Below are 72,089 nucleotides of genomic sequence, written 5' to 3' on the forward strand. Positions count from 1 at the left end.
GGAACTGAAAAGGCAAAGGGCTAAAGCCAAAACCAACAGATTGTCAACAAGAGTCATGCAAAATCAAACAGTTACTGCAAGAGTAGAACAGACTCCATGTCTCACCAGAGGGATTATTACAAAGGTAAACAGCAAAAAGGACACAAATTGTGGTACCAAGTCAGTACAGAACACTAATTTACAAGTATTTACACACTGAAATGATCCATTAAGGAACAGAAAGAGTGTTGAACTGTCACGACTTCCGCCAAAGTCGGTCCCTCTCTTTGTTCGGGTGGCTTTCGGCAGTCGATGTCACCGGCCTTCTAGCCATCACCGATCCACTTTTCATTTTCCATTTGTTTTGTCTTTGTTTTACAAACCTGGTTTCAATTCCCCAATTACATGTTCATTATTTAACCCTCTGTTTCCCCCATGGTTTTTGTGTGTGATTGTTTTATGTATGTTCGGTCCGTTATTGTGGGCTCGGTATTAAGACATATTATTGGGATATTTGAGTAAAGTTACTTGTGTTACTCATCTCTGCTGTCCTGCGCCTGACTCCTCTGCACCAGCTACACCCAGACCACTACATGAACTTAGCACACAAACACTTTAATTGGCCACGCATGCAACATGCCATTGAACACTTAATCACTAAATTGTGTATGTGTATCAAATAAAATAAACCCAGTGTAATAACTAGGGATCCAATGCAACATGCAAGGGCTTGAGATGATTTTAATTGACTATGTGAATTCGAAGAAAAGCAGAGGGGGCTACGAGTCCATTTAATTATTTTAGATAACCTTTCAAAGTTTGCGCAAGCCGACCCACCAAAAATTTATCAGGGAGAACTGCAGCAAAAAAAGCTTTTTGAAGACTTTTTCCCAAAATGTGGCTTTGTGTCAAAAATCCATTACGATCAGGGAAGAGAGTTTGAAAATCAGTTATTCAGAGCCTTGCAGAACTGAACGGGAATAGCCAATTCCAGAGTCTCTCCATATCCTCCACAGGGGAATCCAGGGGAGAGATTTAACCGTACACTATTGTCAGTGTTGTGCACACTAAATTAAGAGAAAAATGCAAACTGGGGTGATTATCTAAACAAGGTTATTCATGCATGTAATTATATCACCGGTGATGCTACTGGGTTCTCACCATATTTCCTGCTATTTGGAAGGGCTCCACTGCTACCTGTTGACCTTGTATTTGGGTTAAAGATAAAGTAACAGGAGAAATCATACCAGGATTATGCTAAGAACACATGGCAGAAGCCTACGACATCGCCATAAGAAACATGGAGAAATTAACAGCAAAGTGAAAATCCTCAGAAGAAAATGAGTTGGGTTCTGGTCTCAGGGGATCGTGTACTGGTGGGGAACATGTCAGAACATGGGGGGACGGGAAAGCTAAGATCACACTGGGAGGATCAAGTACACGTGGCCGTAAACAGGAAAGGTGATGACAGCCCTGTCTATGAGGTCAAACCCGAGAGGGGTACAGGCAGGGGCTGGGTTCTGCATCGCAATATGCTCATGTCATGTAATTCCCTACCATTTGAGGAGCCAGTTCTGGTCTGTGGAGAAAGGAACTACTCTAGCATAGAGGTCTGGGAGGCGCTGAGGGCTCAGAGACTCAATCATCCCATGATGAAGTGGACACTGATTCATTGGGGTCAACCATGACCTTGCCCCCACCGTTCAGCCCGACAGAGGAGGCCCAGAGACATCCAAACATTTTACACTTTTTTAATTAATTTTTTTATTTAACCTTTATTTAACTAAGCAAGTCAGTTAGGAAAAAATCTTATTTACAATGACCCCGGCCAAACACAATCACAGCCAGTTGTGATACAGCCTGGATTTGAACAAGGGTGTCTAGAGTGACACCTCTAGCACTGAGATGCAGTGCCTTAGAACACTGCACCACTCGGGAGCCACTTTAGGGCTGCCAAGCGCTTATCAGGATATGAATTAGAGATGTTCAAATTGATTCATTTAAATAAAATAAAAATTGACTTTACTAATCACAGTGAGATAATGTTTAGTAGGAGTTGCGTCTTTGCCCATATAGGTAGACTGGGCATTTTTTAAATATTTTTTTTATTTCACCTTTATTTAACCAGGTAGGCTAGTTGAGAACAAGTTCTCATTTGCAACTGCGACCTGGCCAAGATAAAGCATAGCAGTGTGAGCAGACAACACAGAGTTACACATGGAGTAAACAATTAACAAGTCAATAACACAGTAGGAAAAAAAAAAAGGGGGGGGGAGTCTATATACATTTACATTACATTTAAGTCATTTAGCAGACGCTCTTATCCAGAGCGACTTACATTGTGTGCAAAAGGCATGAGGTAGGCGAATAATTACAATTTTGCAGTTTAACACTGGAGTGATAAATGATCAGATGGTCATGTACAGGGGCCTGTTGCACAAAACTAGGATAAGGGATTAAGCCAGGATATCTTGGTGATCCTGGCTCAATTGATCCGTAATCCGGTTGCACTAAAGATGGATAGGGGGCAGGAGGATATGTTATGGTATAAATTACCATGGAGATTTATTCTGTGGAGCTAGCCTGCTCCAGACCAGGCTAAATTCCAGGATCTATTTAATCTCATCCCTAATGTCAGTCAGCAGTCACCACAAATGGAAACCAATAGTTATTTCACTGCTCACTATACATTGTTATCACATGTAACTAGACCCACTGTTATTATTTAAACGTTTGTGATCATTAATTTCAATGATTTTGGATAAAAAATGATTTTTAGATGATGTTGCTATCATTAGATAATTTACAGTTTCCCATAGACTATAAGGCTATATATAAAATGATAGAATATTAGGGCCACAGAGGGAAAAAAACACAAGTCATAATATTGTAACCAGTTGTTTTAAAGGAGGACAGTTGTTAAAATGACAGATGTGGGGCATTTCGTGAAATTGTACTTCAGTATGGTTTCATAAACAAAGACATGCTGATGTGCCAGAATATTAAGTATCACATTGTCATAAGTATCAAAACTGTAAAAACAATTATGTAGCTTTTCTGCAGAAAGAACCAGCCTCATAAATTTATGACTTTATCCTTTTTCTTCAGTGTGGCCCTAGTACTCTGTCATATAAACAAATACACATTCCATATGAATATAAAAACACAATGTGTAACATTATGTTCCTTTATTGAATAAGGACAAAACAAAGCAGGTAAACCATCAGCTCCTTTCGAAACTGAAGTCACAGTGACTCTACAAGATGGAAAGCACAGAATCCAAGCATATTATACAAAATGATACATACACATTCAAAGGTCTGTATATAACACACCCTGCATGTCTGCACACTAAAATAAATGCAGGACAAATCCATACACATCAACTGAACAGACAAATGAATGGATGCAGTAGCCTCCCTGCAGCCTTGTATTACACACAGTATACCGCACAAACATCATAAGAGGCCAAATTCGTCAAAAACGAACCCAAAAAAAAAAAAAACAAATTCCTCTGCCACCGCAGGACATATTTAACCAAAATTGAAAGCACACATACTAACTAAAATAATTCAACACATATTGGTCCCTCAGCAGCCGACCACTGTCGTCATCAGGGAAGATTGCCGGATTGTCCCAGTCCATGGCTGGTGGCACTCTGGGGGCCCTCTCCTTCCTCAGGCAGGCCACATTGTGGAGGACAGCACAAGCCACAGTAATATCACATGCCCTAACAGGGCTGACCCTTAATTTGTGAAGGCAGTGAAAGCGTGCCTTCAGGAGGCCAAAGGTCATTTCAACTCTGGTCCTGGCATGGGCATGGTTGTAGGCCTGCTGTGCTTCCTGGGGGTCTGTGAAAGGTGTCAGGAGAAAAGGCTGGCAGCCATACCCCCTGTCTCCCAGCAACACACCAGAGAATTCACCTGTCAACACAAAATCTCATCATTACTACCTCATAAACACAGTGATATTCTTGACACAGCCATGATGGTTATAAATAGGGGTTGTGTGGCTTACCTTGTGATAGGCACTGATAGATTTCAGAGGCCCGAAAGATTCTGGAGTCATGGACTGAGCCAGGCCATTTTGCCACAACATTGCTGATCACACAGTCAGCATTGCAGACCATCTGAAATCATAAGATGAGGAATATTACACCAATCAATGCACATCACTGGCAATGCAGAGTGTTCGTCAATGGACAATATCAAACATTTTATCATAGCTTTATACAGTGTGATGGAGTTACTTTACACAATTTCACTCATATCTGCAGTGCATTTCAATTAAAAATTTAACCGTTTCATAATTACAGTACAACTGCATTTTTGGAGATGTGAATTAAATATTTGAATTGTAATTGTGATGTTTCAGCGGAGCGGTGAGTGTGTAATTGTGCACTACTTACGCATTCAGGCGGTCTGCAATACTTTGCCACGCTTTTTCTCTTTGCTTTATCACTGTGGCGGTGTTGCCTTTCTTCTTAATTATATCTTTTACCTCCTCGTATGCCTCCATGAGGATTTGTGCTTCCGACGGGGAAAAGTACGCGGCTCTAGTTGCCATGGTAAATCAGTTAATCTGTGATCTGTGGCGGGGTCTATTTGAGTGAGCCGTGAGCGCGCACCTATCCAGGATTGGTTTCACCTGGCTTAATGAATCCATGTCTGCTCATCCTGGCTTGGTCTTTGTGCAACCAATTAAGCCTGGACGCACATGTTTTGGCTTCATTGAGCTCAGCTGAGTCATTTATCCCGGATGTCTTAATTCTACTTTTGTGCAACAGGCCCCAGGTAGAGATATTGGTGTGCAAAAGAGCAGAAAAGTAAATAAATAAAAACAGTATGGGGATGAGGTAGGTAAAAATGGGTGGGCAATTTGCCGATAGTCTATGTACAGCTGCAGCGATCGGTTAGCTGCTCAGACAGCAGATGTTTGAAGTTGGTGAGGGAGATAAAAGTCTCCAATTTCAGCGATTTTTGCAATTCGTTCCAGTCACAGGCAGCAGAGAACTGGACCGAAAGGCGGCCAAATGAGGTGTTGGCTTTAGGGATGATCAGTGAGATACACCTGCTGGAGCGCGTGCTACGGATGGGTGTTGCCATCGTGACCAGTGAACTGAGATAAGGCGGAGCTTTACCTAGCATGGACGTGTAGATGACCTGGAGCCAGTGGGTCTGGCGACGAATATGTAGCGAGGGCCAGCCGACTAGAGCGTACAAGTCGCAGTGGTGGGTGGTATAAGGTGCTTTAGTGACAAAACGGATGGCACTGTGATAAACTGCATCCAGTTTGCTGAGTAGAGTGTTGGAAGCAATTTTGTAGATGACATCGTCGAGGATCGGTAGGATAGTCAGTTTTACTAGGGTAAGTTTGGCGGCGTGAGTGAAGGAGGCTTTGTTCCGGAATAGAAAGCCGACTCTTGATTTGATTTTCGATTGGAGATGTTTGATATGAGTCTGGAAGGAGAGTTTACAGTCTAGCCAGACACCTAGGTACTTATAGATGTCCACATATTCAAGGTTGGAACCATCCAGGGTGGTGATGCTGGTCAGGCTTGCGGGTGCAAGCAGCGAACGGTTGAAAAGCATGCATTTGGTTTTACTAGCGTTTAAGAGCAGTTGGTAGCCACGGAAGGAGTGTTGTATGGCATTGAAGCTCGTTTGGAGGTTAGATAGCACAGTGTCCAAGGACGGGCCGGAAGTATATAGAATGGTGTCGTCTGCGTAGAGGTGGATCAGGGAATCGCCCGCAGCAAGAGCAACATCATTGATATATACAGAAAAAAGAGTCGGCCCGAGGATTGAACCCTGTGGCACCCCTATAGAGACTTCCAGAGGACCGGACAGCATGCCCTCCGATTTGACACACTGAACTCTGTCTGCAAAGTAATTGGTGAACCAGGCAAGGCAGTCATCCGAAAAACCGAGGCTACTGAGTCAGCCGATAAGAATATGGTGATTGACCGAGTCGAAAGCCTTGGCAAGGTCGATGAAGACGGCTGCACAGTACTGTCTTTTATCGATGGCGGTTATGATATCGTTTAGTACCTTGAGCGTGGCTGAGGTGCACCCGTGACCGGCTCGGAAACCAGATTGCACAGTGGAGAAGGTACGGTGGGATTCGAGATGGTCAGTGACCTGTTTGTTGACTTGGCTTTCGAAGACCTTAGATAGGCAGGGCAGGATGGATATAGGTCTGTAACAGTTTGGGTCCAGGGTGTCTCTCCCTTTGAAGAGGGGGATGACTGCGGCAGCTTTCCAGTCCTTGGGGATCTCAGACGATATGAAAGAGAGGTTGAACAGGCTGGTAATAGGGGTTGCGACAATGGCGGCGGATAGTTTCAGAAATAGAGGGTCCAGATTGTCAAGTCCAGTTGATTTGTACGGATCCAGGTTTTGCAGCTCTTTCAGAACATCTGCTATCTGGATTTGGGTAAAGGAGAACCTGGAGAGGCTTGGGCGAGTAGCTGCGGGGGGGCGGAGCTGTTGGCCGAGGTTGGAGTAGCCAGGCGGAAGGCATGGCCAGCCATTGAGAAATGCTTGTTGAAGTTTTCGATAATCATGGATTTATCGGTGGTGACCGTGTTACCTAGCCTCAGTGCAGTGGGCAGCTGGGAGGAGGTGCTCTTGTTCTCCATGGACTTCACAGTGTCCCAAAACTTTTTGGAGTTGGAGCTACAGGATGCAAACTTCTGCCTGAAGAAGCTGGCCTTAGCTTTCCTGACTGACTGCGTGTATTGGTTCCTGACTTCCCTGAACAGTTGCATATCGCGGGGACTGTTCGATGCTATTGCAGTCCTCCACAGGATGTTTTTGTGCTGGTCGAGGGCAGTCAGGTCTGGAGTGAACCAAGGGCTATATCTGTTCTTAGTTCTGCATTTTTTGAACGGAGCATGCTTATCTAAAATGGTGAGGAAGTTACTTTTAAAGAATGACCAGGCATCCTCAACTGACGGGATGAGGTCAATGTCCTTCCAGGATACCCGGGCCAGGTCGATTAGAAATACCTGCTCACAGAAGTATTTTAGGGAGCGTTTGACAGTGATGAGGGGTGGTCGTTTGACTGCGGCTCCGTAGCGGATACAGGCAATGAGGCAGTGATCGCTGAGATCCTGGTTGAAGACAGTGGAGGTGTATTTGGAGGGCCAGTTGGTCAGGATGACGTCTATGAGGGTGCCCTTGTTTACAGATTTAAGGGTTGTACCTGGTGGGTTCCTTGATGATTTGTGTGAGATTGAGGGCATCTAGCTTAGATTGTAGGACTGCCGGGGTGTTAAGCATATCCCAGTTTAGGTCACCTAACAGAACAAACTCTGAAGCTAGATGGGGGGCAATCAATTCACAAATGGTGTCCAGGGCACAGCTGGGTGCTGAGGAGGGTCGGTAGCAGGCGGCAACAGTGAGAGACTTATTTCTGGAGAGAGTAATTTTCAAGATTAGTAGTTCGAACTGTTTGGGTATGGACCTGGAAAGTATGACATTACTTTGCAGGCTATCTCTGCAGTAGACTGCAACTCCTCCCCCTTTGGCAGTTCTATCTTGACGGAAGATGTTATAGTTGGGTATGGAAATCTCAGAATTTTTGGTGGCCTTCCTGAGCCAGGATTCAGACACGGCAAGGACATCAGGGTTAGCAGAGTGTGCTAAAACAGTGAGTAAAACAAACTTAGGGAGGAGGCTTCTGATGTTGACATGCATGAAACCAAGGCTTTTTCGATCACAGAAGTCAACAAATGAGGGTGCCTGGGGACATGCAGGGCCTGGGTTTACCTCCACATCACCCGCGGAACAGAGGAGGAGTAGTATGAGGGTGCGGCTAAAGGCTATCAAAACTGGTCGCCTAGAGCGTTGGGGACAGAGAATGAAAGGAGCAGATTTCTGGGCATGGTAGAATATATTCAGGGCATAATGCGCAGACAGGGGTATGGTGGGGTGCGGGTACAGCGGAGGTAAGCCCAGGCACTGGGTGATGATGAGAGAGGTTGTATCTCTGGACATGCTGGTTGTAATGGGTGAGGTCACCACATGTGTGGGAGGTGGGACAAAGGAGGTATCAGGGGTATGAAGAGGGGCGGCAGGGTAGCCTAGTGGTTAGAGCGTTGGACTAGTAACCGGAAGGTTGTGAGTTCAAACCCCCGAGCTGACAAGGTACAAATCTGTCGTTCTGCCCCTGAACAGGCAGTTAACCCACTGTTCCCAGGCCGTCATTGAAAATAAGAATGTGTTCTTACCTGACTTGCCTGGTTAAATAAAGGTTAAAACATTTTTTTTTAAAGAGTGGAACTAGGGGCTCCATTGTAAACTAAAACAATGATAACTAACCTGAACAACAGTATACAAGGCATATTGACATTTGAGAGAGACATACAGTAATCACAGGTGTTGAATTGGGAGAGCTAGCTAAAACAGTAGCTAAAACAGTAGGTGAGACAACAACAGCTAATCAGCTAGCACAACAACAGCAGGTAAAATGGCGTTGGCTAGGCAGGGAGGGTCGGATTAACTACACACAGAGCCTGAGTGCGGCTGGGGCCGACAGATAAAACATAAACAAGTAGAATGGAGTACCGTGATTAATGGACAGTCTAGCATGCATCAGCTATGTAGCCAAGTGATCAGTGTCCAGGGGGGCAGCGGTGGATGGGGCAGGGAAGCTGGACTGGCGAGTGTTATCCAGGTTAAAAAACAGTTAGCAGTGGCTAACAATGACTAAATAGCTTGTAGCTAGTTAGCTGGTTAGCTTCTGGAGGTTCTTGAGTGTGTTCTAAAAATTAAAAATAATGGCGATTCCGTATCACATTGGGTGAGGCAGGTTACCGGAAGGTATAAACAAATTAAAAATCGAAAAGAGATAGAAAGTAAATATGGGTCCAGTGAGTGTTTGGGACGCGGCGATTCAGACGGTTAGCAGGCCTGTGCTAACAAGCTAACAGTTAGTAGGCCAGGGCTAAACAAGGTAGCAGTTAGCGGACCGGGGCTAAACAAGCTAGCAGTTAGCAGGCCGAATTAGCAAGCAAGGAGATAGCAAGGGCTAGAAAGTTAGCCTTTGGGGGACGTCGCGATGGGGTGAGTCTGTTTATTCCTCTTCATGCGGTGACATCGATAGACCGGTCGTGGGTCCGGATATTGTAGCCCAGGAGTATGCTTCGGTGGTAGCACAGGAGCTCTGGCCGGGCTAGCTTCAAGCTAAGTGGGTGGAAACGCTAGCCAGGAGTAATCATCCGGGGTTGCGGTTAGCTAGATAGCTAGTTGTGAAGAATCCAGCTGAAAATGTTCAGTTTGCGGTGGGAATCCGGGGATAAAAAAATAATAGGTCCGTTATGCTCTGGTTAGAGTCGCGTTGTTCGAACTGGCGAGAGCTTTCCGAGCTAAAGGTTAGCTGGTGACCGGTTAGCTGAAGACCGCTAGCAATGGTTTGCTGACTGATAGCTGGTAGCTAGCTGGTAGCTAGCTGGCTAGCTTCAGTTGAGGGGTTCCGGATCCAAAGTAGATATAAATACTTTTAGAAGAAAATAGCTACATTGGGTGAGGCGGGTTGCAGGAGAGTATTTAGAAGCTAAGGTTTAACAAAATGTTTTAAAAGATATGTGAAGAAAAATATGTTAAAAAATATTTTTAAAACGATATATACAAGGGACACGACACGACAAGATGTTCGACTGCTACGCCATCTTGGAAAACTTGTCTATATAGTTATTGTCATGACTTCCGCCGAAGTCGGCTCCCCTCCTTGTTCGGGCGGCATTCGGCAGTCGACGTCACCGACCTTCTAGCCATCGCCGATCCATTTTTTTATTATTACATTTGTTTTGTCTTGTTCCCCGCACACATGTTTTACATTCCCTAATCAACTGCATATATATATATTCCTCTGTTCCCCCCATGTCTTTGTGTGGGATTGTTTTGTTACGTGTTTTGTATTGACACGCCTAGCTGGTTTTTCCCCCGGGTACTATGTTGTTAGGAATTTTATGAATAATGACTAAACAATATCTACATTTAAATAGAACTATAATTAATTGAACTCTACCCTGTTTTACAATATCTGATTAATAATGTTAATTCATAAGGAAGGGATTGTGTAGCATGAAACAGGGGGTAATTAAACATAATAAACACCATTCCTGCTAGGTTAGAGAGGAATGGGTTGTGGGTTTTTAAGTAAGCAAAAAGGATCGTTAACCTATGGTTGAACCGACTCAACTTAGCTCTGGGATGTTTAGATAAGGCAGCGAGTGTCTCCCTAGGTTTTCCATTATATGGAGCTGTCTTCTAAATAGTGATGGATGAAGTTAATCTTGATATAGTGTGTGCGCTAGGAGGTTGTTATAAACTTTTGAACCTGCTTTGTCCTAGTCGATAGGAGGAAGGACATTTTATAACCTATGACGTCATATTTTGTATATAAACTGTTGTTCATGGTTCCATGGCCGTGACCTCCGAGAATAAATACTATTATCTAATTTTGAGAAGACTGGTCTCTGTTTATTTTATGCATATAAGAATCTTACAAATTCTTATAAATAGACTGAGTGATTTAATTAATGTGCACATATAGGAATTATGAAATTCCGATGACATATGTTGAAACCCGGAGTGTGTTTAATTGTTCAACATGTTTTGATTATTTGTGACTTTGTCGCGCTTTGCACTTTTGCCTTTGGCTGGAGGTTTGTTGCATCTGTCTGTTATTGCTTCTGCCAAATAAAGTGTGCGCCTGATCACAACTCTCTGCTCTCCTGCACCGGACTTCAACACCAGTAGCGCATATGCTGACAGAATCCCACACCACACCATGGAGTCAGCAGGAGCCGGTACCCCGGTCAGACGAGTCGAGGAACACGTCCGAGAAGACTTGACGATGCTGCAACATCTCGGCGCCACAATGGATTGCGTTGTCCAGACCATGGACCACTGGGAGAGACAGGGAGTCTCTCCAGCGCCTCGACCAGCACAACCAGGGCTACCTCTACCCGTCCCCCCTGTATCCGGTCCCAGTGGGATGTGTCTCTCCCTTCCCAGGGAGTATGATGGGACGGCAGCACAGTGCCAGGGGTTCCTATTACAGCTGGACCTATACCTGGCCACCGTTCACCCAGCTCCCTTGGGAAGAGAGAGGGTGTCTGCCCTCGTCTCATGCTTCTCTGGGATAGCTCTGGAGTGGGCAAACACCATGTGGGGAGAAGGAGATGTGGCGTTGGACCACTTCGAAGAGTTTACCCACGGGGGAGCGACTTTTCCACCTGAGGCAGGGGACGAGGAGCACCCAGGAGTTCACTCTAGAATTCTAGACCTTGGCAGCCGGAGCAGGATGGAACGACAGGGCCCTTATCGACCACTACCGATGCAGCCTGCGCGAGGGCGTCTGGCGGGAGTTGGCCTGCAGGGATGCCACCATCACCTTTGACCAGCTGCTGGATCTGTCCATCCGGTTGGATAACCTGCGGTCACCCGCGGACGTCCAGAGAGGGCTCTGTCGGTTCCGTCTTCCAGCACCCCCGCTACAGTGCCCATGAGCTGCGCTTAGGGAGGCTGGAGGAGGGGCCTTCATGTGCACCATCTGTGGCCGCAGAGGGCGCACTGCCGGACGGTGCCTGGCTGGTCCCTCTGGGGGTCAAAGGCAGCAGGCAGGGCTCTCTGGCGTCACCCCAGGTGAGTCTGCACCACTCTCATCCAGAGCCCTCTGTTGACCACCTGTTTGTGCATGTTTGTTTTCCTGAGTTTTCCCCGCATTCCCAGCATAAGGCGCTGGGAATTTTATCGACAGAGCATTCACCCTTAGTTTAGGGATTCCCATTGTTCCTGTGGTTAGACCTTTCCCTGTACACGCTCTGGATAGTCGACCATTAGGGTCCGGGTTAATTGGGGAAGCCACCATCTCCCTGGCCATGGTGACACAGGGGAGTCACGAGGAGAGAATCAGTCTCTTCCTCATGGACTCTCCTGTGTTTCTCATGGTACTAGGCCTTCCCTGGTTGGCTAGTCATGACCCCACCATTTCATGGCAACAGAGGGCTCTAACGGGGTGGTCGTGAGAGTGCTCGGGGAGGTGTGTAGGGGTTTCCGTTGGTGCAACAACAGTGAAAACTCCGGACCAGGTCTCCACCGTGCGCATCCCCCCAGAATATGCCGATTTGGCTCTCGCCTTCTCCAAAAGGCTACTCAATTACCACCCCATTGACGGGGAGATGCTGCTCTTCCCAGGAGTCACGTGTATCCCCTGTCGCAAGCGGAGACGGCGGCTATGGAGACATATGTCTCTGAATCCCTGCATCAGGGGTACATTCGGCCTTCCATTTCACCCGCCTCCTCAAGTTTATTTTTTGTGAAGAAGAAGGAGGGAGGTCTGCGCCCATGCATTGATTATCTAGGTCTCAATCAAATCACGGTGAGGTACAGTTACCCGCTACCTCTCAGCGCCACGGCGATTGAGTCAATATGTATGGGGCACGCTTCTTCACTAAACTGGGTCTCAGGAGCGCTTACAACCTGGTGCGTATCTGGGAGGGGGACGAGTGGAAGACTGCGTTCAGTACCACCTCAGGGCATTATGAGTACCTCGTCATGCCGTACGGGTTGATGAATGCTCCCTCAGTCTTCCAATCCTTTGTAGACAAGATTTTCAGGGACCTGCAGGGGCAGGGTGTAGTGGTGTATATTGATGACATTCTGATATACTCCGCTACATGCGCCAAGCATGTGTCTTTGGTGAGGAGGGTAGTTGGACGACTGTTGGAGCATGACCTGTACGTCAAGGCTGAGAAATGCCTGTTCTTCCAGCAGGCTGTCTCCTTCCGAGGGTATCACATTTCCCCATCAGAGGTGGAGATGGAGAGTGACCGCATTTCAGCCGTGCGTAATTGGCCGACTCCCACCACGGTAAAGGAGATGCAGCGGTTTTTAGGGTTTTCAAAATACTACCGGAGATTTATCTGGGGTTTTGGCCAGGTGGCTGCTCCAATTACCTCACTGCTGAAGGGGGGTCCTGTACATTTGCAGTTTGTCGGCTGAGGCGGACAGGGCTTTTGGGCACCTAAGGGCTCGATTTACCTCGGCCATCCCATACCTCGGCTCCCGTGCTGGCATTCATAGTGGAGGTGGACGCGTCCGAGGCTGGGATCTGAGGCTCCCATACTCCTGGCCTCCTGCCTGGTAGCGCTGGTCGTGTGGGAGCTGGACGTGAACATTGAGCAGGCATTGCGTACAGAGTCCGCTCCCCTCCAGTGTCCCGTCGGGCGTCTGTACCTTCCGTCTACTGTCTGTGACCAGTTGATCTATTGGGCCCACACGTCACCCTCCTCTGGTCATCCGGGGATCGGCCGGGCGGTGCGCTGTCTAAGTGGGACGTACGGGTGGCCTACCTTGGCAGAGGACATGAGGGTTTACGTTTCCTCCTGCTCGGAGTGCACCCAGTGTAAAGCTCCTAGACACCTGCTCCTAGAAACCCGCTACATCCCTTACCCGTTCCACAACGGCCTTGGTCACACCTGTCGGTGGATTTTCTAACCGATTTTCCTCCCTCACAAGGATACACCACGATCCTGGTTGTTGTGAATCGTTTCTCTAAGTCTTGCCGTCTCCTCCCTCTGCCCGGTCTCCCTACGGGCCTACAGACTGCGGAGGCCTTGTTTACACACGTCTTCCGGCACTACGGGGTGTCTGAGGATATAGTGTCTGATCGAGGTCCCCAGTTCACTTCGAGAGTCTGGAGAGCGTTCATGGAACGTCTGGGGGTCTCGATCAGCCTCACCTCAGGTTTTTACCCCGAGAGTAATGGGCAGGTGGACTGAGTGAACCAGCATGTGGGCAGGTTTCTGCGGTCTTATTGCCAGGACCGGCCGGGAGTGGGCGGCGTTCGTGCCCTGGGCCGAGATGGCGCAGAACTCTCTCCGCCACTCCTCCACTAACCTCTCCCCCTTTCAGTGCATATTGGGGTACCAGCCGGTTCTGGCGCCATGGCATCAGAGTCAGACCGAGGCTCCTGTGGTGGACGACTGGTTCCGGCCTTCCGGAGGAGACATGGGAAGCCGCCTATGTTCACCTCCAGCAGGCCACACTGCGCCAAAAAACCACCGGCCTTCTTGCCATCGCCGCTCCATTTTTGATTGTTTAATTTGTTTTGTCTTGTTCCCCGCACACCTGGTTTATATTCCCTAATCAACTGCATATACAGTGCCTTGCGAAAGTATTCAGCCCCCTTGAACTTTGCGACCTTTTGCCACATTTCAGGCTTCAAACATAAAGATATAAAACTGTATTTTTTTGTGAAGAATCAACAACAAGTGGGACACAATCATGAAGTGGAACGACATTTATTGGATATTTCAAACTTTTTTAACAAATCAAAAACTGAAAAATTGGGCGTGCAAAATTATTCAGCCCCTTTACTTTCAGTGCAGCAAACTCTCTCCAGAAGTTCAGTGAGGATCTGTGAATGATCCAATGTTGACCTAAATGACTAATGATGATAAATACAATCCACCTGTGTGTAATAAAGTCTCCGTATAAATGCACCTGCACTGTGATAGTCTCAGAGGTCCGTTAAAAGCACAGAGAGCATCATGAAGAACAAGGAACACACCAGGCAGGTCCGAGATACTGTTGTGAAGAAGTTTAAAGCCGGATTTGGATACAAAAAGATTTCCCAAGCTTTAAACATCCCAAGGAGCACTGTGCAAGCGATAATATTGAAATGGAAGGAGTATCAGACCACTGCAAATCTACCAAGACCTGGCCGTCCCTCTAAACTTTCAGCTCATACAAGGAGAAGACTGATCAGAGATGCAGCCAAGAGGCCCATGATCACTCTGGATGAACTGCAGAGATCTACAGCTGAGGTGGGAGACTCTGTCCATAGGACAACAATCAGTCGTATATTGCACAAATCTGGCCTTTATGGAAGAGTGGCAAGAAGAAAGCCATTTCTTAAAGATATCCATAAAAAGTGTAGTTTAAAGTTTGCCACAAGCCACCTGGGAGACACACCAAACATGTGGAAGAAGGTGCTCTGGTCAGATGAAACCAAAATTGAACTTTTTGGCAACAATGCAAAACGTTATGTTTGGCGTAAAAGCAACACAGCTCATCACCCTGAACACACCATCCCCACTGTCAAACATGGTGGTGGCAGCATCATGGTTTGGGCCTGCTTTTCTTCAGCAGGGACAGGGAAGATGGTTAAAATTGATGGGAAGATGGATGGAGCCAAATACAGGACCATTCTGGAAGAAAACCTGATGAAGTCTGCAAAAGACCTGAGACTGGGACGGAGATTTGTCTTCCAACTAGACAATGATCCAAAACATAAAGCAAAATCTACAATGGAATGGTTAAAAAATAAACATATCCAGGTGTTAGAATGGCCAAGTCAAAGTCCGGACCTGAATCCAATCGAGAATCTGTGGAAAGAACTGAAAACTGCTGTTCACAAATGCTCTCCATCCAACCTCACTGAGCTCGAGCTCTTTTGCAAGGAGGAATGTGAAAAAATGTCAGTCTCTCGATGTGCAAAACTGATAGAGACATACCCCAAGCGACTTACAGCTGTAATCGCAGCAAAAGGTGGCGCTACAAAGTATTAACTTAAGGGGGCTGAATAATTTTGCACGCCCAATTTTTCAGTTTTTGATTTGTTAAAAAAGTTTGAAATATCCAATAAATGTCGTTCCACTTCATGATTGTGTCCCACTTGTTGTTGATTCTTCACAAAAAAATACAGTTTTATATCTTTATGTTTGAAGCCTGAAATGTGGCAAAAGGTCGCAAAGTTCAAGGGGGACGAATACTTTCGCAAGGCACTGTATATACAGTGGGGCAAAAAAGTAATTAGTCAGCCACCAATTGTGCAAGTTCTCCCACTTAAAACGATGAGAGAGGCCTGCAATTTTTATCATAGGTACACTTCAACTATGACAGACAAAATGAGAAAACAATATCCAGAAAATCACATTGTAGGATTTTTAATGAATTTATTTGCAAATTATGGTGGCCAATAAGTATTTGGTCACCTACAAACAAGCAAGATTTCTGCCTCTCACAGACCTGTAACTTCTTTAAGAGGCTCCTCTGTCCTCCACTCGTTACCTGTATTAATGGCACCTGTTTGAACTTGTTATCAGCATAAAAAAACACCTGTCCACAACCTCAAACAGTCACACTCCAAACTCCACTATGGCCAAGACCAAAGAGCTGTCAAAGGACACCAGAAACAAAATTGTAGACCTGCACCAGGCTGGGAAGACTGAATCTGCAATAGGTAAGCAGCTTGGTTTGAAGAAATCAACTGTGGGAGCAATTATTAGGAAATGGAAAACATACAAGACCACTGATAATCTCCCTCGATCTGGGGCTCCACGCAAGATCTCACCCCGTGGGGTCAAAATGATCACAAGAACGGTGAGCAAAAATCCCAGAACCACACCGGGGGACCTAGTGAATGACCTGCAGAGAGCTGGGACCAAAGTAACAAAGCCTACCATAAGTAACACACTACGCCGCCAGGGACTCAAATCCTGCAGTGCCAGACGTGTCCCCCTGCTTAAGCCAGTACATGTCCAGGCCCGTCTGAAGTTTGCTAGAGAGCATTTGGATGATCCAGAAGAAGATTGGGAGAATGTCATATGGTCAGATGAATCCAAAATATAACTTTTTGGTAAAAACTCAACTGGTCGTGTTTGGAGGAGCATGCTAAGTTGCATCCAAAGAACACCATACCTACTGTGAGGCATGGAGGTGGAAACATCATGCTTTGGGGCTGTTTTTCTGCAAAGGGACCAGAATGACTGATTCGTGTAAAGGAAAGAATGAATGGGCCATGTATCGTGGGATTTTGAGTGAAAACCTCCTTCCATCAGCAAGGGCATTGAAGATGAAATGTGGCTGGGTCTTTCAGCATGACAATGATCCCAAACACACCGCCCGGGCAACGAAGGATGGCTTCATAAGAAGCATTTCAAGGTCCTGCATTTCAAGGTCCTACTTTTGTTATTGACCAAATACTTATTTTCCACCATAATTTGCAAATAAATAAATTTAAAATCCTACAATGTTATTTTCTGGATTTTATCCCCTCATTTTGTCTGTCATAGTTGAAGTGTACCTATGATGAAAATTACAGGCCTCTCTCATCTTTTTAAGTGGGAGAACTTGCACAATTGGTGGCTGACTAAATACTTTTTTGCCCCACCCCATATATTCCTCTGTTCCCCCCATGTCTTTGTGTGGGATAGTTTTGTTAGGTGTTTTGTATTGATGTGCCTAGCTGGTTTTTCCCTCGGGTACTATGTTGCAACCCGGAGTATGTTTTATTGTTAAACATTTTTGCTTATTTGTGACTTTGTCGCGCTTTGCACTTTTGCCTTTGGCTGGAGGTTTGTTGGACAGTGTTGCATCCATCTGTTGTTTGCTTCTGTCGAATAAAGTGTCCGCCTGATCACAACTCTCTGCTCTCCTGAACCTGACTCCAACACCAGTAGCGTATATGCTGACAGTTATATGGGTGTTAGTTCAGTTTTCTCAGGTATTCTCTTGACCAGTACTTACGTCCTCTGTTTTGAGGCCAGTGAAATGTTTGGGATAACATTGCATTTTTGCAGGGTAGTGTTGTAAGGGGCTTAATACAGTTGTATTCCAGCCACTACTTGGGTGAATCCCATAGGAAATGAAGAAGAAAACTTTAAGTGGACTGGGGAGAGGAAGAAAAACAAACAAAAAATGCTGTATACTGCTGTTACATCATGCTGACATGATTAAAATTGATGGGGCTGCAATGAAGAGAGTCAAAAGCTTCAAGTTCCTCAGCGTGCAAATCATAGAGGACCTGACATGGACCCAACACATCATCACCGTGGTGAAGAAAGCGCGACAGCCCCTCTTCAACCTCAGGCAACTAAATACATTTCGCATGGCCCCTCAGATCCTCAAGAACTTCTATATATGCACCATCGAGAGTACCTTGTCTGGCTGCATCACCGCCTGGTATAACAACTGCGACCACAAGGCTCTACAGAGGGTGGTGGGAACTGGGAACGGCCCAAAACAACACTGGGAGCAAGCTCCCCGCCCTCCAGGACATTTACACCAGACGGTTTCTGAGGAAGGCCTGTAAGATCGTCAAGGACTCCGTCACCAGAGCCACGGACTATTCACTCCGTTCCATCTGGCAAATGGTAATGGAGCATCAGGTCTACCACCAGGCAATCAGACTGTTGAACAGCTAACCCTAGCTGTCTACCTTCCCAGACCTGAACCTTATTTGGGTAAGACTTTCTATGAAACCCATATGCATAATGCATTATACAGCATTATACATATACCCATAATGCACTATGATATAGTAATAATTAAGTATAAGTTTAGTTATAGACACATAAAGACTCATATAAACTCATAAACTCAACTCGCCCCTGAGTGGCGCAGCGGTCTAAAGCACTGCATCTCAGTGCTAGAGGCTTCACTCAGTGCTAGAGGCTTCACTGGTTTCAATTCCAGGCTGTATCACAGGCCGTGATTGGGAGTCTCATAGGGCAGTGCACAATTGTCCCACCGTCGTCCAAGTTAGGGTTTGGCGGGTGTAGGCCATCATTGTAAACAAGAATTGATTCTTAACTGACATGCCTAGTTAAATAAAGGTTCAATTATATAAATAAATACAATTCTGCTGATGCATTATAGTCATAATCACTTATAATGTACAGCAACATATGTAGCGCTTCATAATTGCTGGTCACTTTTTCCTCAAGGATCATACAGCATTATAATGACCGTCAATGTGATGCATTTCTAACCTTTTTGTCAATGAGCAGCACATCATTATTACTGCATCCTAATCTTTGTTTTGGTGTGTTATAGCATACTTATAAGCCACAATAAAGTAATATTCTTTGATTGCTTTAGGTAAGGTGATGAAAGGCAGACAGCTATTTGTTGACATTGAGGTATATGCTGATGTTGAGGCTAAGTCGCTCACCCACCATTGCACCTTGTATCAAATGGTGAGCTGGACCTTGCTTTACATGCACAGACAGTTACATTGTTATGTGTTCATCTACAAAGTCCTTCTGAGTAAACAACCTCTCTTCCTCTGTAGCCTGCTCTTGTTCACCAGTAGCAGTTACCAGACACGGTCTACTAGGTTGTTGGTAAAGCCTCAGGGCAGTTACGGAGAAAGGCAAGACTGCCTTTTCCTATTGTGCACAAGAGGCATGGAACAGTCTGCAAAATGTGGCATGGAACTTCACCTAGATGTACTAGTGCCCCTTAGTGAGTTTAAAACTCTGGCCTAAAACTATGTTCAGGAGGAGTGTAACTGTTTCCTGTAGGCCAGATCAGCTCTTGATAACGTGTTGTATGTTTTTTCCCCTGGTTAAATAAGCTGTTACTACAATTCTAAAGTTGTCATTGTATGTTTTCGTGAAATGTCATGACTTTTTGGAGGGTAAAAATGTTTGACCATTAAAAATGCTATTTTCCCAAACCCCTAACCCTAACCTTAACATTTATCCTAAATTTAACCCTAACCCTAACCTTAACCCCAAAAACCCTAACCTTAACCCTAACCTTAACCCTAGCCATAACATTAACCTTAACACCAAAACCTTAAACTTAAAATAGCATTTGAACAAATTCAGGACTTGAAAAAAGTCTTAAATGTTAGAACTTTTGGGGTCCGGATAATGTAGGAAAACACACGCACACACACACAGTCAAAACTGCTGTTATATTTATATTCTATTTTATTCAACTGCAACACCAAGACATTATCCACTTCATATTTGTAAATACAGTCATACTTGACATATCACATTCATAATGCTTTAACTAGCTATATATCAAATTGTGACCACATCAGTTTTACTACTATACATACTACTTTCTTCTACTATTTGTTTTTTTATACAAAAGGTATTTAAATCTATTTGAAATGCCTGAAATTGGTCTCTAGCTAAACACCATAATATAATATTACTAATAGAAAATAGTAGACAGCGAGGGCAAGGCTGGAGGGGTTTGAGGCTCGCGACCAGATGCGCGTTCTCGATTATAAACCTCTGACGCCTTCATCCGGGAATCTGGTACGAACTCGCTCTCCAACATGGCGGCGCCAGGTGAGGTTTATGTGGGTGAACGAGCTAGGTCGGTTGGGAGATTTCAGACGGTATTAGCTCGACACAATTTAGCAAATATCGTTTGACGAGTGTCTACACCTTGTCGTGTCAATCTGTGTCGGTGTCCTATGTGTATATTTTCATCAAATTACTGTTTCTCAGGGATAAAGACGCCGCTGCCGGCGAAGGGATCTAGCTAGCTAACGTCGTTAGCTTCGCGAGGCAGCTATTTGCTCAGAATTTAATAATTTCTTCCCGGTGTTTTTCTTTGAGTGATATGTTACGGATATTTCGTTTACTGTAGGCTGTGCCTTTGGATTGTATCAGACATTTTAGTAGGTTGTAGTGTTATTCATAAGCAACTGACACATTGTGTCTAGGTAGTCGACGATTTACTGTGGCGCTAAGACAAGCAAGCGCATTTCTTGTAGGAGGGTCTGGTTCAGTGGCATGGGGTTCTCAAGGAATTTCCCACGTGCGGAATTTGGTAACCGATGGGTGAAGCAGGACAGTTGCTGGACGCGTCCTATCGCTGGCCTCCCCTCAAATGTTAGCAGGCTGGCGTATTTAATGATGTCAGCCACATGCCACTAGCATAGGCCTTAAAGTATTCCTGGTAAGCAGTCCTTTGCTGACGAAGCCAGTGGATGTAATGACAATGGCTAGCTAAGCAACTAGCTAGCTCGTTAGCTTACTAACATACCAGTGGTAGCTAAAGCTGTTTTGGCCGCTAACGTTAGTTAGCTTGGAACCATCCAGTTATTTCGAAATTATTTGGTTAATGTTAGCTAGTTTTGGCAATATGGCTACATTTGCTATTTCCCCAGTTTGGTTTCACGTAATTCCTAATGATTCACCACGTGGAAGGCACTACTTTGCACCTAGGCCTAACTTACACGCTGTTTGCTAGGATAATTAAATATTGTAGCTTGTTCTACAGTGTGTATTATTGGTATTGTTGTCACTCACTGCACGAGTACCATCACCATTCATTGTAAAACTGTGTGACCCACTGACAAGATACCAATTGTAAACAGGCTGTGTGTGTGATGCTCTGTAGTGTGAAAAGAATGCCCTGACAGCTGGGATTTTCACAATGAAGCCGCCAGCCCTCTTTGTTTTCCCCCAGTCCGCTTCAAACCAAAACAAACCGACCAAACCTGCTCCATCAGAAGAGCTGGGTCTCATTGAAACCAGTAGTCAACCAATTTAGTCACAACAACTAATTTAATGTCTGTCACACACACCTAGTGTTGTTGCCCTTGAAGAAACAACCAACATCTCTGTTGCTGAAAATAAGAAACTGAAAGCACTTATCAGTGATGCCCAATTTTGTTTTAGAGCATTTCAATATAGTGGCAGTTAATATGCGGTGAGAGAGACCACTCCCTGTTATAGCAGGTTGGCATTCATGGGGATGACTCAAGTACTGGAGGCAGCTCTGCAGGGTAATCACTAGCTGGCCTTAACCACACCTACATTTACATTTAAGTAATTTAGCAGACGCTCTTATCCAGAGCGACTTACAAATTGGTGCATTCACCTTATGACATCCAGTGGAACAGTAGTGCATCTAAATATTTTAGGGGGGGGGGTGAGAGGGATTACTTTATCCTATCCTAGGTATTCCTTAAAGAGGTGGGGTTTCACCTCTAACCTTATGCCTTAACTTTAAATTAAGACCAAAAAGCACATTTTTGTTTTCATTAATTTTTTTACAATATGTAGCCAGCTTTCACTTTGCAGCTGGCCAATCTAGTGGAAGTCTCTCAGCTCTGCCTCCAGTGCAAGATTAATCTCAATAAATGTCATCCTGCAGTTTAGAATGGGTCAGTGGGGCCAATGCTCATCTTGCTGGCTTTGGCCCCACACACACTATGAAGACCTATTAGACAGACACACTGTTTCATTATCATGATCTGCACGTCACTATTAGACAGGCATTTCCACTAGCTGGACAGGAGCACTCCACAACAGTGAGAAATTGCTATTTGTTCGCAAGCAGCTGTTGGCATAAAGGGCGGATTGAGGCCTTTTCTAAACCAATGCGCTTGTTTTGCCTTCGTCAGAGAATGTCAATGGCAGTTTGTGAAAATGATGCATCATAGTTTCAGGCATTTCCACTAGCTCGGTATAGACACTTTCATTGGTTTCCAACGCAATGCAGGACTGCCTGGAGGTAGAGAGAGGGCTGCACTCCTGCGGAATGCCAACAGGACCTGCTGGTCCCAATAGAGATCATAACAGCCAATCAGCGTTTTTCATGCTGCAGTTAGGAGTGGGCAGTCTGTCTGACTATTTTGGGATGAAAATATTTGTCTCGCAGATGATTTGAAAACAGCTGTCTTTCTGCTTTGCATGCATTAGCCTGCCTACTGTATTAAGAACACCTATTTATTTCATTATTCACATAGTCAGATTTTGCTGCTTTAAGTTCAGTAACCTGCCTCCTAATTAGGTGTGCAAGATCAAGTGCGTCTGTATATGTGGTCTCAATTAGAGTAGGCTGCCTACGCATTGGCGGAGAATCACGTGGCAGTTATCTTTCCAAGGAATTTTTATTAAATATTGACTAGACAATAGTTTACTACAGTGTCTGTAAATGAATAATAATGGTAATAAGTGGAGGGCGCTCAGCATACTTGAGTCGAGGTGCAATCAAACAAATAGATTATTGAAAAGACACAATGTACGCTTAGGCTAAAAATGGTGAGCGAGTATTGCCTGTTCATTTTCTATATATATTGTTTGCCCATTTATTTGTCTCTGCCTGCAAATCGTCCTTCTAAAAGGTGGGCTATATCCTATATGCTAAAGAGAGTGTTTACTGTCCTCTCAACATTCTTGCTACTTCAAGTTCAGTATTCATATGTGAAGATCTGGTGTATGTGTGGTCTCAATTCAAGACTAGGCTTGGGTGATACTGTTTATATCTTAAACTGGGGACAGACAGTGTGATTTTCAATACTGTTAAAAAATAAAAACTGCTTATAAACTAAGGATAATTATAAGAAATCTAAGATGTCAAATTATACCAAGCTCAGAGCTCCAGCTATGCATTTGGTTTGCTACCTAAGTGGCTAGATATCAAGCTTCTTGGTTACAGCAGAGACATTCTATCCCCTCCTGGATCAAGATCCCTGTTGCCTAAATTGTTTTGTACGTCCAAACATTTTATTTTATCCCCCACTATACTATGGTAGAGATGTTATGAAAATCTGCATACCGCCCAACCCTAGTAGGCTTAGTCTATGCATGGGCGGCAAAGCACAGGGCCATTATCTTTACAAGGAAATTTACGTCCTAAATATGATTAGGCTATAGTTTACTACATTGCCTAGAAATAAATATTTATCTCCCATATTCGTCTCTGTCTGAAAATAGTCTCACTCCTACAACATATCTCAAGAGAAAGTGCACGTCTCTTCAAACTACGTCTAGCCTGTTTGATTATCGGCTAGTAATACCGAAAGCCTAATAATGGGACACGTGACAATCTCTGGCAATTTAACCTATTTCTTGGGTTATTTTTGTGGATTTTGATATTGCTTGTAGGGCGCTAAATTGCTTGGACCATACCTTGCAAGTGAGCTGTGTCACATACGCCTAAAATAACATTGAAGGACTGGTTAGGTTTGGACCTGTTGCGCGTGGGAGTAGAACAGAAATCCAGCGGAGTGCGGTAATAAAAATTGCGGGCGGAATGAATAAATCCATCTCTCGCAAACCACTACCTCGAGTCTAGTAGTTACAAATCAAGTTAAATGGACCGCTTGTAGTGGGATATGACTTCGTAATTACATCAGTAAAAATGTCTTCCAAATGTACCCTCTATCTCTTACGTAAGAGACTGGCAACCATGCTAATCCAGACCCCTTAGATTGGAAACTAGGGACTAGTGGTCATTTTTGGACAGTTCATCTCTGTATATTACATTTTCCTTCAATGTTTCATGCAGCCCACTGATCTCCCTCTCTTCCTCTCCAGCTAAGAAGAAGGGGAATAAGAAGGGGAAGACCCTGACCCTCACTGACTTCCTGGCAGAGGACAATGGGAGTGGAGGCAATGCTCCACCACCGCAACCAAGCTACGCCAAGTCCACCAGCTGGGCCGACGAGACGGATGACGTGGAGGGAGATGGTGAGAGACGCTTGATGAGATCTCATATGGGGCTCATCCAAAGATGCAAACTTACCAGGGTTTCACATTTACTAGGGTGCAATGCTAACTATGTAGATAAGTGAAATGTAGCATTGGGAATCATGTCTTGTTCCACAGTACATTTCTATCTGTTTTTGGTAACATTGCACCTGTCCATGGAAAAACATCCCTCTTCCTTACTCCTCCCACTCTTTCTCTCAGTGTCTACCTCCTGGCACTCAGGGGAGGACAGTTACCGGGCCCCGGCCATAGATCGCAACATCCTGCCCACGGCGCCACGGTCAGCCCGCGAGCCCAACGTGGACCGGTCGCGCCTCCCCCGCAGCCCCCCCTACACCGCCTTCCTGGGCAACCTGCCCTACGACGTCTCTGAGGAATCTATCATGGACTTCTTCCGGGGCCTAGCGGTACGTACTAGATCCTGTCAGAACGGCATCTGTGTTAACAAAATCTGTGTTTTCAGTAGATACAAAGTAGTGAAAAAATGCTTTGCTCTCCTACCTGGACATGTCTACGTTGTGCCGACTCAACATGACTCTGGTGTGGGAAGGATACCACACACTTTGACTTGTGTATTATTATTTATATATATCTTATTTATTTAACTAGGCAAGTCAGTTATGAACATTCTTATTTACTATGACGGCCTACCCTAGCCAAATCTGGACGATGCTGGGCCAATTGTGCGCTGCCATATGGGACTCTCAGTCAAGGCCGGATGTGATACAGCCCGGATTCGAACCAGGAACTGTAACGATGCCTCTTGCATTGAGTTTGGGGCAGGGCTGTATAACATATTTTATGATATACTGGTATTGATGCAGAGACCAGTTTGGGTTTTTACTTTACCTTCTATACAGGCATTTTAATGTTTGGTTTTGTTGAATGTGATACGCCATGTGTAATGTCACTTTTTTATAGTTCACTTTACTACTTCAGTCATCTCTCTCTGCTCTTTCTCTCCATGTCACTTTCCACAATCTATCCAAGCCCCCTGTCACTCAACGAGCGCAATTTGTTCCTCAACCACGCCACTTGCATTCAGTCTGCATGGTCAATGCAGCACATGCAACAATGTTGACAACAATGTTTTCACTTTGTTTCTTAATATAAATCCACTAGTGTTCTATAATGACACTATTAGTTTGTGTTTCTTACATCAGCAAACAGCTAGTTTGTAGTCTTTGCAAGTTGCCCTAAATCTTGAGACACTAAATGTTAGCTGCTAATAGCTATCTAGCTAGCTAATAAATGCACTGAGTAAGAGCTGTACTTTCTACTCCATACATTTTTCCTGACATCTAAAGTACTTTTTGAATGCTTAGCAGACAGGAAAGTTGTCCAATTCACGCTTGTTAAGAGAACATCCCTGGTCATCTACTGCCTCTGATCTGAAGGACTCGCTAAACACACATGCTTTGTTTGTAAATTAGGTCTTGTAAATTAGGTCTTGGAGTGTGCCCCTGGCTATCCGTTAAAAAATAAATATGGTGCCATCTGATTTGCTTAATATAAGGAATTTGAAATGATTTATGCTTTCACTTTTGTTACTCAAGTACACTTTATCAATTACATTTACTTTTGACACTTAAGGATATTAAAACCAAATACTTTTAGACTTTTACCCAAGTAGTATTTTAGTGGGATGACTTTTACTTGAGTAATTTTCTGTTAGCGTATCTTTTACTTTAACTGAAGTAAGACAATTTTGTACTTTTTCCACCACTGCAATTGAGTGCCGGAAATGCAGAAATTATAGATGTGCCGAAATTTGTTTTGTTTCAATTGAACAGTATAAAACAATCAGAATGAAAGACTCCTTGAAATCACTTAGAATGTGTGTGTTGCCACCCTAGGATCACTCACTACTCATAAAACAAATATGGAACTTCTATTATTCAAACAGTCAAATACCATCCAATTTTTTTTTAAATACCATGATATAATATTTTGACCACATCGCCCAGCCCTAATTGAGGTGCAATGCCTTAGACCGCTGTTCCACTCGGGAGCCCAAAAATGTAGATCTTTGTAGACCGATCTACATTTTCAACACAGTGTAGATCTGTACTGATTGACAGTTACTATCAGTATATAGGAAAGGGGAACTGTAAAACATTTACTATTATAGGGGTTTCCATCAAAAACAAATCTGTTAGACTCTTTACCGAACTTAGTTTTTGCTGACCAGCCTCGTTATCTTCAGAATTATACACCTATTGAACCTGCCAACAGTGAGCCTCTTGGCACCAATCGAAGCCGTTGCTGTTCTCTTGTAGCAGACACGGTCAAATGATGCCAAAAACAACACTTTCACCGACGGTCGCTGTGCAGTTTGACAATAACTGACTTAGCAACATTAAGGGGAAGGACACTTGATGCTAAATTGTGCCTAGAAATAGTGTGATGTGTGTTTCTTGGCCGTCATTGTGATTATATGACAGATCTAGTAAGTGTTATCAGGATTCTAATTTGATTTCTCCCCCAATGATCGCTGCAGAAAAGTTTCCTGTTTTGAAGGAGATATGAGAAACTGAATGACTGTGTTGATGCTTGTGGACAGCTATTTATACACCAGTTGTTTGTATTCCTGTTAGGGATGCACATTTTGGTCAATTTTGCTGCCAACTAACCGACCCCTCATTAACTGGTCAAAAAATGAGGTGACTGACAGAAAATACTATGCATGTATACAAAGAACGGACATTTTTCATTAAGAGCTGGAAACATGCAACAATAGCAAACCTGTCGTCTTAGTCAAAAGGCTATAGTTTATTATTGAACATGCAACTCCTGTAATGAAGCAGCCAATAAAAAGTAATTTGGGAAATCACTGTTCTAAATAGCACACTTAAAGCGATCAGTTAGAGATGTGATAGACAAATCTCAGTTAGAAACTTAGAGAAGGGGATCTTATTGTAATGACTAGGATGGGTTGCTAATATGAGCATTGTGCCTTTGGCTTATTGACAATGAAAGAAAGTTGATACGAAAACTAATCGAACAGTAGAGACATTCTGTATCTTCATAAAATAATTGCCGCCACTTTCTGTGGTTGTATTTTGGCTAGGCTACTTTGAAGCAAAGTAATACATGCCTCATTATTTAAAGTTAAACGTTTGGGTTTCAAACAGTTATACTCCTTCAAGCTCACATTGCAAAGTGGTGTGTGACCGTTGATGCAGCCTATGCACTCAAATGCTGATATTGCTTAACAATTAACAAAATATTTAATTCCACAAAATTATTCAAATGTACCTATAGAACCATAAGCATGACCGGTCAAATGTATTTTCGGCTGCTAACCGATTTTTTTTTAACGGTCAACCGTTACCATTCCTGTCAAACTGAAGGACATTCAACCCACCTGAGGTTAATCATTGCCTATATCTATAGGAGGCGGCTTAGCTGGAACCTGTCAACCTGTCTAGCCTGTAAATATACTTTGAGTGTGCAAAACATTAGTAACACCTTAATATTGAGTTGAACACCCTTTTGGCAAATTCGACACGTGGGTTCATGCAAGCAGAATGCCTCTGAACCCTACCAAGTGCAAGGTCCTATCAGTAACCTTAACAATAAATCCACCTGTCCCATGCCACCTCTGGATTGAGGGCCAGGATCTGTGTGAGACAGTACAACAGGTAGCCTAGCACTTAAGAGCGTTGGGCCAGTAACCGAAATGTTGCTGGTTCGAATCCCAGAGCCGACTAGCTCTGTTCCCTTCAAAGACACTTAACCCTAATTGCTCCTGTAAGTTGCTCTGGATAAGAGCACCTGCTAAAATATGTTAACATTTTAGGGGTAATTTTATAGAAGGACTTATAGTGGGGTGAGCAGGTTGCTACTAAACTAACGAAGAGCAACATATCACTTTTTCTCCTTCGCTGTCTTAAAAGGTTCCATGTGCCACCGGAAGACCTGGTGAACATGTACACCCGCTACATATGCCCCACCCTAGAGAATGCCCCTCCTGCTTGGCACAGCTTACTGACCCAGTCCAGTCTGATGACCTGGAGCATATTCAGAAGAGAGCATGCCGCACCATCCCAGGAGGACACTCCAGTTTTACCTGTCCCTACCTCGGTTTCATGAAAGACATACAACTCTGCACTGACTGCTGTCAGCCTCTTAAAATCTAAATCCAGAGACTGGCCACCTCACTGACGGGCAGGAACGTCCGCAGCCAAAACAAACTGACTACGAAAGTCTAGAACTGAATGGTACACGAGGTCACCAATCTCATATTTCTGCTCATTGATTGAGTCACTTTAAAATCGCAGGACATTATTAGTTAATTTGTTTTTACTCTTTCTATTTGATTTTTTATCCATGTTCGTCAGTGGTGGGAAAGTGAAAGTCTAAAAGTATTTGGTTTTAAATATACTTAAGTATCAAAAGTAAATGTAATTGCTAAAATATACTTAAGTTTCAAAAGTGTAAATCATTTTCTTTCAAATTCTTTATAAACTTTACAAACCAGGCGGCACCATTTATTTTATTTATTTTTTACAGATAGTCAGGGGCACGCTCCAACAATCAGACATATTTGACAAATGAAACTTGTTTAGTGAGTCTGCCAGATCAGAGGCAGTAGGGGTGTTCCATTGATAAGTGCGTGAATCTGACAATTTTTCTGTCCTTAAGTACTAAGTTCTGTACTTTTGGGTGTCAGGATTATTTTTGCGTATGAAGTATAATTTTTATGAGGAATGCTGTGAAGTAAAAGTTGTCAAATGTGAATAGTAAAGTACAGATACTTTAATGTACGACAAGTATTTTGTGTTTTTACTCAAGTACTTTACACTACTGTATGTTTGTATGCTCATTGTTTTCAGTTTCTATTAACTGCTATATGAGTGTAATAAAATAACTAACTTATTATATATACAGTACCAGTCAAAATAAAATATATTTGAGATTCTTCAAAGTAGCCACCCTTTGCCTTGCCGCTTTGCACACTCTTGGCATTCTCTCAACTAGCTTCACATGGAATGATTTTCCAACAGTCATGAAGGAGTTTCCACAATGCTGGCAATGCCTAATCATAATTGCTATAAGTCACACGATATGCATCTTATCTTTTTTACAACAAAAAATAGAAACAGGAAATTTTCATATTGATATAGATGTGCAGGATATGAATATGAAGTTTAAAATGTGTGTGTATGTGTATATATATATATGTGTGTGTGTGTGTATATATATGTGTGTGACTTGCCTGAAATGTAACTGTTTACACAAACACGCGCCATACACAAACACGCGCCATATACTGAACTATCTTCAATGTTAACATGGGAGGCATCAGAAATATAGATTTTGCTAAAGGAGTTGACTCGTATAATTGTTGAAATGTAAGTACTGTACGTTAAGGAGAGAAGTTGAATGTGGGAGACCTGCCAATGTATGCAAAGGAGTTTGTAGCTTTCCTATTGCCCTCAAGTACATTTTTATTAATCTCATGATACAGTAACTCATTCTTGTTATATCATTGCAATATTTCTCATCTGTTCTGAGACTGTCCGCATCAGCGATCACTCATCAGTCTAATTTTGACTTCATACTAGCAAAGTTCTCCATCAGCTCACTCTCACTGCTCTGTCTCCCCTCTGTTCTCAGATCAGTGCTGTGCGCTTGCCACGGGAGCCCAGTAACCCAGAGAGGCTGAAGGGCTTTGGCTACGCCGAGTTTGATGATGTGGACTCCCTCCTGAGGGCGCTGACTCTCAATGAGGAGGTAAGGAAAGGGTGCAAGGAATAGCAGCAGGAATGGTCAAAGGGTCTTAACTAGAGTTTCATCCATCAGAACACTGATCAATGCAATGTATGATGACCCACTCACTTAGTTGGGATTAATCCCATAGACATTTTCTATAATTTCAACCCATATCAACATCCATTCAACTTTGGTAATTGACTACAAGGGACAAAAAACAAATGTTGATTTAGGAACAGTACGAGAGCTTTTTGTAAATGCGTTAATCAAATGAATTGTTTAAGACAAATATATTGCATTTTAATGTAAATGACAGGTAAATAGTTTCCAGCTATCACACTGGAACATGCAGGTATGGAAAGATGAGTTTGTTAATTTAGGCCACATTATTGGTAATGACTTGATTGTTCCCTGCCCCTCTGTCCTAACAGAACCTGGGAAATCGCAGGATCCGGGTGGATATTGCGGATCAGTCCAACGACAAGGGTGAGTTATACACACAATCTGAAGAACATGGGCACATCCAGGTACTTTCCCCAGTTGCTGGAGTTGTAGGCAGACTCATGCAAAACAGAAAGGGAAATGCAGCACACTGCTGCTCATGCGCCCAGGTGATATTTATTTACAACGTTTTGACCCTTAGGTATGGATGCCTGATGAAGACCTAAGGGTCCAAATGCTATAAATAAATATCACCTGGGCGCATGAGCAGCAGTGTGCTGCGTTTTCCTTTGTTTTCCATGAGTTATGAACAACCCATGATTCTAGCTTTCTACTGTACTATGGGAACAGAATGGAACAAAGGTTCCTCGTAGCAAGACTTCATTGACTCGTACGTAAAGTTACAATTTAAAGCATGCTCTGGAATCTCTGTAGTTTGTGGAGATGTTGCAGGGTCTCTGGAGTACATCTACAGGAGTTTAAATCCAGCTTTAGATATTATGGGGTGGTTTCCTGGGCACAAATTAAGCCTAGTCCTGGGCTATAAAGCTAATGGAGAATATTACAAGTGCTTTTAGTCCAGGACTAGGCTTATTCTGCTTCCAGGAAACCAGTCATATGTGTCAGGAGAACAGTTGATGCACATCCCACATTTCTCATAAAATGTAATGCCGGGGCAAAAAACACTGAAGTGCAAGAGCTACAAAAAATCGTTTTCTAATGTCGTACAGAAATAAAGCACCTGGGGGCATTTACAGTGTGTTGGCTTTTCATTCTTTATCTTCTCATTTTATACCTAACCTCCTATGGCCAGAGGGGAGAGATAATGGCCAGATGGGAGGACGGGACAGGATGGGCCGTATGGGAGACATGGGGGGCCCCGACAAGACAGACAGTGACGACTGGAGGGCCCGGCCCACTGCTGACGCTGATGACGGACCCCCAAAGAGAGAGGAATCCGCTTTCGGTGAGAGTCACTCCCTCTAAGCTCAAAGTGGACTCAGCATGCACACATCCCTTTTTAAAGCACCCTGCTAAAATTGAGAGGGCGGAGCCTCACGGCTTGGCTCTTGCAAGCATGTAAGCACGGGTACACCAAGGAAGGAGAGAAAAGGCACAGTGTCGCAAATGAGGCTAGGGCGGACCTCTTAATGTCCTTTGTCTCAAGGCTACGTGCTACACTATTTATCTGAAATGTTAAGCATGCATGGTCATGTTTTAGACTGTCCATACAGTTCAAGTTCTTATCTTCAACCTTATGACAAGAACTGCGTACGTTCTGTAACTTTTTCTTAGCATTGCTTAGATCTCAACAGGCAGGCAGGCTTAGATATCAACAGGCAGGCAATTTTCTTTCTGTCCCCCTCAGGGTCACGCGACCGCTATGGAGACCGTGACGGGCCGAGACGGGACAATGACCGCGGATTTGGCGGCGACCGGGACCGCGGATTTGGCGGCGACCGGGACCGCGGATTTGGCGGCGACCGGGACCGCGGATTTGGCGGCGACCGGGACGGCGGCAGAGACCGCGGCTTCGGCGGCAGAGACCGCTATGACGACCGGGGAGGTGAGAGCGGAGGTGAAACCACTGCTCAAAACTCAACGCATATCATCGACACTCTAGAATAAGCTTCACTTTGTTATCCAGATCCTCCTCTGTCAGATTGTCATCAGTCCATCAATTCTCCTGAATGATTATGAATGTCAATCCATATGCTCTTTTTTTTGCTCTTTGCCTTGCTTAGGACTAATTCTCACAGGAAAACTGACTAATGGCACTTCCCGACAGTGCGTTTTTGAAAATCGGAATGTCTTGATGTATGCTAAAAAAAATTGCCGCTGATAAATCATGAAGATTTTCTATCTGAAGGGTGTTCTCACTTTGTGACTTACAGCTCCCCTGCCGTCGTGACATTCTGTCATTTCCACTAGTATAAATAGTTCAGCATTTATACTTTCTCTCAAACCGACACACCATGCTGAGTAGCAAAGTTTAGGTCCTACAGTTACATTGATCTGACTGTGGTTGCTGGTGCTAAAATCTATGCGTTTCTCAAGTGTGGCAGCTGTATTTTTTTTGTTCTGTGAACAGCTTGTAAATTCTTGGCCCTTGTACTCCCTCTACTCCACCACAGCCTTTGGCTCCCGCAGGGACCGGGATGATGGCGGGCGACGTGCCTTTGGCAGTGGCTACCGCCGTGATGATGACGGGGGTGGTGGTGGCCGCTACGGGGATCGGGATCGCTACGGCGGGGACCGAGAGGACCGATATGAGAGGCGCGAGGAGAGAGGTGGTGAGGGTAATTGACCCTCAAATTACATTCAATATTATTTTGCTTATTCCATTATATTCTGTATGATATCAACCACATGTCCATCCTCTTACCCCTGCTGACACCATCCTCCCCTCAGGTCCCCTGCCTAGGTCCCCCTTTTAATTACAGAGTAGTTTTGTATTATATAAAATGAACAGGTCTCCCTTGGTGATGATGTATTCAAGGTTCAAATAAAGATTAAATTAATGCAAAATATGTCATCCTTATAACCCATATCCACTGTTACATACTTCCCTCCACACCCAGGTGGTCCCACCCAGAGACCCAAGCTGGTCCTGAAGCCACGCAGCACGCCCAAGGAGGAGGAGCAGGCCCGCAGCGGTGGTGGGGGAGCTGCCCCAGCTGCTCCAGCGACTGCCCCCAGCTCCGGCCGTGCCTCCATCTTCGGAGCAGCCAAGCCCGTGGACACTGCAGCCAAGGAGCGGGAGGTGGAGGAGAAACTCCAGAGGCAGCTGGAAGAGGACAAGTCCAGGGGCTTTGATAGAAAACCCCGTGACAGAGACAGGTGAGGGGTTGAGGGTGTAGCTGGAAAGTGCCAGAGCTGAAATGTTCTCTCAAATTGTGCACAAATTTGTTTACGTCCCTGTTAGTGAGCATTTCTTCTTTGCCAAGATAATCCATCCACCTGACAGGTGTGGCACATCAAGAAGCTGATTAAACAGCCTGATCATTACACAGGTGCACCTTGGGCTGTGGACAATAAAAGGCCACTCTAAATTGTGCTGTTTTGTCACTACTCAATGCCACAAGTTGAGGGAGCGTGCAATTGACATGCTGACTGCAGGAATGTCCGTCCACCTGAACAGTTGCCAGAGAATTAAATGTTAATTTCTTTACCATAAGCCGCCTCCATTTTAGAGAATTTGGCAGTGCGTTCAACCGGCCTCATAACAGCAGGCCACGTGTAACCATGCCAGCCCAGGACCTCCACATCTTGCTTTTTTACTTGGGGTGTCGTCTGAGACCAGCCACCCAAACCGCTGTTGAAACTGAGGAGTATTTCTGTCTGTAATAAAGCCCTTTTGTGGGGAAAAAACTTGTTGTGGGCTCAGCTCTCCAGGGGGTGGGCCTATGCCCACCTGAGGCTGCACCGCTGTCCAGTCATGTGAAATCCATAGATTAGGGCCTAATTAACTTATTTCCTTATTTGAACTGTAACTTAGTAAAATATTTGAAATTGCTGTATGTTGCGTTTTTACATTTTTGTTGAATATATTTACCCAATCTCTCTTCTCGTGCGTAGGGACCCAAGTTGGAGGAGTGAGGAGCCACTTTCTGAGCGACCTGCAACACGCTCCCGCACAGGAAGTGAGTCGTCACAGACTGGAAGTACATCTGGAGGAAGAGGTGATCAACCATATTAATCTTCTGAGTTTTATCCAGTTCTCTTTGTAGTCTCTTTGCTTGTGGTGTGAGCACGCATACATGATCAACTTTTAAATGTGACCACATTATCCATTGTATTTTCACTGTAGATATGTTTTCTGTCAGCTATCAAATTAGTGGTTCCTTGCAACAGCCACTCCTTTTCAGCAGTATTTCAAGGAATGCGTATCTATGGTGTGATCTGTTTGCTTAAATATGTGTGTTTATATACAGTACCAGTCAAAATTTTAGGGTACCAACACATTCAAGTGTTTTTCTTTATTTTTACTATTTTCTACATTGCAGAATAATAGTGACATCAAAACTATGAAATAACACTCATGGAATCATGTAGTAACCCAAAAAGTGTTAAACAAATCAATATTTACTTTTGAGATTCTTCAAAGTAGCTACCCTTTGCCTTGACGACAGCTTAGCACATTCTTGGCATTCTCTCACGCAGCTTCATGAGTTAGTCACCTGGAATGCTTGGAGTTCCCACATATGGTGAGCACTTGTTGGCTGCTTTTCCTTCACTCTGCAGTCCAACTCATCCCAAACCATCTCAATTTTTTATTTATTTTTATTTCACCTTTATTAAGTTCTCATTTGCAACTGCGACCTGGCCAAGATAAAGCATAGCAGTGTGAACAGACAACACAGAGTTACAATTGAGTTGAGGTCGGGTGATTGTGTAGGCCAGGTCATCAGATGCAGCACTCCATCACTCTCTTTCTTGGTCAAATAGCCCTTACACAGTCTGGAGGTGTGTTGGGTCAGTGTCCTGTTGAAAAACAAATGATTGTCCCACTAAGTGCAAACCAGATGGGATGGTGTATCGCTGCAGAATGTGGTAGCAATGCTGGTTAACGGTGCCTTGAATTCTAAATAAATCAGTGTCACCAGCAAAGCACCATCACTCCACCACCTCCATGCTTCACGGTGGGAACCACACATGCGACGATCACCTTCTCTGCGTCTCACAAAGGCATTGCGGTTGGAACCAAAAATCTCAGGTGGACTCTTCATACCAAAGGACAGATTTTCACTGGTCTAATTGCTCATACGTACATTGCTTATGTTTCTTGGCCCAAGCAAGTCTCTTCTTATTGGTGTCCTTCAGTAGTGGTTTCTTTGCAGCAATTCGACCATGAACACCTGATTCACAGTCTCCTTTGAACAGTTGATTTTGAGATTAGGGGTGCATTATATCTCGGTAAACATATTAGCTATAAATGCCAACATCGGTATCGGCCCGATGTCTAGTTTAACACCAATGTGTTAAACCGATGTCAAAGCTGACGTGCATACCAATATAACGTAGGTAGATTATGTATTGATGCCACAGAAAATACAGCTACACATGCAACACAGCATTCCTAACCCAGCCCACAATGTCTGCTGTGTGGATCTATTTTGAAGTTTCAAAGGAAGATAACAAAAAGGCCATATCTGTGTTGCTATTATTTCCTGAGGGGAGAAAGTCCAATACCACAAACGTAATTACTCATTTGAAAGTGCATCCCCAGACGTTCAGCGACTACTTAGAAAAAAAGCAGAAAAAAACTAAACGCACCTCCAACAACTAGACGAGTTCAAGTCGAGCAGTCATTTGAAAGAGTAAGAATTTCAGCGAGACAACTCAAAAGCTCAATTCATTAACGGCAAGATAATGGATTTCATTGCCCTTGACAATCAGCTGTTCTCTGTCGTGGGTGGTGTTGGCTTTCGCTGACTGGTCGAGCACCTTGAGAATGGTAAAGTGTGGCTACTTTGAAGAATCTCATATAAAATATATTTTGATTTTAACACGTTTTTGGTTATTTTGTGATTCCATGTGTTCATAGTTTTGATGTCTTCAATATTATTCTACAATGTAGAAATAGTAAAAAATAAAGAGAAACCCTTGAATGAGTACTTCCGACTGTTACTGTGTGTGCCTTCCTTTCCTCTTCATTCTGCACCGAACTAAATAGACGGCATGGGTGAATGTAACGTGTATTCCGTTTTAGCCAATTTGTTTTCAATACAAGTTAAAGGAGAGGAGCAGAGGTAGCCCCTTCTACACCCGAGACAACCCAAACAGTCAGTTTTAATACTGAAATCTCACCCTCTTTTGTCCAGTCTCGCGGCGCAGAGAGAGCGAGCGATCGGTTGAGAACGAAGTATTCAGTGGTAAGGAGGACGACCCTCCCTCTCCCGGAGCTCGCCCTACTTCCGCCAACTCTTCCACATCTTCCTCCAAGGAGCCCCTCAAGGTGATGCCCGCACCACCACCCAAGGAGAATGCCTGGGCCAAGCGCCCTGCGGTGAGCGCAGGGTCCACCCCTGTCTCCCCCAGTGATGCGGCATGTCCCAAACTGAGGTCAGAACACGTTCTTATACGTCTTGTATATTGTATAGCATCTGTGGATAACGGTGTGGCCAATTTGTCACATCATTACCAAAAGCCTGTCTTGGAATTAGCTAAAGGTCTGAATGTCCGGTCTCTTTCAGCTCAAGTTCTGCAGATGAAAGAGGATCTGGAAGGGGTAAGGCACTCTGACTGCAAAGAACTTGTGCTTGTGTGTTTTTGTTAGTGGTTCATTCCAAATAAGGTGTAATGGAGACTTTGTCCTAATCTAATCCCAGAGTGGACCAACTAGGCCTTTCGGTCCTACTCTCAGATTAAGAGATTTTGCTCTGAAGTCAAGCGTGAGTGTTACTGACACTTTGGGGCTTTATTTACCCCCTCGCCCTTGAATGACTGCTGGATTGTGATATCTAACATCACATTCCAATTCTAAAAGGAAATGATTGATTGTTTCCACTTTCTCTGGGTTTGGTGATTTAGCTAAAGCAGGGGAGACTGGGTGGATTGGGATGAGGCCACAACTTGACTAACATGGATCAAAATAGTGTAGCACTGCCCAATTATGGTCCTGGATAATCTCTCCTGTTGGTTCTCTTGCCTGTTTCATTGGCTAGCTATCTCAGGACTCCATATTGCAACTATAAAGCACTGGTCTGAAGGGTTGGCTAAAAGCTATATGGAAGGTCCCAACTACCTTGCCCACCAGTACTTCACAAAATTATTTCAAATTGATTATGTGATGGGACATCAGAAGCAACTTTGAAGTATTGGAATCCAACTCTAATTTACTGAATTATCAGTTGGTATAAAACCCAGGAGAGAAGAGGCAGCAGGAACCAAACTGGGCAGCCCTGGTGTAAAGTTAAAGTGGGGAACCCTTGATCCTGTATGGGTGCAGTGTCTGATTCTTTCCCAGGGTCGTGCTCTAGGCACCAAACACCTAATGTTCAACCTTCAACACGCCTTCCCATAAAACATTTTGAAAGTTATATTTTGTGCCTCCTGAACATGACCCTGATGTTGTCAAGCTCTTGACAGATTTTGCCATTAATATGTGGTTAGCTCCTGGGAAATGAGGTAAGATTATTCATTTTTTAATGGATATGGTGTATTAATCATGTGAAGGTTGTCAGTCAGCAAAAGCAGCAGACCCTGCAGGCATTAAGGAAAATGGGTTCCCTTGGCCTGGGTTGTATTCAAGATCACAGAAGTTAGAAGTGTGAACCTCGCATTTTACAAAACATGTTTTGCTTAACTGCAAATGTTACGATCTTGAATGCAACCCTGGGCCAGAGGCGGCGTGGAATGCTGTTGGAGTGTAGCCTTAAGTGGAGTTCCAGCCACCCAAACCCCTCCCTCCATCCTCACTGTTTGGGCTCTCCCTTCCAGACGAGAATAAAGTGGATGGTGTGCGTCGGGACCGGGGCCCCCCACGGGGGAGAGGGGGGGCTGCGGGGCCTGGAGCAGGGCGGGGCCGAGGAGAAGGGGCCAACAGAGATCGACGAAGGGAGGAAGACAGGTCAGCCCAAAACGAGCTGCATTAGTGGAACAGGCAGGGAGGGTAATTGCAGCCAGGGCACCTCTAAAGGCTGGTTTATGGTCGGTACATCAACTGTTGGAAATTAAGAAAGTTAAAAGCAATGCAATTGTTATTAGAAGTGTGGAAGTGCCTTCACTAGGGCCCAATACTCTCCTCAGTGAGGATATTACGGATGCAAGCTATAATTTCTCAACTCTTGGCTCTCCCGAAAGTGACGGCACAGCATTATGACTCGCTTACCTCCTACAAAAGCACAAAATGATAATTTGGAGGATTTGAACATCATGTCACAAACATTGAAGTTAGAAGTGTTTGAAGTGTTGACTTATGTAAATATTGACAAAAAAATTGATGCGGCTACAGAACAGGGGTCTCTTACAGTAGCTTGCAGCCCACCTAATGAGTATCTTGCCAAACAATTTTGAAAGTACATGCAATTTTCACGTGTTCCACCGCAAACTTTCATTAACAAATCTCACAAGTGTCAGACACCCCAAGCTCCCAACAAGCCAAAACTAACACTATCTGCCAATTAATTTCCAGCAATATTGCCCCGTCTGTGGTGCACACGTTTGTCTGTCACTCTGATGTGATAACTGCCTTGTGGGTTGACACATACTTTCCCCAAAACTTTCTCAATTAAATGTTAGTAAGTCCATTTGTATCTATTTATTTGCAAACATTATGACATGAGCAGCAGCAGTACAAAATCATTGCTAGACCAGCAAATTAGATGGCACATTCATTCCTAAAGGGGAATTGAACTTTGTAAAAAAATACAAAATCCAAGCTACATTTAAAATAAAATACAAAATCTGTGATTAAAGCATGGACATGTATTCTGAACATCCAATTTTGTTGTTTCTCTATGAACAACAAATTGTGTGAATCCCCCCCCAAAATTGAAAACCAGAATTTGACAAAACTTAATTTGAGAATATTAAACAATTTAGGGGAAAATCAGATTTTATTGGGCCCCCCTTTAGAGTTGGTTAAAACAAACATTGTTTTACCAAGTATATTGGCAGAACTTAGTGTGCTACTTGTACACTATGGACCTAGGGAGGAGTTACAGGTGAGAGGAGAATGTGCCTATTTGAAATCTAGCTTTTGATGTTTTTTTTAAGTAGCTCTCGTGCTAGAAAAGGTTGGAGACCCCTTGTTATGGTAACTTTAATATAACTTAATAACGGAACCGATTTAGTTTTAGGGAATGAAATAACTCTTTAGCTAGCTAATTCCATGAACGAAAATATCCCCGGTTAAAGTACTGGCTGATTTTTGCCTTTTAAAAAAACAATTAGTGTCTTGCAGGTGTGAGTAGATGTGGGTGTTTCTTGTTTCTTTCGCAAAAGCTCCTGTTTAAACTGGATGGAAGTGGTTTAGGTTGTGTTTATAGCCATATTTTTTTTCACGCCGATGTTAGGCAGTGATCCTCGATTCCTCTCCCTAACATAACACTTTTTTTTATCAAGCCCCATACAATCACACCTAAGCTTGATCATTAGTTGAGTAGGCAAGCTTGTGTGGGGGGTATGGTTAGCAGATGTTAATGCGAGTGTAGCGAAATGCTTGTGCTTCTAGTTCCGACAATGCAGTAATGTGTCACGTTTGGGGTAGCCTACTTGAGGACCAGAGTAAACACTCCTGTTGATGACTAACTGTTAACCAGCCTTTAGAGGTTATACGAGAGATTGTGAGGGTGTGAATACTATTAGTCTTCTCCTGCATTTACAGTTATGAGTGGATTATATTGGATCAATTTGACTGGGAATGATTTGGTGTCATACTGTTGAACGGTGTGCTAGTGCACTCACAGGCTCTGACCCTCAAGACTTAGCTGGACAGTGAAGTTTAACTTAGTGTTTATTCTGATTGTAGAAAGGATAACAGAAGAGATCGGGACTCAAGACCAGCACCAGAGCCAAAGAAATACGAAGAGTCCCCAACTCCCGTGAGTCCTGGTGTCACATCAAGTGCTCTTGACCCACCCCATAGTGGATTTGGATTTTCCTCAACTCCCACACACTGTCGTTCAGTTTTCTAAACCTGAAACTCCCCCTGAACAATCTAGTCTTTCACTGAACCTGTCCCCCAAATTGTCTTCAGTCCTTTACCCCATAATCTTGTCACATTGGCTTCAGTGTTCTACTGAAACTGCCCATGGTAGCACCCTTTTAGAGTATCCCCCAATGTCGCCAGATTTTTCCTCAGTCTTTGTTTGTTCTTGTCTTTTCGGCTTTTATTGCAAAATTCACACATCAGGGAAAAACATTGGGTCCCGCTTACTGAAAAGTTGACTGATATTTGTATAAATAGTTATCCATACATATTATTGTGGGGGTGATAGGCATGGGTTAAAGCTCAATGTTAGTAAATTCTCCCAACCATATCAAAGCCAATCAATTTGATTGGAGATACACAACACACTCCCTGCCCTCGTCCTGAGCTGTTCCGGCCTTTACCGAGAACCACATACTGGATGTCTTTAACAGGGTCATTAGCAATTGACTGAGTATTTTCTGTGCCTACCTAGCTCAAATTCTAGGCATCAGATTAAAATAAGGTTATAGCATCCATAAAGTGACACTTTGATTTGAGAATTTTGGGATTGACTTAACTGTTTCACGTATGTTCAATTTCTAATTTCTCTCATGCTCATTTCTGTCCATTTAAGAACCAATTATGTGCTACCCTTTTGTAGCATTTCTGACAATGCTAACATCTTTTCAGCTCAATCTGAGTTCTAAAACCGGAACCAACAACTCTGTTGCTGCGCAACAGTAGAAGCTAGCTAGCAGCTGTAGCTAGCTAGCTAACACCAGTTGGATGAGAAGCAAACAACAAGCAAAAGGTTGTTAGCGAGATGGGTATATTTTGCTATGGGGGATTTTTCATATGGCTGAAGTCCTCTAAATTACACTGAACAAAAATCTAAACACAACATGTAAAGTGTTGGCCCCATGTTTCATGAGCTGAAATTAAACATAAACAAAGTTTTTCTTATGCACAAAAAGCGTATTAATCTCATTGTGCACAAATTAGTTTACATCTCTGTTCGTGAGCGTACATTTTTTGCCAAGATAATCTATCCACCTGACATGTATCGCATATCAAGAATCTTATTTAACAGCATGATCATTACACAGGTGCAACATGTACTAGGGACAATGTAAGGCAGCTCTAAAATGTGTTTAAAAAGTTGACACAACAATGTCACAGATGTCAAGTTGAGGAAGCATGCAGTTGGCTTGCTGACTGCAGGAATGTCCACCAGAGCTATTGCCAGATAATTGAATTAATTTCTCTACCATAAGCTGCCGCAATGTCATTTTAGAGAATTTGGCAGTTTGTCCAAATGGCCTCACAATCATACCATTTGTATGTTGTTGTGTAGGTTTGCTGATGTCAACGTTGTGAACAGGGTGGTTATGGTATGGGCATGCATAAGCGAAGGACAACAAACACAATGGCAATTTGAATGCAGAGATACCGTGATGAGATCCACAATTCCTGGAAGCTAAAAATGTTCCAGTTCTTCCATGGCTTGCATACTCGCCAGGCATGTCACCCATTGAGCATGTTTGGGATGCTCTTGGATTTTTTTTATTTTATTTTTTTATTTCACCTTTATTTAACCAGGTAGGCTAGTTGAGAACAAGTTCTCATTTGCAACTGCGACCTGGCCAAGATAAAGCATAGCAGTGTGAACAGACAACACAGAGTTACACATGGAGTAAACAATTAACAAGTCAATAACACAGTAGAAAAAAAGGGGGAGTCTATATACAATGTGTGCAAAAGGCATGAGGAGGTAGGCGAATAATTACAATTTTGCAGATTAACACTGGAGTGATAAATGATCAGATGGTCATGTACAGGTAGAGATATTGGTGTGCAAAAGAGCAGAAAAGTAAATAAATAAATAAAAAAAACAGTATAAAAACAGTATGGAAATGAGGTAGGTGAAAATGGGTGGACTATTTACCAATAGACTATGTACAGCTGCAGCGATCGATTAGCTGCTCGGATAGCTGATGTTTGAAGTTGGTGAGGGAGATAAAAGTCTCCAACTTCAGCGATTTTTGCAGTTCGTTCCAGTCACAGGCAGCAGAGTACTGGAACGAAAGGCGGCCAAATGAGGTGTTGGCTTTAGGGATGATCAGTGAGATACACCTGCTGGAGCGTGTGCTACGGATGGGTGTTGCCATCGTGACCAGTGAACTGAGATAAGGCGGAGCTTTTACCTAGCATGGACTTGTAGATGACCTGGAGCCAATGGGTCTGGCGACGAATATGTAGCGAGGGCCAGCCGACTAGAGCATACAAGTCGCAGTGGTGGGTGGTATAAGGTGCTTTGGTGACAAAACGGATGGCACTATGATAGACTGCATCCAGTTTGCTGAGTAGAGTGTTGGAAGCCATTTTGTAGATGACATCGCCGAAGTCGAGGATCGGTAGGATAGTCAGTTTTACTAGGGTAAGCTTGGCGGCGTGAGTGAAGGAGGCTTTGTTGCGGAATAGAAAGCCGACTCTTGATTTGATTTTCGATTGGAGATGTTTGATGTGAGTCTGGAAGGAGAGTTTGCAGTCTAGCCAGACACCTAGGTACTTATAGATGTCCACATATTCAAGGTCGGAACCATCCAGGGTGGTGATGCTAGTCGGGCATGCGGGTGCAGGCAGCGATCGGTTGAAAAGCATGCATTTGGTTTTACTCGCGTTTAAGAGCAGTTGGAGGCCACGGAAGGAGTGCTGTATGGCATTGAAGCTCGTTTGGAGGTTAGATAGCACAGTGTCCAATGATGGGCCGAAAGTATATAGAATGGTGTCGTCTGCGTAGAGGTGGATCAGGGAATCGCCCGCAGCAAGAGCAACATCATTGATATATACAGAGAAAAGAGTCGGCCCGAGAATTGAACCCTGTGGCACCCCCATAGAGACTGCCAGAGGACCGGACAGCATGCCCTCCGATTTGACACACTGAACTCTGTCTGCAAAGTAATTGGTGAACCAGGCAAGGCAGTCATCCGAGAAACCGAGGCTATTGAGTCTGCCGATAAGAATATGGTGATTGACAGAGTCGAAAGCCTTGGCGAGGTCGATGAAGACGGCTGCACAGTACTGTTTTTTATCGATGGCGGTAATGATGTCGTTTAGTACCTTGAGCGTGGCTGAGGTGCACCCGTGACCGGCTCGGAAACCAGATTGCACAGCGGAGAAGGTACGGTGGGATTCGAGATGGTCAGTGACCTGTTTGTTGACTTGGCTTTCGAAGACCTTAGATAGGCAGGGCAGGATGGATATAGGTCTATAGCAGTTTGGGTCCAGGGTGTCTCCCCTTTGAAGAGGGGGATGACTGCGGCAGCTTTCCTATCCTTGGGGATCTCAGACGATATGAAAGAGAGGTTGAACAGGCTGGTAATAGGGGTTGCGACAATGGCGGCAGATAGTTTCAGAAATAGAGGGTCCAGATTGTCAAGCCCAGCTGATTTGTACGGGTCTAGGTTTTGCAGCTCTTTCAGAACATCTGCTATCTGGATTTGGGTAAAGGAGAACCTGGAGAGGCTTGGGCGAGGAGCTGCGGGGGGCGGAGCTGTTGGCCGAGGTTGGAGTAGCCAGGCGGAAGGCATGGCCAGCCGTTGAGAAGTGCTTATTGAAGCTTTCGATAATCGTGGATTTATCGGTGGAGACCGTGTTACCTAGCCTCAGTGCAGTGGGCAGCTGGGAGGAGGTGCTCTTGTTCTCCATGGACTTCACAGTGTCCCAGAACTTTTGGAGTTGGAGCTACAGGATGCAAACTTCTGCCTGAAGAAGCTGGCCTTAGCTTTCCTGACTGACTGCGTGTATTGGTTCCTGACTTCCCTGAACAGTTGCATATCACGGGGCTATTCGATGCTATTGCAGTCCGCCACAGGATGTTTTTGTGCTGGTCGAGGGCAGTCAGGTCTGGAGTGAACCAAGGGCTGTATCTGTTCTTGGTTCTGCATTTTTGAACGGAGCATGCTTATCTAAAATGGTGAGGAAGTTACTTTTAAAGAATGACCAGGCATCCTCAACTGACGGGATGAGGTCAATGTCCTTCCAGGATACCCGGGCCAGGTCGATTAGAAAGGCCTGCTCACAGAAGTGTTTTAGGGAGCGTTTGACAGTGATGAGGGGTGGTCGTTTGACTGCGGCTCCGTGGCGGATACAGGCAATGAGGCAGTGGTTGAAGACAGCGGAGGTGTATTTGGAGGGCCAGTTGGTCAGGATGACGTCTATGAGGGTGCCCTTGTTTACAGAGTTAGGGTTGTACCTGGTGGGTTCCTTGATGATTTGAGTGAGATTGAGGGCATCTAGCTTACATTGTAGGACTGCCGGGGTGTTAAGCATATCCCAGTTTAGGTCACCTAACAGAACAAACTCTGAAGCTAGATGGGGGGCGATCAATTCACAAATGGTGTCCAGGGCACAGCTGGGAGCTGAGGGTGGCCGGTAGCAGGCGGCAACAGTGAGAGACTTATTTCTGGAGAGGGTAATTTTCAAAATTAGTAGTTCGAACTGTTTGGGTATGGACCTGGAAAGTATGACATTACTTTGCAGGCTATCTCTGCAGTAGACTGCAACTCCGCCCCCTTTGGTAGTTCTATCTTGACGGAAGATGTTATAGTTGGGTATGGAAATCTCTGAATTTTTGGTGGCCTTCCTGAGCCAGGATTCAGACACGGCAAGGACATCAGGGTTAGCAGAGTGTGTTAAAGCAGTGAGTAAAACAAACTTAGGGAGGAGGCTTCTGATGTTGACATGCATAAAACCAAGGCTTTTTCGATCACAGAAGTCAACAAATGAGGGTACCTGGGGACATGCAGGGCCTGGGGGTTTACCTCCACATCACCCATATGCGGAACAGAGAAGGAGTAGTATGAGGTGCGGCTAAAGGCTATCAAAACTGGTCGCCTAGAGCGTTGGGGGCAGAGGGTAAGAGGAGCAGGTTTCTGGGCATGGTAGAATATATTCAGGGCATAATGCGCAGACAGGGGTATGGTGGGGTGCGGGTACAGCGGAGGTAAGCCCAGGCACTGGGTGATGATGAGACAGGTTGCATCTCTGGACATGCTGGTTGTAATGGGTGAGGTCACCGCATGTGTGGGAGGTGGGACAAAGGAGGTAACAGGGGTATGCAGAGTGGGTCTAGGGGCTCCATTGTGAACTAAAACAATTATAACTAACCTGAACAACAGTATACAAGGCATATTGACATCTGAGAGAGACATACAGCGAGGCATACAGTAATCACAGGTGTTGAATTTGGAAAGCTAGCTAAAAACAGTAGGCGGGGCTAATCCGCTAGCACAACAAACAGCAGGTAAAATGGCGTTGACTAGGCAACGGGGCCGACAGGTAAGACAAACAAGCAGAAAGGAGTACCGTGAATAATGGACAGTCCAGCGTGCGTCAGCTATGTAGCCAAGAGATCAGTGTCCAGGGGGCAGCGGTGGATGGGCAGGGGGCTGGGCTGGCGCAATCACATATTTAAGTTTTTGCCCAGTGTTATCCAGGAACACCTTTTTTTTTTTTTTTTAACTAACAATGACTAACTAGCTAGTTAGCTGGTTAGCGTCTGGAGGTTCTTGAGTGTGTCGTAAAAGTAATAGCGATTCCGTATCACATTGGGTGAGGCAGGTTTCCGGGAAGGTATAAACAAATTAAAAATCAAAAAGAGATAGTAAATGGGGTCAGAGAGTGATTGGGACGCGGTGGTTCAGACGGTTAGCAGGCCTGTGCTAACAAGCTAACAGTTCGTAGGCCCGAGCTAGACAAGGTAGCAGTTAGCGGACCGGAGCTTGACAAGCCGTTAGCAGGCCGAATTAGCAAGCAGGGAGATAGCGAGGGCTAGAGAGTTAACCTTTGGGGGACGTCGCGATGGGGGGAGTCTGTTTATTCCTCTTCATGCGGTGAGCTGGAGATGCAGCGATTCAGAAAGCTCGCGGGCCTTGGCCAGCAGATGGATCTTTGGCGATGTCGCAGCGGAAAAGCCTGTTGGAACCCCCTCGGACGTTTATTATGTCATGCGGTGAGCGGACCAGTCGTGATGGATCGGCGGGGCTCCGTGTCGGCAGTAGAGGGTCAGTAGAGGGTCCAGGCCAATTGGCAAATTAGGTATCTTTGGACCTCTTCGGCTAGTCGGGAGATGGGCTTAGCTCCAGGCTAGCTCCAGGCTAACTGGATTAACGTGCTCAACGTATTCCAGTTTCCACCAATATCCATAAACTTCCCACAGCCATTGAAGAGGAGTGGGACAACATTCCACAGGCCAAAATCAGCCTGATCAACTCCATGTGAAGATGTCACACCAGATACTGATTGGTTTTCTGATCAATGCCCATACCTTTTAATTTTTAAAGTACTGTATCTGTGACAAACATGCCTATCTGTATTCCCAATCTATAGATTAGGTCCTAATGCATTTATTTTAATTGAATGATTTCCTTATGAACTAACTCAGTAAAATCTTTGAAATTGTTGCATGTTTGGTATATTTTTGTTCAGTGCCTTTGGGAAGTATTCAGAAGCCTTGACTTTTTCTACATTTTGTTAAGTTATTCCAAAATTGATTGCATTGTCGTCGTCCCCCTCATAAATCTACACAGAATACCCCATAATGATGAAGCAAAAACAGGCTTTAAGAAATGTTTGCTCATGTTTAATTTTACATAAGTATTCAGACCCTTTACTCAGTACATTGTTGAAGCACCTTGACAGTGACTATAGCCTCGAGTCTTCTTGGGTATGACGCTACAAGCTTTGCACATGTATTTGGGAGTTTCTTGCATTCTTCTCTGCAGATCCACTCGAGCGATGTTGGGTGGATGGGGAGTGTTGCTGCACAGCTATTTTCAGGTCTCCAGAGATGTTCCATCGGGTTGAAGTCTGAGCTCTGGCTGGGCTTCTCAAGGACATTGAGACTTGTCCCGACGCTACACTTGCATGGTCTTGTCTTGCTTAGTGCCGTGCAAAAGTATTCATCCCCACTGGCATTTTTCCTATTTTGTTGCATTACAACCTGTAATTTAAATTGATTTTTAATTTGGATTATATGTAATGGACATGCACAACAGTCCAAATTGGTGAAATGAAAAAAAATGACTAACTTCTCTGGGATATGTGGGACGCTAGCATCCCACCTGGCCAAAAGCCAGGGAAAATGCACAGGTCCAAATTCAAATAAATTACTATCAAAGTTTTACTTTCATTAAATCACACATTCAAGATGGCAAATTAAAGCTACACTTGTTGTGAATCCAGCCAACATGTCAGATTTCAAGGCTTTTCGACAAAAGCAAACGATGCTATTATCTGAGGATAGCACCTCCGTAAACAAAGAGAGAAACCATGAAAACCCATTGAAAAGAGTGACATCAAAAAAAGAAATAATAATAATCTGAATGGTTTGTCCTCAGGTTTTCGCCTGCTAAATATGTTCTGTTATACTCAGACATGACTCAAACAGTTTTAGAAACTTCAGTGTTTTCTATCCAAATCTACTAATAATATGCATATCTTATCCTCTGGAGATGAGTAGCGGGCAGTTGAATTTGGGCATGCATTTCATCCGGACGTGAAAATACTGCCCCGTCACCAAGAAGTTAAAAAATTTTTTTTTTTTTTTTTTTTTTTTTTTAAAAGGTAAAGTGGTGCGTGCTATGAAGCCCCTAAATAAGATCTGGTGCAACCAATTTACCTTCAAAAGTCACATAATTAGTTAGATTGCACACGTGGACTTTGTCACATGATCTCAGTGTATATATACACCTGTTTTGAAAGGCCCCAGGGTCTGCAACACCAAGGAGCTTTCCAAACAGGTGAGGGACAAAGTTGTGGAGAAGTACGAAACTTTGAACATCCGGAGCAGATTTTCATGACGGATCTTTGTACTTTTCTCCGTTTATCTTTGCCTAGATCCTGGCTAGTCACCTAGTCCCTGCCGCTAAAAAAAATATCCCACAGCATGATGCTGCCACCATGCTTCACCGTAGGGATGGTGCCAGGTTTCGTCCAGATTTGACGCTTGGCATTCAGGCCAGAGTTCAATCTTGGTTTCATCAAAGCAGAGAATCTTGTTTCTCGTTGTCAGAAAGTATTTGGGTGCCTTTTTGGCAAACTCCAAGTGGGCTGTCGTGCCTTTTACTGAAGAGTTTCTTCCGTCTGGCCACTCTACCAGAAATGCCTGATTTAGTGGAGTGCCGCGGAGATGGTTGTCCTTCTGGAAGGTTCTCCCATCTCCACAGAGGAACTCTAGAGCTCTGTCAGAATGACCATCGGGTTCATGGTCACCTCCCTGACCATGGCCCTTGTTCCCTGATTTGCTCAGTTTGGCTAAGCGGCCAGCTCTAGGAAGAGTATTGGTGGTTCCAAACTTCCATTTAAGAATGGAGGCCGTTATGTTCTTGGACCTTCAATGCTGCAAAAATTAGTTGGTAACCTTCCCCAGATCTGTGCCTCAACACAATCCTGTCTCAGTGTTCTACGGACAATTCCATCGAACTCATGGCTTGGTTTTTGCTATGACATGCACTGTCAACTGTGGGATCTTTTATAGACAGGTGTGTGTGCCTTTCCAAATCCATGTCCAATCAATTGAATTTACTACAGGTGGACTCCAAATAAGTTGTGGAAAGAGCTCAAGGATGATAAATGGTAACAGGATGCACCAGATCTCAATTTCGAGTCTCATAGCGCAAGGTCTGAATACTAATGTAAATAAGGGTATTTCGTTTTTTTAAATTAATTTGGCAAAATTACTAAATCTTTTCACTTTGTAATGGAGTATTGTGTGTAGATTGAGTATGTGTGTGTGTGTATATATTTTTTTAAATCCATTTTAGAATAAGGCTGTAACATAACAAAAAAGTCAAGGGGTCTGAATTCTTTCCGAAGGCACTGTAAATCAGAGCACAAACAATATGGCAAATGTCCTTTGCTGCTATTACAGCCAGTAACTGTAAGCCAACAAGACTGTACCAATGTTGACTTCAAATTCAGTAGCTACATTCCATAAAGCATAGCTAGCTAAGCAAAGTGCATTGTCAACACCAAACTTTGATAAACCGCCATGCTGCAAACTTCAATTGGCATGCTCATCTAGTTACTCCAGCATGATAGTCAAACTGGCAAGATGCCTACGTGTGCAGCCAGATGTTCAGGTTCAGCAGAAACACTGCTAGCGAGCCTACATTTCCTCAACCAAGATAAGCCTATACCAACACAAACTGTAGCTGATTTTAAAACGAATCGTCTTGCTAAGAAATTGTTAGATATGTTGAATCTAAACCCGGCCAATGCACATGCAAGTAGCCCATTGGCTGTGCATTGCTGTGAGTGTACACATGCTAGCTATTTAATTAGCTAGATCAACACACGAGACCGACACGTTGTTGCTCTAGCATCCAGGACAAATTCCAGCGCTTAACTTATGATTTGTTCATTCAGTACATGCTCTTTCCATGCAATTTTCTTAGCACTAACTTTGATTCAAAAGGTATTAATCAATTTATTTAACTGGGCATGTCATTTAAGAACCAATTATTTATGATGGCCAAACCCGGACGACACTGGGCCAATTGTGTCGCCGCCCTATGGGACTCCCAATCACGGCTAGTTGTGATACAGCCTGGAATCGAACTAGGGTCTGTGGTGACTCCTCTAGCCACTCAGGAGTCCAATCAACCTTGTCAAGTTACAGTTCAGTGTGTCCCCAGAAATCTGAACCCAGTACAAATTACTTTTTAAGACAATTTTTCCAGATATATTTTAGACAATGTTTCAAATATATTTTCCTGACGTTAAAGCTTATTTTCCGGATGTTGAAATCAGGTATTTTTTTGGTTCTGAATTAATATTTACTATTATACTATTGAAATACTAATACTTTTTTTTTTGCTCTACTGCAGTGGTTTTCAAACCTCTCCTCGGAGAACCCCATACGTTTCACAATTTTGCTTTAGCTCTGATATAGTTATTCAAGAGGTTGAGAATTAGTTGACTCAGGAGTGCTAGCTCTGGAATAGATCAATTACATGGAACGGCCTGGGGTCCCCATAGAGAAGTTTGATTACCTCTACTGTGCTGACCAGACCAAATCTGAATCCATCATTAGACGTCTATGATTGGTTTAGATTTGGTCCAGTACTAAAATCAACATCCGTGGACGAGATTCCCTAAATACACTGCTTCGATACAGCTAAGACCCTTTAAAAAATAATGTTATACTTACCCAGCACGTTAGGATAATTTAAGGTTAGGGAAAGAGTTGGCAAAAATGCTCTCCCTAACCCGTTGCAAAAATGTCCTTTGTATCGAAGTGGTGTGTTTTTAGGGAAATCGAGGCCGGACCGCACCAAAAATAGACCCCAAAAAACACATCCGGGCAGGACCGAAAAAGACAGGCAAAAGACCTTGGTGTAGGTCCCCTTAGTGGGAAGTAGCCATCAACAAGTAAACAAAACTTTCCAATTGCACTTAGCCAAATGATTAAGTCACTTACAGGAACTGGTATGTGCTAAAGGTAAAGCAGCTGTTGATATTCACCCTTCTTTAAAGATAAGACTCCCATGTTTTGCATGAATGCATATAGCCATGTCTGAATAACCAGGGCCCAGTTTCCTGATAGCGATGGAACTTGAGTTTTTTTTTTTTTTTCACGATGCATCGTTAATATAACGTTCGTAGAACTCATCTTTCCCAAAACACGATGTAGGGAGAACATTCAATAAGTGTGTCGTTAGAGCATGTATCGATACTGATAGGATCGAAAGAAAGGTTGTGCTGCTCTCGAATCTTACCTTAAAATGAGCTACTATAGCTTTAAATATTGAGGTGGCTCACACAAAACCCAAACCGGCTATGCACATGCGCCATCGTGCATAAATGTATTTTGTCCCCCCACACCAAACACGATCACGACAAGCGGGTTAAAATATCAAAAACACTGAACCTATTACATTAATTTGGGGGCAGGTCAAAACGCATTTTAACATTTATGGCAATTTAGCTAGCTAGCTTGCTGTTGCTAGCTAATTTGTCCTGGGATTTAAACATGGAGTTATTTCACCTGAAATGCACAAGGTCCTCTACTCCAACAATTAATCCACACATGAAACGGTCAACCGACTCGTTTCTAGTCATCTCTCCTCCAAGGATTTTTATTCTTTGAACTTTATGGTGAGTGGCATCTAAACTTTCATAGTATTACCACGATGACAGACAACAGTTCCTTTCAATCACCCACGTGGGTATACCCACATGCCATCTCCTCATTGGTTATCTGCTTCTTTTAACCAATGAGAATATGTGAGAGGTAGGACTTGCAGCGCGATCTGCGTCACAAATAGAACTGACTTCTATTTTAGCCCTTGGCAACGCAGATGCTCGCGAGCAGTGGGTGCAATAATAATAGGTTTCTAAATTTATTTTGCAATGCGAGTGGTGTAGTCAGGGTGTTATTGTAATGCTTAGGCTATGCACTAAATCAAATATTTGTCACATTGCGCACATGTTAGTCCTATACCATGGAATTAAGGCAAATTACAGCCTACAATTAGCAAAATGGAACTCAACTGATTGAACATGAAAAATGATTTTCATTATCATTTAATAATATAGGCTATTTAGCCAATTGTATTTGTCTTTAATGCAGTTTTCATTTGAAGCATATTTTTACCCCTTTGCTTGTTTATAACAATTGCAAAGACATTAGCAACTTGGTATTGTAGTCAATTTCGTTCTGAAGATATTGGTGGTCAGAGACTATCTTGAATCTTTGTTTATCGGGGAGAGTATGTATGAAGTGACACGGAAGGGCAAAAAAATCATTGAACGAACCAGTTAGCTGTTCTACGAGTGCTCTGAGGTAAATTAGTGGTCTAAGTGCTACTTTAGTTACAATGGTTTTGGGAAACGGCTCTGAGATTTAACAAGGTACCTACGAAGGTCCTAACGGTGAATTTAGCATGAAGATGCTTTTGCGAAACCGGGTTCTGGACATTAATTTGAGACAATTTACACTTTGAAGTGCAAATTACATTTCTGAAGACACCTTTTGCATGTGGAAATCTAATCACTTTCTGGTGTAAAAACAATGGAAACTAAAAATTGTTAAGTGTGAAGTAGGCATTGGTCTGAAGCAGGAAAATAAAGTAAATTCACATGAGCACCACAATGCATGCTCCACCAAGGTTTTCCATCACACAGCTTTGACCAACTACAGTAGCTATGATGGTCTATATTGTACACATTGTTTGAAGTATGCAGGTTGCTTAGGATTGAAACATTCTCACACAGCCTAATTCCTACTCTTCAGATGAATAATGGACTTTACATTGTCCTTAAAATGTGTAAATACAGTACCAGTCAAAAGTTGACACCTACTCATTCTAGGGTTTTTATTTTTATTTTCTACATTGTAGAATAATTGTGAATAAAACTATGAAATAACACATGGAATCATTTAGTAAGCAAAAAGTGTCTATTTTATATTTGAGATTCTTCATAGTAGCCACCCTTTGCCTTGACGGCTTTGCACTCTCAACCAGCTTCATGAGGCAGTCACCTGGATTGCATGTCAATTAACAGGTGTGCCTTGTTAAAAGTTGTTGTGCCAATCAGTTGTATTTGTATTTATTTAGGATCACCATTAAAATACATTCACAGATTTCACAACAGACTGTGCCCCCTCAGGTCCTTACTCCACCACTACTACATATCTACAGTACAAAATCTGTGTATAGTGCATATGTTATCGTCTGTGTATGCATGTGTCTGTGCCTATGTTTGTTGCTTTGCAGTCCCTGCTGTTCCATAAGGTGTTTTTTGTTTTACTGCTTTCATCAGTTACTTGATGTGGAATAGAGTTCCATGTAGTCATTGCTCTATGTAGTACTGTACGCCTCCCATAGTTTGTTTTGGACTTGGGGAGAGACGTCTTGTGGGGTATGCATGGGTTTTTGAGCTTTGCGCCAGTAGTTCAAACAGACAGCTCGGTGCATTCAACATGTCAATACCGCTCATAAATAAAAGTAGTGATGAAGTCAATCTCTCCTCTACCTTCGGCCAGGAGAGATTGACATGCATATTATTCATATTAGCTCTACATCAAAGGCCAGCTGTGCTGCCCTGTTCTGAGCCAATTGCAATTTTCCAAAGTCCTTTCTTGTGGCAACTGACCACACGACTTAACAGTAGTCCAGCGGCGACAAAACTAGGGCCTGTAGGACCTGCCTTGTTGATAGTGTTGTTTAAGAAGGCAGAGCAGCACTTTATTATAGACAGACTTCTCCCTATCTTAGCTACTCTTGACTCAATGTTTTGACCATGACAGTTTACAATCCAGGGTTACTTCAAGCAGTTTAGTCATCTCAATTTGTTCAATTTCCACGTGATTTATTACAATATTTAGTTGAGATTTAGGGTTTAGTGAAATGGTTTGTCCCAAATACAATGCTTTTAGTTTTAGAAATATTTAGGACTAACTTATTCCTTGCCACCCACTCTGAAACTAACTTTTCCAAGTTGTCAGACCCCGGTGGCTTGTCATGTTGATAGAATACTTTTTTCACCTCTTCCATATTCACTTTACAGAATTCAAAATTATGCTTGTCTTTCATAATTTGGTCAGATAAACTTGGATGTGTTAGTGTTTGTTTCTGGCATGTCATGCCTAAATGTGCTAATATTGCCAATGAAAAAATAAAGTAGTTAGCTTATTCATCACAAAACCAACTGATAATGCCATCTGATTCAATGAATGATGGAGCTGAGTTGTCCTTTTTTTCCCTAAATGTATTTTAACTTCAAGAACTTGGAAAGTTTCTTCAAGTACAATCTCAAAGATCATCAAGCCCTCTGAATCTGGCTCTCATGAGTAACTGCACCTCCGATTGCAGCCCAAATAAATTCTTCACAGTAGCAGTTCAAGTAGCAGACACCATCTCAACATCAACTGTTCAGAGGAGACTGAATCAGGCCTTCATGGTCGAATTGCAGCAAAGAACCCACTCCAATAAGAAGACTTGCGTGGGCCAAGAAACACGAGAAATGTAAATTAGACCGGTGAAAGTCTGTCCTATGGTCTGAGTAGATCAAATTTGAGCTTTTTTGTTCAAACCGCTGTATCTTTTTGATACGCAGAGTAGGTAAACGGATGATTCCCGCATGTGGTTGACTGTGAAGCATGGAGGAGGAAGTGTGGGGGTGCTTCGTTGGTGACACTCAGTGATTTTATTCATAATTCAATGCTCACTTAACCAGCATGGTTACCACAGTGTTCTGCAGCGATATGCCATCCCACCTGGTGTGCACTTAGTGGGGCTGTCATTTGTTTTTCCACAGGACAATGACCCAACACACCTCCAGGCTGTGTAAGGGCTATTTAACCAAGGAGTGTGATGGAGTGCTGCATCAGATGACCTAACCTCCACAATCACCCAACCTCAACCCAATTGAGATGGTTTGGGATGAGTTAGACCGCAGAGTGAAGGAAAAGCAGCCAACAAGTGCTCAGCATTTGTGGGAAGTCCTTCAAGACTGTTGGATAAGCATTCCTCATGAAGCTGGTTGAGAGAATGCCAAGAGTGTGCAAAGCTGTCATCAAGGCAAAGGGTGGCTACTTTGAAGAATCTCATATAAAATATATTTTGATTTGTTTAACACTTTTTGGTTACTACATGATTCCATAGTTTTGATGTGTTCACCATTCTACAATGTAGGAAATGGTAAAGGAACCTTGAATTAGTAGGTGTCAACTTTTGACTGGTGATGTGTGTGTGTGTGTGTGTATGTATATATGTCTGAGTGTATTAAACATGATGAACATCTGCTCTTTCCATGAGACTGACCAGGTGAAAGCTGTGATCCCTTTTTATTAATGTCACTTAAATCTACTTCAGTCAGTGTAGATGAAGGATTTTTAGGCATTGAGACACAGATTGTGTACGTGTGCCATTCAGAGGGTGAATGGGCAAGAAAATATTTAAGTGCCTTTGAACAGGGTATGGCAGGTGACCGGCGCACCGGATTGTGTCAAGAACTGCAACACTGCTGGGTTTTTCACGCTCTCCAGTTTCACTGTGTGTATCAAGAATGATCTACCACCCAAAGGACATTAGCCAACTTTACAACTGTGGAGTCTGGCCATGACTTGCTATATAAAGAAGGTAGACAGGCATCAACTCATTCGGTTACTGTTCGGATGAACTGGGCAAAACAATCGACTGAGCATGGTATGATTGTCGGTGCCTATATATCAGGAATGGCCTGTCTTTTTGGCTAGAGTTTATTGAGAATGGTGCTACAAACAAAAAACATCCAGTCAGTAACAGTTCTGAGGGTGAAAACAACTGGTTGATGATAGGTAAAAGGAGAATGGCATGAATTGTGCAAGCTAACAGGCCGGCCACAAACAGGAATGTAATGGCGCAAATACGTCTCACATAAATCTGATTTATTTTTTATAATACAATGTGCAGTTTAGGTGCAAATTGTGACATAGTATTTAAGTGTTTGACCCGTTACCTGTAGTAGCACTGTACCATGAAAATACATAACTAAGGACATTTATTGTAATGTGGGACCAAAATGAGCAATGTTAGGATCTCTCCTGATCTGAGTTTTTTTTGTTTCAGAAATTCAGCTCAGCCAGTAAATACGCCGCTTTGTTAATGGACAGCGAGCAAGGAGACGACGCGGAGGACAGCGTAGAATAAAGCGAGAGCGGGGGAGTGAAAAGAAGATCCAGTCAATGAAAGAATCTCACATTAAATATGAAAGTCTCCTCACCTGGTGTAGAGGCACCTGGGAGGTCGTCACTCCTACCTACTTTCCTTACTCGTAACCCTCCCTCCCCTTTTCAGGACTTTTCAGTTTCTAAAAAGAATAGTCATATACTGACTTGTTTTAAATGGAAAGGGAAAGGAATAGTCGACACAAGAAAATATGGAATATTGAATTAATTGTAATAAATAAAAAAGTGGGGTAAAAACAAATTGTTTACATTTGTGATGGTATGCGTTGGGCTCCATCCTTCTCCCCAGTGGAAAAGGATGACGTTGGTTACTGGATGCTTGCTTGTCAGCCTGACCTATTAAATCTCATGTGCAGTTAAAAAGGCAGTGTTTTATTTACCTGACAGCTGGCTAAGTAGGATAAAAGTATATATTCTCGCCGATTGGTCCAGCCAATACTCATAATGACATCGTCCTCAATGGGGGGGGGCTTATTTTGCCCTGCTGGCGGACACTGAACTACTACGTAAGTGAAGGCAGAGTTTGCCGTTGTAATTGAGTACTGTAGAGCACGGGGAGGTGAATGTCGTCACTAACTAAAAAAAAAAAATAGCTGATCAATAAAGGAGGCCTTGTTTTGTGGCGGTTCTAATGTTTCTTAATGATCAGAAGTTCTCTACCACAAGCATTTAATTTATTTATTTTTTACTCCTTCTAGCTGGTCTATTGAGTGGAGCAATCGGCATTTGCCACCAGACTACTAAATTGCAAATCGAGTGCCAGCTCTGCCCACACAGCTAATAACCAGACATCCTCTGGAAAAGAGCGCACCCAATGAAAGTCTACCTTTGAGAAATGTCTGAAGCTGGTACTACTAGTGTAGGACAGAACTTTAGCCAGCAAGCAGTGCTACTGATCTATTGAGATGTACTGGGAAGGTGTTTTGGGAAGTAGCTTGGAAATAATTTTTTTAAATCAAATTTTATTTGTCACATGCTGAATACAACAGTGAAATGCTTACTTACAAGACCTTAACCAACAATGCAGTTAAGTAAAAAATATGTAACAAATAATTAAATAGCAGCAGTAAAATAACAGTAGCAAGGCTATATTCGGGGTACCGGTACAGAGTCAATGTGCGGGGGGCACAGGTTAGTCGAGGTAATTACATGTAGGTAGAGTTATTAAAGTAACTATGCATAGATGACAGAGTAACAGCAGTGTAATAATTATCAATATATTCAGAGACAACCTATCAGATCCCCACTGACGGGCTGTGGCGCCAGGTGATAAGGGTAGGCCACAACACAACCACCATGTGGGCCCCTCTGGGGTGTGTGCATAGTCCTCTCCTGTACACCCTATTCACCCACAACTCCAACACCAAGTTTGCTGGCATGGTGGTAGGCCTGAACACCGTCGATGGAAGCCTTAAGGGAGGAGGTCAGAGACATGGCAGGGTTGTGCCAGGACAACAAGCTCTCCCTCAATGTTAGTAAGATCAATGAGCTGATTGTGGACTACATTTTTGAGAGGGGAGAGCATGCCCACATCCACATCGACAGGGCTGTAGTGGAGCAGGACGAGAGGTTCAAGTTTCTTGCCGTTGACATCACTAAGGGCTTAACATGGACCACACAGTCACGAAAAGGCCACGAGAGCGCCTCTTCCCTTTCAGGAGGCTGGAAAGATTTGGCATGGGCCTTTTGGATCCTCAAAGTTCTACAACTGCACCATCAAGAGCATCTTGACTGGCTGCATCACCGCTTGGTATGGCAAATGCACCACCCTTGACCGCAAAGCACTACAGAAGTGCTGACAGCCCAGTGCATCACTGGGGCCAAGCTCCCTGCCATCCAGGACCCCCATATCAGGCAGTGTCAGAGGAAGGCCAGAAAAATTGCCAAAGCCATAGACTACAGTGCGGCAAACGGTACCGGAGCATCGGCTCTTGGACCAACAGGCTCCGAGACAGCTTCTATTCCCAAGCTAACAGACTGCTAAATAGTTAGTCCGGGTAACCGTTTTATTTATCTGCACTTACCTGACTCCACATTCACAAGACTATATATACACACATTATATACTCACACACTGCACTGACACTAATGCAAAAACCCCTCACACACACAACACCAACACACTATGCTGCGGCTACTCTGTCCTTTATTTTACTCGTATTATGATCTATCCTGATTCCTAGTCCCTTTACCCTGCCTTCATGTACATAACTACCTCAAAAACCTTGTGTACCTGAACATTGATCTGGTACACCCTGTATATAGCTCAATCCTTATGTATTGTATTCCATTTGTGGTACTATTTTTCATTCTATTATTTAACTGTATTGTTTGGAAGGGCTCGTAATCAAGCGTTTCACTGTTAAGTCACCATTTTATTGGGCGTATGTGACAAATGAGATTAATTGTTTTACTTTAAACTATGAGGTTTTGATTATACCAGATTTGATATGGGGAGGCAAACTGCATCCCAATGCCCAATTAATTGGAAAAAATGTAAATTAATATTTTGATAGGTTTTGAAGATATTCATCAAAACTGACGTTTCTTGTACAGCACTTGTTCTATGGGGGACATCAAATTTTAGTTTTCGAATGCACCGTATACAACCGGTGTAGACTTTATCGTAAAGGTTATTACTAACAATGAAGAGTTAAAAATATAAATAATTTAAATAACACAAGGAATAAAAATACACAAGAATTAAGCAATATACAAGAAATACCATATCAATGTAATCCAGACATAAGTTACTTGTACAGCATTTCAACAGAGGCCTTTAGGTGGGTCTTTGTTACTGTTGGCAGCCAACAGTAATAATGCCTCCCCACAGACTCATCTCAACTTAATCTCATCACCATTATCCCCCATCACAGTGCAGATGTATACATTTCTCAACACTCGCTGACTGGCGCAATAGTGACATTAAAAAGCCATCAACTACATATTTCGGCCAGCTGTTGGTGATTCAGACTTCATTCTGTGAAAATATCATATTATATAATATAATTATTTATTAAAAGCTGAAATGTCTTGAGTCAAGTTTTCAACCCTGTTGTTATGGCAAGCCTAAATAAATTCAGGAGTAAAAATGTGCTTAAGTCACAAATTGACTTAAGGACTCCCTTAGTGCAATAATAGTATTTAACATGATTTTTGAAAGGCTACCTGATCTCTGTACCCCACTGACAATTATCTTTATGGTCCATCAGGCGAGCAGTGGATTTCAACCACAAAGATCATGGTTTTCCAATGCCTTGCAAAGAATGGCACTTATTATAGATTAGTAAAAATGTAATAAAAAAGCAGACATTGAATGTCCCTTTGAGCTTGAAGTTAAGTGAAGTTATTAATTACGCTTTGGATGGTGTATCATTTTTTTTTTTTACCAGGCAAGTTGGTTAAGAACAAATTCTTAATAACAATGACAGCCTACACCGGCCAAACCCGGACGACACTGGGCCAATTGTGCGCTGCCCTATGGGCCTCCCAATAATGGCCGGTTGTGATACAGCCTGGGTTTGAGCCAGGGTGTCTGTAGTGACGCCTATAGCACTGAGATGCAGTGTCTTAGACCGCTGCGCCACTCAGGAGCCCGGTTGCTACAAAACAACAGGTGCCCTTCCTAACTCAGTTGCTGGATAGGAAGATAACCGCTCAGGGATTTCACCATGAGGCCAATGGTGACTTTAAAACAGTTTTATGGATGGATGGATCAGCAACATTGTAGTTACTCCACAATACTAACCTAATTGACAGAGTGAAAAGAAGGAACCCTGTATAGAATACAAATATTCCGAAACCTGTTTGCAACAAGTCACTAAATACTGCAAAAAATGTGATAAAGCAATTCACTTTTTGTCCTGAACACAGTTATGTTTGGGGCAAATTCAATACAACACATTACGGAGTACCCCTTTCCATAACTTCAAGCATAGTGGTGGCTGCATCATGTTAGACTACCTGTGGTGCAGCAGGTAGTCGTGGTTAGAACGTTGGGCCAGTAACCGAAAGGTTGCTGACCCACTGGGAATGCGATGAAAGAAATGAAGGCTCAAATAAATCATTCTCTCTACTATTATTCTGACATTTCACCTTCTTAAAATAAAGTGGTGATCCTAACTAACCAAATACAGGGAATTATTACTAGGATTAAATGTTGGGAATTGTGAAAAACTGAGTTTAAATGTATTTGGCTAAGGTGTATGTAATCGTCCTTCATCTGTATATGTAATGTTATTCCATAGAGCCCATTATATGAATTTGTATTTATGCAGTTCCTTGACAAGGACGGCCATTAATCAGCAATAATTAGATGTCGGTTTGCATTGTGCCGCAGTTAAACCTTCAGATAGAAATTAATTATGTTGAACAGATATGATTGTCATGCAGAATATGGAAGTGTCTGCTCTATTTCAATCTACACCGTTGTGAACATTTCACCTCAATGAATAGACCCCAGGTGTGGTCCTGACCTGAACATGGATGTCAGTTTGTTTCTCAGGTGGTGATCACTCTTCAACCACCGCTGTGTACAGAACTCATGATGGCAAGTGGTGAGGGTCCTGCTGTGCCACCCGTCACCTCCCTCACGCCTGTCTCGACAGGGACATGAGGGTCCTGGACTCCTCTGCTAAAACAGTCATCAGCTGCTTGATGATTTGCCTCAGGAATACTGACAGGTGTTTGTGTACACATTTTAATTTACTTGAGTACTAGAAGTCCTCACAAGAATAGTAAACCACCTAAAATCCAGAGAATTGAGGACATTTTGCCGGTCCTTAATTGTAAAAAGGCTATTTTAGGGTCAGAGAAAATAGGATTTTGAATGGGAATTCATTGTTGGGGGGGAGGGGTGTAACTGTGTTTGTGTTTCCCACCCCCTGTTCTTTGCTGTGGAGTGTTATTCCTGATGGTTGGGCCGGAATACCAGCTGGCTCTCCGAGGAGGTCCAGCTCCTCATGTGACTCCTTCAGGACAGGAGCAGACCCTCTCCAGCCTCGCTACTTTTACTACCACAACATCCCCTTGATATATACAGTTCTAAAGGAACAGAGTCTTTCATTGTTTTCAGTTGAGAGAGATTTTTAGGGAAAACATAGAGGGTGAAGGGGTGAGAAATGGAGAGAACTACAGTGCTGATGTCCTGTGTGTGTTCACTCCACAAGTAGAGTTTCAGGTTCCGGGTGGGTGGACAGGTTATTTGAGTGTGTGAGGCACTCTCTCTTGTCGTTCCCACATGACATAGAGAAGGAGGAGATGAAAAATGGTAGGAAGGAACCGTTTCACTGTCTGCTCCCTTCAAGTGCAAAGTTGCGGAGTCCGTGCAGGGTGTCGTAGTGAGCGGTGCTATCTAATCGCTACAATATGAGAGGAGAGAAAGAGAGAGGCTGAACATACACCAAGAAATGGGGAAGGGCCTGATGTCAGCCTGACCAAAACAGCTGCCCCTCTCCCTGTAGAGGGGAGGGTCTGTGCAGCAAGCTGACAGGAGAGGGGGAACAGCTAGAGAGAACATTGTAAAAAGAGATGGGGAGCGACAGAGAGCAAGAGAAGGGTGTTTCTTTAAAGGTTGAAAGGGGAGAGAGAGGGCAGTCAGAGAGGTGTAACAGGAGATGAGAGAGAGGAAGGTTTGTGCAGGCTGGAAGGGAAGGGAGAACAGCTAGTGACAGTGGGAGAAAGGGAGAGATGGGACAGCTAGAGAGAGGGACTGAGTGGAGGCTGAGGGGTCCAGTCCTGGCAGATTAGAGTGAGCAGTCAAAGGGTTTGGGGGGGGGCTAAGAAGCAAAGGCAGAACCAAGATTCACTGTGAAGGAGTGAAGAAACGAGAGTGGGTCCCTTTGAAAAGAAATATAAGGAAGGAGAGCAGGTCCTTGGGATAACCGGATAACTCACATAAAAAACTAGAGAAGCGTACTACCATATCTATGGGATGCGGTCACAGTACCCAGCGTCACAAGGGAAAGAGATGCGTTCCAGAACCTGATGGATCCACAAAAGTAGTGGTCCACGATGTCCCCGTTGAAATCCTGCAGCTGGCTGAGGTAAGTGAGGTTTAACCCTTCAGTGGCTTAATGGTTGAGCATGGCATTTGCAATGTCAGGGTTGTGCATTTGAATCACACTGGGGCAACCCATCGGAAGATGTATGGATGTATTATTGTAAGTGGCTTTGGATAAAAGCATTGGCTAAATGGCAAATTCAAATATTACTACAATATTACCTCAGGAGAAAATCATTTTGGGGAACTTGAATGGGATATGAATAGATTGACCATGATTCTGTACTATCTAGGTAGTTATACCATTTCTCAATTTATTGTGCTGTGAGTATCTCGCCTAATGCTTTTTGGAGTTGTCTTGTGACCCATCAACATGTAAACAAAACCAATGATTCTAGCCAGGACCCCCAGTCTTAAACCATAATGTAGCAGCGTCCACCTAGTCTATGGAGAATGCTCTGTCTGTGACACAACCAATAGCAATTTACGGGACATGTTTATGGATAGTGTCATGCAGGACCGCAACTTTCACTGGTGACGGGGTGGGCATGTTCCCCCCACATTCTGAAATTGCATTTTTGTCCCCTCCCCATTTTTATCATTGGAATGTGATACAAAACGCGGTACCGGTGCGCTTTAGGACCATGCGGACACCTCCGAGCGGCCGTGTAGGCTGTACATCCAACTGAAAATATATATAAATTAACAAAATACTAGTCCAATTGCCACCCCACTTCTAAAACCAAAGTGGCGCCCCTGGTGTCATGTGAGATATAACAAACACAATCACAAACGGTTCAGATTGAACTTCTAATCAGTGGTTTCAAAGTCAGTTCCTCGAGGCTAGATGTATGTGCAATCGTTTTTGTTCCAGCCCAGCCCTACCACACTGCATCTAACTTAACAACACTCTGATTAGTTGAATCTGATAGTGTATGTGGATAATTGTCATTTTAATCACAGTATCACATGGCATGGTGGTTACTGGAGTTTGCTAATGATTGTTCCTCACTGTCTTTTGGACTCTGGGCAATGTATGACTCCGTAGCTGTTGGCAGTATTTAACCATGTCAACCTGATTTAGCATGACACAGGACTTTGTAGGATGCTTTGACCTCATTCATTGATGTTGATAAGAAATACAGTATAATTTCCAATGGAATTATTACCTGGTGGAAATTGAATCGGTGGCTAACTTAGAGAATTCCTGAAGCACGTAGCTCGTAAAAATAGTCTGTCCTTGGTTGCAACACTCACAACCAAGTTCCAAACTGCCTTTGGAAGCAACGTCAGCACCAGAACTGTTTTTCAGGAGCTTGATGAAATGGGTTTCTATGGCCGAGCAGCTGCACACAAGCCTAAGATCACCATGCACAATGCAAAGCGTTGGCTGGAGTGGTGTAAAGCTCACCGCCATTGGACACACTTCACCATCTGGCAGTCCGGCGGACAAATCTGGGTTTGTCCGGCGGACAAATCTGGGTTTGGCGGATGCTAGGATAACGCTACCTCCCCCAATGCATAGTACCAACTGTAAAGTTTGGTGGAGGAGGAATAATGGTCTGGGGCTGATGTTCATGGTCCCCTTAGTTCCAGTTAAGGGAAATCTTAACGCTACAGCATACAATTACATTCTAGATGATTCTGTGCTTCCAACTTTTTGGCAAAAATTTGGGGAAGGCTTTTTTCTGTTTCAGCATGACAATGCCCCAGTGCACAAAGCAAGGTCCATACAGAAATGGTTTGTCGAGATCGGTGTGGAAGAACTTTACTGGCCTGCAAAGAGCCCTGACCTCAACCCCGTCAAACACCTTTGGGATGAATTGGAACGCCGATTGTGAGCCAGGCCTAATCGCCTAACATCAGTGCCCGACCTCACTAATGTTATTGTGGCTAAATGGAAGCCCCCGCAGCAATGTTCCAACATCTAATGGAAAGCCTTCCCAGAAGAGTGGAGGCTGTCATAGCAGCAAAGAGGGGACCAAGTCCATATTAATGCCCATGATTTTGTAATTACATTTTTGATGAATGTCCACATACGTTTGGTCATGTAGCGTATATAGTACCTGGACCTCAATGTCAGTTGCACTACTTTCCCCCCCATTTTTCCCTCTTATCAGGGACTGATTTAGACCTGGGACACCAGGTGGGTGCAATTAATTATCAGGTAGAAGAGCAAAAAAAGCAACCGTACTCTGGACCTCCAGGGTAGGACTTGAATATCCCTGATCTAAAGAAAAAACAGTGGCATGGGTAGACACACACATGTAAACACAGCGATCCATTTGTCTTTATATGTTGTATAATATTCATGTTTATGATGGGCAATGTTGTCTACACGTTACATTACTCCAACCCACAGATACTGCAATGTCACCAATGCACATTGCTCTCTTGTATGCCATTGCCAATGTTTGAGTTGTTCATATCAATGTTTGAGCCAAAATAGGGTCCTTGTTGACTAGGTGCATTCCTCAATGGAGAGCGATGTTTTATCTTACACACGCTTTCCCATTCCTATTCGGAGAGTTGCATGGCTATTTTTGAGGTGACACTCCTGCTCATGGAAAGTGGGGATATAAATACCCAGACATCGTAGGAGCATAACTCCGGTTTCCCATCTGCCCTGTCCCTTCCTGGGAAAGGGAAATAGTTTGCTAAGATGACATTTGTGTTAGCCGCGAACACAAGTGTCTGTTTCAGGTCTAAACGTCTGCAAAAAATAATCAAGTGTCCATGCAGACTTTGACTATATTATAGGAATAGCGTCGTCGTTTTCAGTTTGAATATTGTCGCTAAAAATCCACAGTAAACCTTTAAAAATTGTACATTTTGGAACGTTCATTAAACTGAAATTGTTACTCTGGCAACAATGCAAACAGAAGCCATGTTGATGAGTTACAGTTCCCACACACACACAAAATCTACCAGAAGGTATTAATGAAACCCACTATGTATGAATTAATGGCACTGTTCGCTCCTCGCCCATCTCAATATTAGAAGCTGAGTGCTTTGGGCCTGGAATGGTTGGAGATGCCTGGGGAATGAGCTAGCCTTTTGGCTTGAGTATGACAAAAGGGGTTGGGTGCTCAAATCCAGCAATTTCACAATAGTCGTGCAAATCTACCGCCCAGGACAACTGGGTGAATGTGTTTGTTCATAGACCCCGTAGTCCCTTCCCAACTGAGTGTCTTTTTTGTAATTCTGAGGATATTCAATCTTTCTCTCAGACTTTGGGTGCTCTATTCCCGCGCATTTTGCTAGCAGAACTAGGCACAATGTTTGTAGTTACCTTTAGGTCCTTTGAGACGGAATGGATAGTTGAAAGAAGAGTTCCTATATTGTTTGGTTCATTAATTTCCACTGGAAGAAGCAGAAGCTAGGAAACTGAGTTGTCGCAATTCTCCTTTCTCACCACGTGGTGATGCTATTGTCTAATGCTTTTCTCACTGTTGACTGGAAAGGGACTCCCTGAGGCTTTGGAGCTGGAATGGTTGGAGATGCTTTGTGAAAAAGTGAGCTAGATTCTGGAAAAGACTACCTTATGGTCTAAAATCCTCAAGACATATCTCCCTCACTAACTTTAAGCATCAGCTGTCAGAGCAGCTTGCACCTCTACACAGCCCATCTGTAAATAGCCCACCCAACTACCTCATCCCCATATTGTTATTTATTTTTGCTCTTTTGCACCCCAGGATCTCTACTTGCACATCATCATCTGCACATCTATCACTCAAGTGTTGATGCTAAACTGTAATTATTTTGCCACTATGGCCTATTTATTGCCTTACCTCCCTAACCTTACTACATTTGCACACACTGTATATAGATTTTTCTATTGTGTTATTGACTGTACGTTTGTTTATCCCATGTGTAACTGTGTTGGTTTTGCCTCACTGCTTTGCTTTATATTGGCCAGGTCGCAGTTGTAAATGAGAACTTGTTCTCAACTGGCCTACCTGGTTAAAGACAGGTGAAATTTAAATAAAATAAACGTTTAAAAAGGGGGGCGGGGTATGGTAGTACTGCTTGAGTTTGTATCATCATGTGAGTTTATTGTCAATGGTGATCTGGCGCCATCACTACTTCAATGTTTCAATAGTTGTTTTTTTAAAGTATTGTAGCGACCCGCACAGACAGCTGTGTGTTATGTGCTAGGCTAGGAGGTGGTTGTGTTGTACTGACCAGTACCCGGTGTTCGCGGGGTCCGACATGTCAATCAACCTGCTATCTGCCAATCACGGGAATGCCTGGAATGTTCTGATGCCGGGCATCCTGGTGGTTGGCGGAGTGGCGTGGAGGGGGGTTGGGCATTGGAAGTTAAGACCAGGTTCAGCCTTTGTTCTCTCTCTCTTACGTCTGGGCTTCACAAGAGAAGGTCACGATTGGCTTGTGGGTTATCTGTCATCTATTTGGCGTGTGCTACGGCCCAAACAGTAGCCTGTGTAAAGTTGGTTCAATAAACCGTCAATTCGCAAACTCAAGCCTCTGTCTGGACAATTGTTCATTTATGATCTAGTCAGGTCATTACATTGGTGTCAGAAGTAAAAACGTTGATACAAGTTAGCCAGCTAGCTAGCTGACTTATGTGGCTAGCTACCGTAGGTGAGAACGGGATTGAAAATGCTTCGAGGGAATCCGAAAGTGAAGGTGGAGGTAGGGGACGATTATGGCCAAGGAGGTGCGTGTGAATGGACGTCGGGGTTCTGTCTGAGGAGATCGCCAGGGCGTCGGAGCGCAGAGGCCGCTTGAGGGAGGACGTTAGAGTGATGGCCGCTGAAGCGGGCATGAGTGCTTCGTCGAGTGTATTTCGCACGGATTCTGGTGGGCGGACCGGTGGCGACGTCGACGCGGCGTGACGAGGAATCTGGGGCTCAGGATGTAAACAAACATGGCGGCGCCCAGTTCCCGGCTGCGTCTGTATCTGTTAAGACCCGAAGTATTCCGGTAAGGCGGATTGGGAAGCTTTTCATGCTCAGTTTGAACTGTTAGCTCATTTTAGGGGTGGTCGGATGAAGAAAGGGCACTGCAGTTGGCTTTATGCCTCACGGATGAAGCTCTGGCCTGTTTGATATTGATTAGACCCGAGGACAGGCATGATTATGGTGCTCTAGTGGGAGCACTGAGGAGGCGCTATGGACAGTGTGTACAGCCCGGGCTACTGCGCTCCGAACTGAGGAATAGACGCAGGCAGCCTGGAGAGCCTCTACGGGTGCTAGCTAATGACATTGAGAGCCTCTCTCGGCGGGCATATGCTCACATGCCCCCTCCGTGCAGAGCGAGCTAGCACGGGACCAGTTCATACAGGCGCTCTCCCTACGGATCTGCGCATACAGGCCCAGCTGGCTCATCCTGAGTCATTGCAGACAGCCTTGGAGATGGCTTTGGAGAGGGAGCTGGTGTGGGCTGGGGCTTCAGCTGGGGCTTTGGTGGGGGTGCAGGGAGACACACCCTCTGTGCGAGCTGGGGGCAGAGCAGCCCGGAGCCGGAAAAGCCTGCTTGGGTGGCCGAAATGACAGAACTCATTCGGGCTGTGTCGCTACAGGCGGCACGAAACACAAGCCCTGGTCCCAGGGTCTGCTGGGGTTGTGGCCAGCCAGGCCATCTGCGCCGAGATTGCCCCATGTCCCCCAGAGCTCAGGGAAACGGCTCGGGGTCCGCATAGACCGGGTAGTGCGGACCCCTGGCTTTCTATCCCAACCACCATCATCTTCAGGAGGAGCCCACCGGCACAGACGGGGAAGCAAGGCTCCACTTCCCCCAGAAGCAGACGAGGGCAAGCGGATGGAGCCTGTTGTTGTGGTGGGCCGGACCTGTGTTGGGGACTTTTGTCATGTCCCTGTCACTGTGGAGGGGGTGCCCTGCTCCGCCCTGGTGGACACTGGGTCCACAGTAACCCTGGTGAGGCCAGATATTGTGCCAGGTTGGACTCAGTGTGAGCCTACAACTGTGCAGCTCCGCACAGTCACAGGTGAGCTGGCACCCATGAAAGGGAAGGGAATAATGACTCTGACAGTAGGGGGCAGGACTGTGCGTCATCCTGTGTGGGTGGCGGCTGTGCAGGACCCTTGTATCCTGGGGTTGGACTTTCTTAGGAGCACAGGCTGCCAGTTAGACCTAAATAGGGGCACACTGAGCTTCCAGGGAGGGACGGAAGTCACCATGGCCCCCTAATGTCACATTCACTCAACCCAACAAACCCTTTACTCCAACAGTTAAAGCAGCAGAGACTCATGGCTGCGCCCCCTCCCCACAGCTGTGTGTGACTTTTCCCCAGTCCCCCTGTCACCTACGGCGGTGTGTTACATTCCCCAGCTACCTCCATGACACAGCCCTCTGTGAGCCCGGGCCGCACCCCCCCAGCCCAGCTACCCCAGATGGGAGAGGAGAGGACACTGTCTGCAGTGAGGGAGATATGGGGGAGGAACTGTGTTGGTCTTGACCCCGAGCAGCAGGAACGGTTGTGGCAGTTGCTGTTTGAATTCAGAGACAGCTTTGCGTTGAGTGAGGAAGAGGTGGGTCAGACCCATCTGGTGCAGCATGAGATCGACACAGGTGATGCTCGACCCATCAAGATGCGTCCCCGCCGTATCCCGCTGGCACGCCAGGAGGCGGCAGACAAGGCTGTGTTGGAGATGCAGCGGGCAGACTTCATTGAGCTGCGTTCTCCACTAACAGAGGACACTGGTAGTTCAAGGTCCTGTGCTTTGACAGCCCCTGGGCGGCGCCAGTCGTCATGGTTCCGAAGAAGGGGGGCAAGCTGAGGTTCTGTGCGGACTACAGGCGGCTGAATGAGGTAACCAGGAAGGACTCATACCCCATACCACGTATCGATGAGTCGCTGGACCTGGTTAGGGGGTCCTCCTGGTTCTCCTCACTAGACCTCTGCAGCGGCTACTGGCAGGTGCCCCTCTCCCCAGAGGCCAGAGCCAAAACTGCGTTCTCCACTAACAGAGGACACTGGCAGTTCAAGGTCCTGTGCTTTGGCCTGTGCAACGCTCCAGCTACTTTTGAGCGTTTGATGGACAGGGTGCTGGATGGCATCCCCCGACAGCAGTGTCTGGTATACCTCGATGACATCCTGGCCCATGGCAGCTCCTTCCAGTCAGCCCTGGGGGCGCTACGGCGTGTGCTGGAGAGGGTGGCTGCCGCAGGTCTGAAGCTCCACCCCGAGAAGTGCCACTTCATGAGGAGAGAGGTGTCCTTCTTGGGCCACCGAGTGGGGAAGGAGGGGATCAGCACCATGGAGGACAAGGTAGGGGCTGTCAGAGACTGGCCCACCCCCACCGACCAGCGTCAGCTGAAGAGCTTCCTGGGCCTGGCCTCGTACTACAGGAGGTTTGTACGGGGCTTCTCAAGCGTTGCTGCTCCACTGAACCGCCTGCTGCCGAAGGACAAGGCTTTCACATGGACAGTGGAGTGTGAGGAGGCGTTCAACACCCTCAAACATACACTGATCGAGGCCCCCGTGCTCGCCCCCCCTGACCTCACCTTGCCCTTTATCCTGGACACAGACGCGAGCAATGTGGGCATGGGTGGGGTGCTGGCCCCGGTGGGGCCAGAGGGGGAGAGAGTGGTGGCGTACTTCAGCAAAACATTTGACAAACATGAGCGCCGCTACTGTGTCACCCGGCGGGAGCTCTTGGCTGTTGTGGCTTCCGTCAAACACTTCAAGTACTACCTGGGTGGTCTGCCCTTTACTGTAAGGACTGACCACTCTGCTCTCCAGTGGCTCATGTCTTTCAGAGAGCCAGAGGGGCAGGTGGCACGCTGGTTGGAGGAGCTTCAGCCGTATGACTTCACGGTGGTGCACAGGGCAGGGGCACGCCACTCCAACGCCGACGCCATGTCCCGTCGGCCCTGTACTGCAGACGGCTGCCGCCACTGTGAACGGAGAGAGGGACGGGAGAGAGAGCTGCGGGCAGAGGAGGGTGTCTGTGCCACAGTGTGTCGGGCGAGCGGGCCTGTCTGCTGTGAGCTGCAGACTGTCGACGTGGCTGAATGGCGGCAGCAGCAGGGACGGGACACAGACCTACAGCCAGTGCTACAGTGGGTAGAGGCGCAGGTGAGGCCACCATGGGAAGAGGTGACAGCGCTCTCACTCGCGACCAAAGGGTTGTGGTCGAAGTTTGAGAGACTGCGGCTGGCTGATGGCGTGCTACAGCGGGCATGGAAGGAGTCAGCTACGGGAGAGGAGAGGTGGCAGGTGGTGGTCCCAAAAGCATTGCGGGAGGCTGTGCTCCAGAGTACTCATGGGGGTGGGGACTGGACACTTTGGGGTCACAAAAACACTGCACCGTCTCCGTCAGGGCTTCTACTGGGGGCAGCACAAGAGGGATGTGGAGGACTTTTGTCGCCGCTGTGACAACTGCACAGCGAGAAAGGGCCCCCAGGCCGCTCTCATGCTCAGCTCCAACAGTTCCCAGTGGGGGCTCCCATGGAGAGGGTGGGAGTGGATGTAGTTGGGCCGTTCCCCACCACAGACAGTGGAAACCGCTGGGTGCTCACGGCCATGGACTATTTCACAAAATGGCCCGAGGCCTATGCTCTGCCTGACCAGGAGGCAGAGACCATCGTCGACGCCCTGACAGCGGGGATGTTCAGCAGGTTTGGAGCTGCAGAGTCCATCCACAGCGACCAAGGCAGAAACTTTGAGTCCCGTGTGTTCGCCACCATGTGTGAGAGGCTGGGTATGCACAAGACCCGCACTACTCCTCTCCATCCTCAAAGTGATGGCCTTGTGGAGCGCTTCAACAAAACGCTTGGACAGCAGCTGGCCATCGTCTCTTCCAAACACCAGCGTGACTGGGACAAGCACCTGCCTATGGTCCTCATGGCATGCCGCTCCGCTGTCCAAGACTCCACCTCCTGCACGCCTGCCCTCCTCATGCTGGGGGAGAGATCCGCACCCCTGCGGAGATGGCGTTTGGTCGGCCCCTGGATAGCCCTCATGTTCCTCCGGGGCCGGAGTATGCCCGGAGACTCCAGGACCGCCTGGAGACAGCCCACACCTTCGCCAGAGAGCAGCTGGTGAATGCAGGTGTGAGGCAGAAAAGGAACTATGACGTGCACACCCGGGGAAGGCACTTTGTGGCTGGGGAGCTGGTCTGGGTCTACAGCCCCCTAAGGAAAAAAGGCAGATGCCCCAAGTTGGACAGTCACTGGGTGGGACCCTGCAGTGTCCTGGAGAGGGTAGGGGAGGTTGTGTACCGGGTGCAGCTTCCTCCCAGGGGGAGAAAGGTGGCACTGCACCGGGACAGGTTAGCCCCATACAGAGGGGCCTCTTCTCCCCAAACCCCAGGAACCCCCACAATTCCCCTCTCTGGCAATGACATTCTCCAGGCACCCACCCTCAGGTGCCGCAGACAAGGCTCCAGACAGCCCACTCCCCTGTCTCCCCCTGTGTCACCGCGTGGTTCCCCAGAACCACGGACTGTATTACCCGTTCCCGCTTCCTTGTTCCCCATATCCCTGCCTTCATCCCCTGGTTCCCAGAGGGGCACTCTGCGACCATCACGGCCACGCAGGCAAAGGAGACCTCCGGGTCGCTTCAGAGACTTTGTTTGTTCCCTCGGGGACGAGGGACTTTGTGGTGGGGGGGCTGTGTAGCGACCCGCACAGACAGCTGTGTGTTATGTGCTAGGCTAGGAGGTGGTTGTGTTGTACTGACCAGTACCCGGTGTTCGCGGGGTCCGACATGTCAATCAACCTGCTATCTGCCAATCACGGGAATGCCTGGAATGTTCTGATGCCGGGCATCCTGGTGGTTGGCGGAGTGGCGTGGAGGGGGGTTGGGCATTGGAAGTTAAGACCAGGTTCAGCCTTTGTTCTCTCTCTCTTACGTCTGGGCTTCACAAGAGAAGGTCACGATTGGCTTGTGGGTTATCTGTCATCTATTTGGCGTGTGCTACGGCCCAAACAGTAGCCTGTGTAAAGTTGGTTCAATAAACCGTCAATTCGCAAACTCAAGCCTCTGTCTGGACAATTGTTCATTTATGATCTAGTCAGGTCATTACAGTATGCTTGCGTAACACAGCCCTTCTAGGACAGCCATTCCACTTCCTATTAGTCCCATTCAAATGAATATAATTTGCAGTACGTCTTGCAGTGACAGCAGGTTAAGGGTAGAAAAAATTGAGGTTAGTTATAAAAAGTAATTTTATATAAATCAATGGAATTACATAACAACCCATTAGTCATATAGGCTATGTTAGTGATCATATTATCATTACTTTTATTTATTTAAGCAGAACTTTGCGCATTTTTTTTATTGAAGGTGGCAGTGATTGAGAAACAAAACAGTCGGTTG

General features: G+C 44.7%; 1 protein-coding gene and 2 non-coding genes across 8 annotated transcripts; all 3 read left to right on the forward strand.

The window, feature by feature from the left end:
* The first annotated feature begins 19,989 nt into the window (after positions 1 to 19,989).
* On the forward strand, positions 19,990 to 56,020 carry LOC115143574 (eukaryotic translation initiation factor 4B-like). 6 transcript variants are annotated; one of them, XM_029684077.2, is made up of 15 exons: positions 19,990 to 20,114; positions 24,074 to 24,226; positions 24,449 to 24,654; positions 29,870 to 29,986; positions 30,397 to 30,451; positions 31,221 to 31,373; positions 31,776 to 31,985; positions 32,542 to 32,706; positions 32,989 to 33,247; positions 33,986 to 34,089; positions 36,232 to 36,472; positions 36,604 to 36,638; positions 37,850 to 37,979; positions 39,882 to 39,954; positions 55,661 to 56,020. In XM_029684077.2, exons 1-15 carry the CDS (start codon positions 20,006 to 20,008, stop codon positions 55,739 to 55,741), a joined length of 2,091 nt encoding a protein of 696 aa, XP_029539937.1. In that variant the 5' UTR covers positions 19,990 to 20,005; the 3' UTR covers positions 55,742 to 56,020. The 6 variants fall into 6 exon arrangements, with proteins under 6 accessions (XP_029539937.1, XP_029539944.1, XP_029539957.1 ...); XM_029684084.2 differs by having other exon boundaries at positions 31,776 to 31,973; XM_029684090.2 differs by having other exon boundaries at positions 19,997 to 20,086.
* Positions 26,490 to 26,624, forward strand: LOC115146449 (small nucleolar RNA SNORA16B/SNORA16A family). Its single transcript, XR_003866155.1, has one exon. It is a non-coding gene; the product is annotated as a small nucleolar RNA SNORA16B/SNORA16A family (small nucleolar RNA).
* LOC115146496 (small nucleolar RNA SNORA81) lies at positions 31,418 to 31,590 on the forward strand. The gene has a single exon (XR_003866168.1). It is a non-coding gene; the product is annotated as a small nucleolar RNA SNORA81 (small nucleolar RNA).
* Positions 56,021 to 72,089: the final 16,069 nt, after the last annotated feature.

Source organism: Oncorhynchus nerka, linkage group LG2 (assembly GCF_034236695.1).
Source record: "Oncorhynchus nerka isolate Pitt River linkage group LG2, Oner_Uvic_2.0, whole genome shotgun sequence".
NCBI classification, from domain to species: domain Eukaryota; kingdom Metazoa; phylum Chordata; class Actinopteri; order Salmoniformes; family Salmonidae; genus Oncorhynchus; species Oncorhynchus nerka.

Coding starts and splice junctions, on each gene's coding strand:
- LOC115143574 (XM_029684077.2), top strand. CDS start 20,006: ATGCGCGTTCTCGATTATAAACCTCTGACGCCTTCATCCGGGAATCTG. Junction 24,655..29,869: donor ACTTCTTCCGGGGCCTAGCG/GTACGTACTAGA, acceptor CTCTGTTCTCAG/ATCAGTGCTGTGCGCTTGCC. Junction 36,473..36,603: donor GCGGCATGTCCCAAACTGAG/GTCAGAACACGT, acceptor GGTCTCTTTCAG/CTCAAGTTCTGCAGATGAAA.